Source organism: Mercenaria mercenaria, chromosome 15 (assembly GCF_021730395.1).
Source record: "Mercenaria mercenaria strain notata chromosome 15, MADL_Memer_1, whole genome shotgun sequence".
NCBI lineage: Eukaryota > Metazoa > Mollusca > Bivalvia > Venerida > Veneridae > Mercenaria > Mercenaria mercenaria.
Window position 1 is genome coordinate 30,390,988 of NC_069375.1, and position 72,089 is coordinate 30,463,076.

The 72,089-nt window shown below is 34.9% G+C and overlaps 2 protein-coding genes across 2 annotated transcripts; both read left to right on the forward strand.

Moving 5' to 3' along the window:
* Positions 1-14,182: 14,182 nt before the first annotated feature.
* On the forward strand, positions 14,183-17,742 carry LOC123550059 (uncharacterized). The gene is made up of 2 exons (XM_045338510.2): positions 14,183-14,559; positions 15,966-17,742. Exons 1-2 carry the CDS (start codon positions 14,509-14,511, stop codon positions 16,671-16,673), a joined length of 759 nt encoding a protein of 252 aa, XP_045194445.1. The 5' UTR covers positions 14,183-14,508; the 3' UTR covers positions 16,674-17,742.
* Positions 17,743-36,289: 18,547 nt separating this feature from the next.
* LOC123550076 (proteoglycan 4-like) lies at positions 36,290-57,199 on the forward strand. Its single transcript, XM_045338518.2, has 9 exons — positions 36,290-36,400; positions 38,316-38,363; positions 40,014-40,114; positions 46,726-46,797; positions 47,233-47,383; positions 53,573-53,688; positions 54,173-54,241; positions 55,470-55,641; positions 56,349-57,199. Exons 1-9 carry the CDS (start codon positions 36,394-36,396, stop codon positions 57,083-57,085), a joined length of 1,473 nt encoding a protein of 490 aa, XP_045194453.2. The 5' UTR covers positions 36,290-36,393; the 3' UTR covers positions 57,086-57,199.
* The last annotated feature ends 14,890 nt before the right edge of the window (positions 57,200-72,089 follow it).

Genomic DNA, 72,089 nt, shown 5'->3' on the forward strand with positions numbered 1-72,089 from the left:
ATGTGCCATTTTTGAGTGTTCCAGATTTCAAGACTTACTGACTACCTCAAGGTCAAATTTCATTTCCGTACACAACACTGTGCATGTGGTCCAAATTCGAAAGCTGTAGCTTGAGAAATGTGAAAGTAGGTCACTAGGTCAATGTCAAGGTCGAAGTTTGTTTCGGTACACAATCCTATGCATGTGGTCAAAATTTGAAGCCTGTAGCTACAGAAATGTGAAAGTAGGTCACTAAGTCAATCTTAAGGTCAAAGTTCATTTCAGGTACACAAAACTATGCAAGTGGTCCAAATTTGAAGGCTGTAGCTTGAGAAATGTAAAAGTAGGTCACTAGGTCAAAATCAAGGTCAAATTCTATTTCGGAATACAAAACTATGCATGTGGTCCAAATTTGAAGCCTGTACCTTCAAAAATGTGAAAGTAGGTCACTAGGTCAATGTAAAGGTCAAAGTTCATTTCGGTACACAAAACTATGCATGTGGTCCAAACTTGAAGGCTATAGCTTGAGAACTGTGAGAGTAGGTCACTAGGTCAAAATCAAGGTCAAATTTTATTTCGGAATACAAAACTATGCATGTGGTCCAAATTTGAAGCCTGTACCTTAAAAATGTGAAAGTAGGTCACTAGGTCAAAATCAAGGTCAAATTTTATTTCGGAATACAAAACTATGCATATGGTCCAAATTTGAAGCCTGTACCTTAAAAATGTGAAAGTAGGTCACTAGGTCAATGTAAAGGTCAAAGTTCATTTCGGGTACACAAAACTATGCAAGTGGTCCAAATTTGAAGGCTGTAGCTTGAGAAATGTAAAAGTAGGTCACTAGGTCAAAATCATGGTCAAATTTTATTTCGGAATACAAAACTATGCATGTGGTCCAAATTTGAAGCCTGTACCTTAAAAATGTGAAAGTAGGTCACTAGGTCAATGTGAAGGTCAAAGTTGTTTTCGGTACACAAAACTATACATGTGGTCCAAATTTGAAGGCTGTAACTTGAGAAATGTGAAAGTAGGTCACTAGGTCAAAATCAATGTCAAATTTCATTTTGAAACACAGAACTATGCATAAGGTCCTAATTTGACGCCTGTACCTTCAAAAATGTGAAAGGAGGTCACTTGGTCAAAATCAAGGTCAAAGTTTTTTCCAGTGCACAAAATTATGCATGTGGTCCAAATCTGAAGGCTGTAGCTACAGAAATGTGAAAGTAGGTCACTAGGTCAAAATCAAGGTCAACTCATGTCAAGGTTCATCTTGCCACTCAAAAATATACATGTGGTCCAAATTTGAATGTTGTAGTTATTGACAAGAACATTTTAAAAGCTTTTCCCTGTATAAGTCTATATGAACCATGTGACCCCCGGGGCAGGGCCATTTTTGACCCTAGGGCGATAATTTCAACAAACTTGGTAGAGAACCACTAGATGATGCTACATTACCAGTATCAAAGCCTTAGGCTTTGTGGTTTGGACAAGAAGATTTTCAAAGTTTTTCCATATGTAAGTCTATGTAAACCATATGACCCCCAGGGCGGGGTCATATTTGACCCTAGGGGTATAATATGAAGAATCTTAGTTGAAGACCACTAGATGATGTCACATACAAAATATCAAAGCCCTAGGCCCTGTGGTTTTGGACAAGGGGTTATTCAAAATTTTTCCCAATATAAGTCATTATAAACTATGTGACCCCCAGGTCGAGGCCATATTTGACCCCAGAGAAATAATTTGAATCATCTTGGTAGAGGACCACTAGATGATGCTTCAAACCAAATATCAAAGCCCTAGGCTCTGTGGTTTTGGATTAGAAGGTTTTCAAAGTTTTTCCCTATATAAATCTTTGTAAAATATAGAAATAAACAAAGGGCCATAACTCACTCATAAATTGTTGAACCAGTCTGATTTTCAGGGGGACACAACTAGGGTACCAATACATCATTCTGACAAAGTTTTGTCAAAATCCCCCCAGTAGTTTCTGAGGAGATGCGATAACGAGAAATTGTTAACGGAACGGACGGACGGACGGAATGACGGACGGACGGACCACGGACGCAGAGTGATTTTAATAGCCCACCACCTGATGATGGTGGGCTAAAAAAGTGAAAGTAGGTCACTAGGTCAATGTAAAGGTCAATGTTTGTTTCGGTATACAAAACTATGCATGTGGTCCAAATTTGAAGGCTGTAGGTTGAGAAATGTGAAAGTAGGTCACTAGGTCAAAATCAAGGTCAAATTTCATTTCAGAACATGAAACTATGCATGTGGTCCAAATTTGAAGCCTGTACCTTCAAAAATGTGAAAGTAGGTCACTAGGTCAATGTCAAGGTCAAAGTTATTTTCAGTCCAAATTTGAAGGCTGTAGCTTGAGAAATGTAAAAGTAGGTCACTAGGTCAAAATCATGGTCAAATTTTATTTCGGAATACAAAACTATGCATTTGGTCCAAATTTGAAGCCTGTACCTTAAAAATGTGAAAGTAAGTCACTAGGTCAATGTCAAGGTCAAAGTTATTTTCAGTGCACAAAATTGTGCACGTGGTCCAAATTTGAAGGCTGTAGCTACAGAAATGTGAAAGTAGGTCACTAGGTCAAAATCAAGGTCAACTCATGTCAAGGTTCATCTTGCCAATCAAAACCATACATGTGGTCCAAATCTGAATGTTGTAGGTTATTGACAAGATGATTTTAAAAGCTTTTCCCTATACAAGTCTATATGAACCATGTGACCCCCAGGGCGGGGCCATATTTGACCCTAAGGGGATAATTTGAACAAACTTGGTAGAGAACCACTACATTAAAAATGCCAAAGCCCTAGTCTTTGTGGTTTGGACCAGAAAATTTTCAAAGTTTTTCCCTATATAAGTCTATGTAAACCATGTGACCCCCGGGGCGGGGTCATATTTGACCCTAGGGGGATAATTTGAACAATCTTAGCAGAAGACCTATAAATGATGTCACAAACAAAATATCAAAGCCCTAGGCCCTGTGGTTTTGAACAAGAGGTTTTTCAAAGTTTTTCCCTATACAAGTCTATATAAACCATGTGACCCCCAGGGCGGGGCCATATTAACCCCAAGGGAAAAAATTTGAATCGTCTTGGTAGAGGACCACTAGAGGATGCTTCATACCAAATATCAAAGCCCTAGGCTCTGTGGTTTTGGACAAGAATATTTTCAAAGTTTTTCCCTATATAAATCTATGTAAATTATAGAAATAAACAAAGGGCCATAACTCATTCAAAAATTGTTGAACCAGTCTGATTTTCAGGGGGACACAACTAGGGTACCAATACATCATTCTGACAAAGTTTGGTCAAAATCCCCTTGGTAGTTTCTGAGGAGATGCGATAACAAGAAACTGTTAACGGAAGGACGGATGGAATGACGGACGGACGGACGGAATGACGACGGACCACGGACGCAGAGTGATTTGAATAGCCCACCATCTGATGATGGTGGGCTAATTAAATAGCTATCAAATAGCTATTTCAAAACATTCACAAGGATTGCCTTTTTCATTCGTTTAGCATTCGGACCCCGAATCGAAATTCGCACCCCTTCCACGGTCATTTCGTACTTGGGCCCTCATAACCGGTGCAATAATTGACGGAACCTGGGGATCGTGAGCTTGGGTGTTACATGCTCCACCAGAAAAGTTTACATACCTACTTTTTCTGGTTAATTTATGTTTTATTTCCTACAATATAAATTCAAATTTTTGCAAACCTAATCTGATTTCAAAGTATTGTTTAGATTCAATATAAGCCGATGAATTTGTTGGTATCAAAAGCAAAATCATTTGAAACTTCCGCTTAAGCCGGTGCTAGGGGGCATGAGAGGTGCTGCACATTTCATTACCTCTCGTGAACAGACTCAATCAAACCGAGTCTGCTATTATTCTTATTGGTTGCATTCTTTGATTCCAAGAGATCTTTTTACAGATTTTATCAATGATTTATCATTATAGTTTATATATATGTATTTCATTTTATCAAAATATCATAAACTGTGCGGTTTATTTTCACTTATTTTGAAGAATAATAAGCGCGAAGTTGCTGTTTGATGCGCCGTTTGCAGACGATATGTAATGCCGGAAGGACATGTGAAAAGAAAATTAATTGTCGTCGCTGAGTTTTGAACCCACATGCCAAAAGTTATGTTGAACATAAAGAGTATGTACCTCTGAGCTAATTTTCAATTGGTACGAAAAGTAGAAATATTTATATGTTTACAAGTTACTTAAATGTTGAGGTCTCATCTTTGCATATAAATACAAGAGATCACAGAGTGATCTTGGCGCCCACCAATGTGCCATTTTTGTGTGTTCCAAATTTCAAGACTTATTGACTAGCTCAAGGTCAAATTTCATTTCCGTACATAACACTGTGCATGTGGTCTAAATTCGAAAGCTGTAGCTTGAGAAATGTGAAAGTAGGTCATTAGATCAGTTTCAAGGACAAAGTTCTTTGTACACAAAACTATGCATGCGCATCAAGTTTGAAGACTGTAGTTTGAGAAATTTGAAAGTAGGTCACTAGGTCAATCTTAAGGTCAAAGTTTATTTCGGTACACAAAACTATGCAAGTGGTCCAAATTTGAAGGCTGTAGCTTGAGAAATGTGAAAGTAGGTAACTAGGTCAAAATCAAGGTCAAATTTCACTTCAGAACACAAATCTATGCATGTGGTCCAAATTTGAAGCCTGTACCTTCAAAAATGTGAAAGTAGGTCACTAGGTCAATGTAAAGGTCAAAGTGTGTTTCAGTACACAAAACCATGCATGTGGTCCAAATTTGAAGGCGGTAGCTTGAGAAATGTGAAAATAGGTCACTAGGTCAAAATCAAGGTCAAATTTTATTTCGGAATACAGAACTATGCATGTGGTCCAAATTTGAAGCCTGTACCTTTAAAAATGTGAAAGTAGGTCACTAGGTCAATGTAAAGGTCAAAGTTTGTTTCAGTACATAAAACCATGCATGTGGTCCAAATTTGAAGGCTGTAGCTTGAGAAATGTGAAAGTAGGTCACTGGGTCAAAATCAAGGTCAAATTTCATTTCGGAACACGAAATTATGCATGTTGTCCAAATTTGAAGCCTGTACCTTCAAAAATGTGAAAGTAGGTCACTAGGTCAATGTCAAGGTCAAAGTTTATTTCAGTGCACAAAACTATGCATGTGGTCCAAATTTGAAGGTTGTAGCTACAGAAATGTGAAAGTAGGTCATTAGGTCAAAACCAAGGTCAACTCATATCAAGGTTAATCTTGCCACTCAAAACCATACATGTGGTCCAAATTTGAATGTTGTAGGTTATTGACAAGAAGTTTTTAAAAGCTTTTCCCTATAAAAGTCTATATGAATCATGTGACCCCCAGGGTGGGGCCATATTTGACCCTAGAGGGATAATTTTAATAAACTTGGTAGAGAACCACTAGACGATGCTACATTACAAATATCAAAGCCCTAGGCTTTGTGGTTTGGACAAGAAGGTTTTCAAAGTTTTTCCCTATAAAAGTCTATGTAAACCATGTGACCCCCGGGGCGGGGCCATATTTGACCCTAGGGGGATAGTTTGAACAATCTTAGTAGAAGAACACTAGATGATGTCACAAACAAAATATCAAAGCCCTAGGCCCTGTGGTTTTGGACAAGAGGTTTTTCAAAGTTTTTCCCTATATAAGTCTATATTAACCATGTGACCCCCAGGGCGGGGCCATTTTAGACCCCAGGGAAATAATTTGAATCATCTTGGTAGAGGACCACTAGAGGATGCTTCATACCAAATATCAAAGCCCTAGGCTCTGTGGTTTTGGGCAAGAAGATTTTCAAAGATTTTCCCTATATAAATCTATGTAAATTATAGAAATAAACAAAGGGCCATAACTTACTAAAAAATTGTTGAACCAGTCTGATTTTCAGGGGGACACAACTAGGGTACCAATACATCAATCTGACAAAGTTTGGTCAAAATCCCCCTGGTAGTTTCTGAGGAGATGCGATAACGAGAAATTGTTAACGGAAGGACGGACGGAATGACGGACGGACGGACGGACGGAAGGACGACGGACCACGGACGCAGAGAGATTTGAATAGCCCACCATCTGATGATTGTGGGCTAAAAAACAAAACACAGGCTTTAGTTTATTTAGTTAGCTGTGCACTCTGGCTACGGGACCATTAATTCCGGTACGATATGAACGACATATTGCATAACAAATACGATCAACAAAAAAGTATGTAACTCTTGTCACTGCATCTTATAATTGTAATACTTGTGTATATATATTAAATTTGTTGCAGCCCAGGGGCCGTATTCATAAAGCATCTTAAGTTTAAGATTTTACTTAAGTTTGTGGTGATTTCAGCTTATGTCTAAGTAAAAACTTAATTCCTAGTCATAAACAGCTAAAACTTAAGATACGTAAGAAATGACTTAAGTCAGAAAATAAAATTACGTGGTGAGTACGATTAAAGTGTTGTTTTTCAGATAAAAGCATTTTAAACATAATTGTGCATGTTGTATCTGTCTGAAATTAATGTGTTTTTTTTTAATGTTTTCGTCCACAATAAAAAACAAGAATTACTTATTAAGTTGTTTTATGAATAACAAATATACCTAAGTAAAATAAATTTCTAACCTAAGTAATACTTAAGTAAATAATCAATTTCTTATACTTAAGATGCTTTATGAATACGGCCCCAGTTCTATTATTACAAACTCGTGTCTTTTATTATGTCATTCTTGTATAGTCAAACTGTTCGCCTTATAAAAAATGCAATACTGAATTTCCATTACTATAACATTGAAAAACACAACGTTCAGGAAAAAATACAGAACAGATGGCTCTGAAAAATCTTTGTCCAAATTGCAATTCAGTGCTTTTCTCAATGGTGTATGTGGACTCCACACGTTCAAAAATATTAAGTTTTAATTATGACACAAAATTATTTCATGTAAAAAAAAAACAACATTCTAATTCCTTTTAAAGAGCTTTCTTTCTAATATCAAGGAAATTTAACTCATTTTATGTTTTAAATGAAGTATATGCTATACCTAAAAATTGTCTACAACACCTATTAATCCAGCTGGCTTACGGAAAGTCGGTGGTTCTACCCAGGTGCCCGCTCGTAATGAAATAATGCACAGAGGGGCACCTGAGGTCTTCCTCCACCATTAAAGCTGTAAAGTCGCCATATGACCTATCATGTGTCGGTGCGACGTTAAATCCAAAAAAAAAAGACAAAAACACCTATTAGTTATCACTTACGCTTATTCTTTATGTAAAAGCAAACATATTAAAATCCTGAAAACAATAAATGAAGAGCACGCTAGAACAGACAAATATCTACAACAACTTTCACTTGTAACTTAAGCTTATTTCTAATTGGTCACTTTTTTAAATATTTGACCAGTTTGGTTCAATAAACCGTAACTCAAAGATAAAACTTTTACGCTATACTACAAAACGTGGGTAAAAATTCATTTTGATCTATTTATAGACATGTTTTTAGGGCACATAACCATGTCTTTTTTAACAGTACGTTGACTTTTCGTATCTGATGTTAAACGGTCCATTGGGCAAAACTTGAAGTAGTATAGATAGGAGTAGATAATGTGGCAACTCAAGACAAACTCGGACGAAAATGGATGTCTATAGTAAATATACTTTCAGCTAAAGTAAGGTATTATTTGTACAATATTTTATTCTGTTTTTATTGCTACAGTTTACAATTAGAACAACACCTAAATTAGTATATTGCTGTCTTTCAAGTGTCTTAAGGATGTTGGATACGTTTCAGGCCAATTTGTTCTACAATTAAGAATGTTTTCATACTTTGCATGTTTGAAGATCTTTAGTATCTATTTCATATAAAAGCAAAAAAAAACGGTAGGTCATCGAACTCCTTTTCATTATATCGGCCATTTTCTACACAAACTGTCAAGACAAAAGTGAAATTTGAAAAACCTGGAAAAATTGGGGGTACATTTCAAAACACAAACTATCTTTATCAGTTGTAAAATAATTGTATTTCTAACAATTCAGTTTGAATATGCTATGAAGTCAGTATGAAATTTTAATGATTTTCACATAATACCGTTACTCATTTTCACAAGGCAATATAATTACCCCACCCACTTTTTTCCAATGGGACCAGTACTTGTATCAGTCTAAAGATAGCATAACATTATTTCTACAATTAAGATTTTTGAAATACTTTTTGTATATATTGTGTCTCAAAATTGCTTCAAAATAAGGGTAAAAAAATTAGGGGTCACCGAACATATAAGAGAGATATTCTGTATTTTATCATGAAAGTACCAAAATTTTAGAATATTGGGGTTTGCTGGCAAATAAGCTATAACAACAAATATTTTCATGAAAAAAAAAACGCCTAAACAATATGAACATGTGTGAAAAACATAATTTTAAATAACAAAATAGTTCCAAACCATTTACATCGACATTTCATCATAAAAAAACAGATGTAATATTACCTCACCCACTTTTTTAAAGTTAAGTATGAATTATATAGCATTGTTAACACTCCAGCATGAATATTACTATAACAATCTTCACCAAAGTATAAAAACAATATGCATGGCTACATAATCTGGAATGTGTTGCATTATGGGGATGATCCGACCAGTATATCAAGAGTAATGTGCCCCTGATATAGTAAAAAATAGCAATATTTACCAATTTTTTACAACTGTATCATTTTTATTTAAAGAAATCTCGAATAAACTTAGAAACTTGTCTAAAATAGACAATGTGTACGGCCATAGGGTCTTGCAAGACCTAGATTTCAGGCATTTTCAGACTAGCAAGTCCAGAGAGTTATCTGTCCCTGTTATATAAAAAGTTGCAATATTTGACAATTTTAACGCTCTAGTTTGAACATTTTCATAATTTTGATCAGATTTAATGGCAATGTATACGAGCACAAGCTCTTGGAATAACTCATGATCAGACCAGCTTGTCCTGAATTATGTGCTCCTGATATATCACAAAAGCTGTCTGCTAACAGCACACTTGAAGGGGTTTAGGAGATACAGAGCAGACACAAAATTGAAGGCTTTGAGTTGTGACCTTGACCTTGAACCGACATGGGTGACTCATGGGTTCTGCACATTGTCTTGATGAGGTGATCATTTGAACCAAGTTTTATGAAAATCCTTTAACATGTTCAAGGGGTTTAGGATATACAGAGTGGACACAAAATGTTACGGAAGGACAGAAGTAGGGAAGGATGGACAGAGACCATTCCTATAACCCCCACCACTTGAGGCGGGGGAGTTATAAACACCACGACAATAACCATGGAGGAAATGACCTTCAATTCAGCACCTATAAAATTTCATGTTGTGATAATTGCCTACCAAAACAAGTCCCAGTACAGTATTATCATCTTCTAACAGATGGTTAATCACCTTAAATATTTCTAACAGGTAGTGAACCACCCCAAGTAATCTAAAATATTTCTAATTGTCACTCAAAAATGTTCTGGTATGTAGGACTCTAAATGAAAATTATCTTATATCATACATGTATATGATAATAAATCACCTTAATGTCCCGAAGTTGTGTTGAGCTACCTTAAATAATTCTTCCTATAGTAAGTTACTGAATTAAACCAACAGGCTACTTCTAATCAGGCCATAGAAATATATAAAGTGTGTAGTGTACCAAAAACCTATCAAAGTATCTTTCAAGTTCAGAACTGACTAGTACTGAAATAAATAAATTTCTTTTTAATTCACTGCACAAGATATTATATTTGAAAATTTCTATTAATTGACTATTTGAGAAAAGTACCTTGGACCTTTCATCAATGAAATTTACCAAAATTCTCTAATATAAAGCAAAGAAAACCTGTAATTTGTTCAGGATAATATTAAACAGTAATGTTCAAATCAAATAAAAGTACATGAATTTGTATACTGGGTATAAATACTCAAACAGATTTTCTGAAAATCTATTAATAGAACAGTTTTACTTTATGCTAAAATTAGTTAACCACTAGACCAATGAAAGATCAATACTACCTTGTAATGAGGATGTGGAAAATTGCTGGAATCCCAAAATGTGTACTGTAACTAATAAATGGGGATCCAGAAACTGAATAAAAAAAATAGGACAAGTCTAAAAATAAATTCCACTGACTAAGATTAGTAACAAAGTACTGGCTTGTTGAATATACCTTTTAATTGTTAAATATATTGTTTTTAAAAGAAATTTTTATTTTGATGGCAATTTCAAATTCAATAGATTTAAGAGATAAAATTTAGTTTGAAAACAGATAGATAGAAGATACATCCAAAGAACTACAAAATACATTATAGCTATTTGATACAACATGCAGAATCCTTCACCAATTATAGTTTAATTCTGTTAAAATCCCTTTTACCAAGTTAATGTGACTTGTGAATTTTCTTTCTATCTTTCATAGTCTCTGTGATATATTCTTTTATTTCATTGAACTTCTATTGAATCACCAAAATTATGGTAGCAAATACAACATGTAGCAACCATTTGCATTTGATTGATTTAATTATTCTTAACCTGAATATAATGAACATTCTCAGATCACTAGTTACTGGAATCACAAATAATAAAATGTAACATCAATCTGTATTTCGTCAATGTCAAACCCTACATAAAGTTCAAACTATATAACTAAAAGCATAAGTATAACTATTATGTTAGTGTGTCTTACCTATTTTTTTAACTCAGTTTGTAGATCTATAATAGTACAATTCTGGTCTAGTAAAAAAAAAAAGTTCTTCACTTAAATTTCACCACATATGTATAACGTCAACATAATTGATCGGAGTACATCGAACTGTCGTTATAAGTTTTCTGGGTTTCATTATTTTTAAAGAGTATCCTTTCATCAAGCTCAGCATAAAATTTCTTAACTGATTTATTTATAATTTTTCGAAATACAAAACCAATATTTCAAATTTTACATACATACAAATATGGTGCATTATATACGCCTTTCAGACTTCCGCGGAATTGGTTCGTCATATTTCCTTTATTAGACATTTCGCCGTGTACTTAATAATATGTTTGGAGATTTTATAATCAAAATTTAAATGAAATAATAAGCATGTTACAGAATTAATGATACATAATTAAGAAGTTTTAAAGTATGATACTAGTTAAATTATCGCTTTTCAGCGATTGAAAATATTTAAACATGGGCCGTCTTTGCAAATGATAAAACTAACGCTAACGATTGTGTTGAAACTGTTTGCTAAGGCAATTTGGACAGTATTACCAGCCATTTAATCGATACTAGACATACGGTATATTACCATTCTTAATTAAAACAAACATGATTACTATGGCAGAACAGATAGCCCGCATGCGAAACAATCACAGCGCTTTAGGACTGCCTTGGATCATAAACACTTGTCCCGGCCCGGGTCTATTGCTTTCGTCTATCGCCCTAAGAAACGTTTCGCCAGCATGACAAACTGCGCCAGATTTGATAAGATGGGTTTTCTTGGCGGGCCATTACAAACAGACACGCAAGTATCCATGTTTAGAAATCAATAGCACGTCATCACTGATAATATTTCTTTTTTATTTCATTTGTATTAAAAATAAACCTACGTGTAGCTAAATGAACTGAAATAATAAACAGTTGAAGTTCTGAAACAACAATTTTGAAAGCATTGGATTGATTTAAGTTTTCATTCACTCAAAAACCCTAAGGAAAATGACCTGAACACATATTTACCTCTTTGCAAACCACTAGTTGTTTTACTTGGAGGATCAATACGTTACAGATGTCAAATCAAATGAGTGAAGACATGTACAATATTTTTACTGATCAATTGGTAAAACGTAACACTAAACTGAACCAAACATTTCGTACAAATCAGCATATTTTCTGTGCTTTTATGTATAATTCTATGTATTTGTTTGTCCAAAATCTATTTTGGAAATTTTTATGAAATCAGTGTTGTCGAGCTCTTGTAATTGACTTTGTACTTCTGGCAGTGTACCACTATCAATAGTCCTTTTTCTGCCACTGGAAATGATAAGTTCATCACTTGTAATCAAATCAACAAACCTTTTTAGAACTGTATAGATCTGGAATACATTCACATTGTTACTTCGACACTAAATACTGCTAAAACTGTGGTCAACGTAAACATATGTAAGAGTATAGACACAAATCGTCCTTCAGCAAAAACTGCTCAAGAACTTCCGCATTGCAATAAAACGAATCGCTTACAAATAATGTCGTTGAAACTGCAACATCATTTAAGCCACAAATTTCTTACACCTCTTCCAATTCATGGGCTGATTATTGAAGCTTCTCTTGGAACAACCAGAATATAAAATAACAACTGTAAATTTTTGACTTCGTCGAATTATTTCGCCTGAGTATCGAACTACCAAGACATTTTCTCTAAACTGTACTATCATAATTGTCTGAATATAGACATAATCAGAATGTTTGAAAATGAAAATACATACAAAGTGTTTGTTACAGAATATAACACTAATTTTACAAAAATATTTTTTTTATACTAGTCTATTATTAAATATGCCATAAACATCATGATAAAACATTTAAAGTTACACTAGGTAATTTAACTTGTGAAAAGATAATAAAGAAACTTGGCATCAACAAGGACGTTAAGTTTCTAGATTGTTACAACCACTATTAATATCTAAAATGTAACCATATTTTAAATTGTTTTGGTCTCTGTCACATTTTGGACACTTATTCGCACTCCCAAACTTCAAATTAACATGCTTTACTCATTAAGTACAGACGCATATAGGTCACAGTAAAAGAAAATGTTAACCTTTTCAATAAGAATTAACCGAACCATGAATTGAATTATCTCATGCAAACATGAGCCAACCCCTATGACATACCATCAAAGGTAGGTTCACCATGGGGAAAGTCAAGGCGCTGCGGGCATCCAGCAGTCTGTCAAAATGATGTTTGCTTAAATCCCATTCTGAGAACTCCGTTTCAATACGAACAGATGTGAAAACTAACGCAATTGATGATCGGAAAAGTCAAATAATGTTGTTTCACATAGTAAATTCCTAATTTACAAATAGAAACATTTCCGTTAACTGTAAGGAAACATAGTTTAAAATAAGGATATATATCTACACCAAACATTGCGTATATTACATTTAATTAGTGTACAAAAAAAATCTAACGTACATGTATAAGGTTTAAAATGCAAACTAAAATAATTTAATAAACAATTGAGCTGACTTGAGAAACCAAATTGGGTTTGCAGCAGGATCCCTGTATATGCCAAAATATATTTCATTCCAAAAAGTATAGCTTTCACAACGAACAGCATTGAGCTTGAACCAACTGCGCGGATGCAGTTGTCTGGATTCCATGCAATTCGCAAACCACTATGTTGGTTTTCTCATGACGGCTCAATTACAGTACAGTATGATCTACTATCAAATGAGTCGAAATGACAATACAATATATTTTACATGACTCACCAGACTTTTGGAATCTGTAAACCATAAATGAACAGGAACAACTCGTGACAACTTCCGCATTCATTCTGGTGCTGTGCTATTTTGTGTTGATGTCGTATGTATTTCCATGTTTTTTGTCCAAGATTTATTTTGGAAATTTTATGGAAAATGTAGACAAGCTTACTGTCACTGAGTGGCTGCTTTTAAATTTCTGACTTTTGTAAGCTGCCTTGACAAGTGGTCCAATTCAATAAGTCCTTTTTTCCTGCCATTCTGGAAACTGGATAAAGTCCTCATGGATCACTTGTGTAGGAATTCCGAATGCCAGACAAACTGTCCTTTTTTACGAACTATATTTAGATCTATAGAAATACTTCACAGTCTGTTCCGGTACTCTCGACAGCTAACAGTTACTGCCTAAAACTGATGGCAAACGTAAAACAAATGACAGACGTAGTGAGACGAAGAATTCGTCAACTTTTCAGCCAAAAAACTGCATCAAGACGACACTTCCGCATTGCGCCAAAACAAACGACCGCTTTACGAAACCGGTGAATGTCGTTAAAAATCCCGCGGTAAACATAGATTTAAAGCCTCAACAAATAGTTTCCTTCTACCTTTTCCATTAAGACGCTGATTATTGAAGATTCTCTTGGAAAGCAAGCAAGAAATAAGTAAAATTCAACACACTTAAATTTTTCGACTTTACGTAAACCGAGATTATTCGCGCATGCGCACAAAATGTATCGAACTACCTTAAGCAAACTTTATTTTCTACTAATACAAATGTACTATAGTTTTAAGGTTAGAGTTAGTGATAGCGTTAGAGATATACCAACCAGTAACAGTTAAGTCATTTTAAAAAGAAAATAAGCAGACAAAGTGTTGTGGTGATAGCAACAAGGAATATATAACGGACTAATTGTCACAAAAATACTCCCTCCTTTTTTTACACTCGATATTATATAAAAGTGCCAAGTAAACATCTCGGGATTATACATTTTAAAGTATACATGCGTAAAGGTTAAAGATTTTAACATGGCTGAAAAAATAATTTTAAAGAATTTAACGTTGGATCAGAAACGAGAGGTATATCGTTCTAAGTCTTTTCAGATAATGTTCTCATTTTACATAATCCATTAGTTACATAAATACGTAAAATGTTACAAGGCTCTGTATATATTTATAAGGTTTTGTTGTTGTTGTTTTTTGTTTTTGTTTTTGTTTTTTTGTTCGTTCGTCACAACGTTAACTTTTTGTATGAAGGCACTTTACTTGCGAACCACTGCACCCAGGACCTTCAAACTTCACATGCTGATAGTACTCATTAAGTACACGACCCATACTGACTTTGGGGTCACCAGGTCAAAGGTCAAGATCACAGGGGCCAATGTTAACTTTTTGCATGAAGGCACATTACACGCGAACCACTGCACCCAGGGCCTTCAACTTTCTCATGCTAATAGTTCTTATCGAGTACATAACCCCTATTGACTTTAGGGTCACCACGTCAAAGGTCAAGGTCACCAGGGGAAAGGTCAAGGCGCTGCGGGGGCATTAGTCACCATTAGTGACAGCTCTTGTTCAAAAATATTTTGTCTGTAATTTATTCCTAACATTTCTGCAGGTACTCCGTGTGTTGCAAATACTTCGAAACATGTATGTTTAAAATAACTGCAAAAATTGATGAATAAAAGTGAAATTATAGAAATCACAAAATAATGCAATATGTTTCACATATGTAAGTTACCTAATTTTGAATACTAGGAATATCTAATTAATATGTTACACATGTAACAAAAATGTTGAAGGAAACATAGTTTTAAATAATAAGTTTGATATATTCTACAAATCCAAAACTGACAGTCATAATACATTTAATATGACACAAAATATATATTCTAAAACAAGCTTACATGTATAAAGTATTAACTACATGGAACCAAACAAAGTTTAAAAATATATACTTTTGAATAAAAAGTTTGATATATTGATATATTCTTCAAATTGAAGGTTGACAGTCAAGGTACGTGTAATATGACACAAAATATATATTCTCAAAGAAGCTTATACATATAACGTATTTACTACTATATCTGAACAATTCAGTGTATATATTATAAAAAGTGATGACATACGAGCTATAAATTCCAAAATCAAAATTCACGGAAGGCGTGGTCTGCAAACAATTTAGATGAACCTCAACTATATAAACATGTTTTTCATTACTATTACAGTAGAATTTTCATACAAATGGTACGCGCCAATTAATAATTTCAGTATCATCATGTGCATTTGACGTCCACGTATTCCAATGCGATTCTTCAACCTTAAAAAATGAATGCTTCTGGTGTAGAAAAATACCGACTTGACAGTATTTCTGTACGTACAGATCGTTAATATATAAACTTCTACATTTTCTTTCATCACCTGATAGAATAAATTAATTAACTTTCCTGAAAAAAATTCTTAAACAAATTTTGTTTCAATTCCAGGCTTTCGAAAGAACACTTGCTAAATTCGAAGAACCAGGTGTCAAACTTGTTCTGATAACAGAGGAGTATTATGACCTAGCTTTAACTTTTGCGAGGGATTACTTCATGAAAGAAGAACCAATAAATAAGGGCCTTGGTATGCAGTGGTCAGATGAGCTAAAGGAGTTCTGGATGAATTCATTCAAACTAAACCTTTCGTTGATGTTTTTGAATGAACAAAACGAAGAACCAATCGCGCTCAGGACTACCAGAATTGCACGTTATGATGACAAGTCAAATATTGAGGCCGTAAAAGATGAGCGAATCAAACAAATGATCCGGTATATTGTACACTGTGATCAAAAAGCGAATTACTTTGAACATTTTCCTACCAAAGAAGCATTTCATTTTCTAGGTCTAGCGGTAGCTCCGAAATACAAAAAGTGTGGCTATGCATCGAAGATTTTCAACGTGGCAGTTGACATGATACGTAATTTTGGGATCGATCCAGTGTATCTCAAAGTCGAGGGTTCATCGAATTACTCAAAGAAGATCTTCGAGAAAGCCGGCTGTGAAACGCTATTTGAACAACGATTCGATACATGGGAGGTTGGTGGAAAGATCCCAATTCAGGACACAGGGATTCACGAATCCATGAAAGTGTATGGAATGAGAATACGCACAAAACCGCAACAGTGTGAGAGAGGTGTTATTGATCACACAGTATAAGACAGATAATGAAAGATGTAAATTGACATACGCTAGTTTTATTTTTATGCCCCCCGACGTTGAAGAAGAGGGAATGCATATAGTGCTTTTACTGTATGTTTGCTGTCACAATTCTTGTGAACTCAACTCCTCCAATGTTCAGTTTCCACCTAATTCAAAAGTAACTGTGAGAGCATCATAAACCTTTCTTGAAAATGCACACATTTTCGGGACTTTTATGTCCATACTTTGTTTTTAGCTATGTCAATTTTTTGGATTGAGCCTACAATTGGTATTCACTTAAACGAACTTTGGCATTAATCATCAACATGAAGTGAGCATGCGCATGTTATAGGTACATTTATGTGTGTTTATTATATTTTTAGTTATGCCCCTTTATGGATTGTGTCATATTAGAACTACATCTGTACAATGCTAACTCAACTCCTACAGCTTCCATACAGTTTACATGAAACTTGATACAAGTCATTAACATTTGTGTTATGACCAATTTTCCCGCTTTACCGTATTACAGCTACATGTAAACCTTGTTTACACAACTCCTCCTACAGTTTATATCCGATAGCAATGCACATATTGCTGCGAATTTAAGATAGATTTATTACATATGGTTCCTTTATGTCTTTATACCTTTCTCTATCAAGGACGTTCACATTCATGCGACATACAGTGATGACACAATTCTTGTTCATATTTATGTTATATTTACATGAAGTGTTAATTTAAAACCAGAGTGCTGAAACCATTATCTGTATTTGTTTTGTTGCAATACACCCAGGAATAACTTGTTTAACTTACTGCTTGGATGTTTCAGAGTCTCATATTATGATATTATGGCGACTAACATTTATTTCACATAAATATTGTAGCACAAGAGCAATTCCGCAAATGGACTCAAGGGGATGACCGTCATTACTTGTCGGAAAAACGTGTGGCCAAACCCATTTGCTTTTTACTTAAATTAGCTTCGTCATATGTGTGTTCATTGTAAAGTGTTATATGTAGCAATGTATTGTTTATTCTAGATTTATATTAGCAATAAAATATGATTAAATCAAAACGGACACAATGCTGGTTACTCATGTACTTTAACACGTGTAGATGGGTCGTAAATATACCATTGTTTTATAATACTAGACAACGTGTTGCTTTAAATTGTATATGTATTATAAAACAGCATGTTGCGGGTTGGTAGTGTCCTAGCAACGGAGTACTGTTAGATATCGGATTTATGATTTGTGCCGTGAAAAAATGCATATTTGACCGACCTAACTGCAAAATAAACATCAAAGTTTGTACTTTATTTGCTGCTGTACAAACTGTTCCTGTAGGTTTAGCTTGGTTGCAAGTCTATTCCTGTTTACAGCTGTTACTCCGGTAGACTTGCGCGAAATACTAGTTTTGAAATGAGATCGATACACCTCTGTCTGTGTAGAAAATTGGACTTAGTCCGAATGAACTTTTTTAAAATGATTTTTTTTAGCTCGAGTACTAGTATTCGAGCTATTGCACTCACCCATAATTCGCCCGAATCCGCGTCTGCGTCTTCATATGATATGTTTTAAACACCTATTATTTTTGGACCATTCACTATTTCTTTCTCTGTTTTAAGCAATAGATTCAGCTATTATACACAACAGCCTAAGACAAACATTGTCTGGGGTTCACTAGTAAAATATACGATTTCGATAAAATGGTTAAAAGGCTTATCACTTGACTGTTTGACCCTTTTGCTTAAAGACTTAAGCTAATGATTTTTGTGCACCCCATCCCCCATTTTTTTTTGCGGAGGACGGGGCAGTAGGAGTTGACCATGTGCGTAGTCCAAATTTGTGTCGTGTATATTTCAAAAAGTATTTGACCCAGACCTTACAGGATTGTTATTCAGCACGGGTACTTTTAATTTGGAGCTCTCACTGTCAGACCAGAGTTGTGGCCCTTGACATAGTCAGAAATACGCATAAAAAGGCCTAAGTTTCTGTCGCATATATTTCAAAAAGTATTTGACCAAGGATTGTGAAACATTACTGAAATATTATTCAGCATCTGAAGTTGTGTACCTGTGGTTTGGTTAGAGATATCCAGCAGCCAGACTAGAGTTATGGCCCTTGGCTTAGTCAAAATATGTATAAAAGTGCATAAAAGTTTGTGTCAAATATTTGACCTACGTCATAGGAATATTATTCAGCATGTGAAGTTGTGCACCTTGAATTTTATTCCGGATATTCTGTCAGTGAGACCACAGGAATGACCCTTGATTGTCAATAATATGCTTAAAAGGCACGCAAGTTTTTGTCGCATGTATTTCAAAAAGTATTTGACTTAGAGAAATAAAACATTAGAGACTGCTATATAGCATGTGCAGTTGCGCATCATTCTGTTGTTCTTTCAGGATTTTACACAACCAGACCAGAGTTATGGTCCTTGACCTAGTAAAAAATACGCATAAACTTTGTGTTGCATATACTTTAAAATATTTCGCCTAGAGCCATGAAAGAAATATCAATCAGCATGTAAATTTGTTCACCTTCGTTTTTATTTCACTTTGCAAGACCTGAGTTATGGGCCTTGACATAGTCAAAAATAAATGTTTGTGCCTCATGTATATCAAAGTGCACATTACCTGGAGTCATAAAACATTAGATGATCAATATATAGCATGTGGAGTTATGCGTCTGGTTTTCTCTTTGGGATTTCACTCAGCTATGCCAAAGTTGTGGCCCGTCACTCAGTGAAAAATGCACATAAAGTTCTTAAACGTTTGTGTTAAAACTTTTTACCTATAGTCATGAAATCATTTACAGAGACAGGAGTGGGGCACCTGTGTCCTATGGACACACATCAAGTAAAACGAAATTAAAGCTCTCAACAGTTCAAACAATCTGTTTCACGTATGTTGAGAAGCGTGGCATTCTCAAAGTAAGTGTTTTTGACTTTCTGCATACATGTTTCATAAGTCGCATACACTTAAATAAGATAATTTCAACCTTAATAAAAACTTATTACTTAAAATACAAGAATGTATTTAGAAACTTCTTAGTTTTGAGTATGTGGTTTATTGAACACCTGGTAGTAGACTTTTTGCCGTTGTATTTCCTCTTAATCAGACATAATTTCCCATTTGGCTTCTCTTTTTTTACTTTGTTATCGTATTTCTTTCATTTGTATATCAGTCAAGTACATGTCATATAATTTCATTTAGATGAAGTTATAAATAGTGATTAATTTCTGTCAATGCTATGTTTAACTATCTCCCATCTTATCTTCATATTATGCGGGATGATAATAATTTATACCTGAAATAATCGGTATTTTCCAAAACATAGTTACATAAACTTAAAGATCCGGAAGGAAAAGAAACACATTGTTCTGTTGTGTAAAAAAGTGATGTATATTTCAATGTTTTTTTTTCCATACCATTCATGTTCAAAAAGAATGTTTTACAATTTGAGTTTTATTTCAGAGTTATTAACCTCTGCTTCTTTTTCGGTATAATTTATGGTTATTAACGTCTGCTTCTTTTTCGGTATAATTAATGGTTTCCATGATAACAACATATCTTATCTATGGAACAGAATTAGAGCAAAAACTGCATTGTGCTTTCGTATATCCAATCATGCGATTTACATGTATGCATTTGTGATTCTCATGTCCACATGCTTCGTTCTGACATCCCATTTTGCTGTGTTACATGACCATTTGTGAATCCTGTGTTTGCGTGTTTCTTTCTGATATTCATACTTCCTTAATTCTGAGAAATGATCTGTGCTTCTATTCATTTTTCTAAATTATTCGTGATGCTTTCGGACATGATATAATCTGACAAAATGCATCCATCATTCATCTTATTTACTAGTTGTTACTTGCATTGTGTCTTCTTTGCAGCGTCAATGGTGTATGCTAATTGATGAAAAGAATATAAGTGGTTCCTTAAATGTTTAAATGCTAGGAGTTTTGATGCTGTGGGTTATGATGCGTTTTGACACCATACATTTTTACATTCTCAAATTCTTCTTCAAGTGGAGATAACCTCCTTGTACTAAAATACGGAAACACACGAACTGTACCGAGAGTGTTGAGACTACACGTCCGGTAACCGGACAAACAACAAAATTATATTCTTATCTGAATCCAAGTTAAATAAACATTGTTTTCGAAACACTACTTTTACTATTGTGTAGTTAGCAGTTATTTATAGCGCGCTTTAAATAGCCTACACAACAAAATATTATGTCAACTGAATTAATTGCCCACGAGCGTTTATTTGATAGCCTTAAACTGAGATGAAATGTAGCGCTATATCTGTATCAGTAGTATTTTTTTTTACTTTATAACTCACGACTAACATTTTACTCGGTCAACGCGGTATCACCCGCAGCACCGAGACTTTTTAAGTTCAACACTCTTATATTACACAATTAACAATTAAAATGGAGATTTTCAATAGATAGTAAACATATCTGCATTTAACAAGAGCTGTCAATGCTGGACTATTCAAATCGTTATCCCAGAACCAGGAATATTACCCTGAATTTTAAAATACCTACAGGGTTTTAATCCAGTATCTGCATTTAAGGTTTGGAGGTAGTAACTTATAAGCAAAACACTAACCAGGATTTTCTAAGTCTAAAAAGGGGCATAATTTGACCAAAATACATGTCAGAGTTATAGGACGTGATGCTATCACCTAGTTTTATAACTCCAAAGACAAATGTAAAGTTTCAATTCAATATTTGCATTAGTTTTGGAAATAATAACTTGCACACACAACTTTAACCAGGATTATTAACCTAAAAAAGGGACATACTTTGGCCAAAATACATGTCAAAGTTATGGGACTTGATGCTATCACATAGTTTTATAACCCCGAAGACACATGTGAATTTACAATTCAATATCTGCATTAGTTTTGGAGATAGTAACTTACACGCAAAACTTTAACCAGGATTTTCTAAGTCTAAAAGGGGGCATAATTTAGCCAAAATAAATGTCAGAGTTATTGGACTTGAAATAGTGAGGTTGGTGATTGACCTACAAAAAAGTTTCAAAGCTATATGCCTTAAAGTAATAGCTATATGTAATTGCAGTCAAAGCTTTAGTTATGAGACGTGATGCTATCACCTCGTTTCATATCCAAGAAGACACGTGCGAAGTTTCAATTCAATATCTGCATTAGTTTTAGAGATAGTAACTTGCATATAAGACTTAAACCAGGATTTTCTAAGTCCAAAAGTGGGTTTAATTTGTCCAAGATACATGTCAGGGTTATAGGACTTGACCAAGTGAGGTTGGTATTTTACCTAGAAAAAGGTAAAATAAGTTTCAAAGATATATGCCTTTAAATGATAGCCTTATGTATTTGGATGAAAACCTTTAACCAATGTGTGACACCGACGCCGAAGCCAGGGAGTGTAGATTAGCTAGACTATTCTTTGAATAGTCGAGCTTAAAACGAATGGTATCTCTATTGACTTAAATTCGCTTAATGCAATAAATAAAATGCGTACATGTTTGATGATACACGGGCCTCTTTGAACTTGATTACCGGACGCCTAGACAAATCAAAAACAGGTATAAGGCCCGATCACCGGACACTTAGCCAAAATGCGCAGTATCGTACTTTTTCCGTGATTTTGCGGAATCTTCCGAGCACGAATATAAAAGCGCCCTCTGGTATCATAATCAGAAATGTACATTATGGTAATCTCATTATGCTTAGTGCTATTCTGCATTCTGCATTGTGACAAGTGAGATTGTGTTTCTTTAAAACAAATGGCCATGTAACAATGCAAAATGGGATGTCCGAAAGAAGCATGCACATGAACATGAGAATAACGAATGCATATATGTAAATCGCAAGATTGGATATACGAAGCACAATGCAATTTTTGCCCTCATTCTGTTCCATACTTATCGATGTCCTTTATGTTGATATTACTTTCAGTAATTAAATAGCATCCCATTTGACCCAGTATGTTTTCATAATATATCTCCATGCTCTTTTATTACTTTAATCATTTTTTTTTCGTTCAATCCAACATGTTTTCCAAGCATGCAAGAAAAATCTAAAATTAACGGTTTCTATTCCTCTCGTCATAATTTAGTGTCAGTCTCTCTTTTTTTCTTCAGGTTGATAATTCTATACAAATTTAAACATTTCCTTTATTGTGTTTCATCTGTTTTGTCATCATAAGGTTTTTTTTGCAATACAATTAACAGAATTATTATTTTTGGAAGTGTGAAGATCTTTATATAACTTACCTTGAGAGTTAATTTTCTGAGTTGCAATGTTCTAGTTTGTTTTACAGACGTTTGAGAAAACGTCTGACATAAACTATTACAGACTTTGAACAGAAGCTGGGTTTACAGCTGTAGTCTTTGTTACTTTGATACTTATCATTTATTTTGTTTCATCTTTTTTTTATATTTTGTTGGGTTTAACGTCGCACCAGCACAATTATTGGTCATATGGCACCTTTCCAGTTTTGAGGAAGACTTCAGGGACCCCACCGTGCAATATTTCATCACGAACAGGCAAAACGGACAGTTCAAAAGGAAATGACGTCAACGTGAAAAAAACAAAGTAGACATTCCAGCACATGGAAATTTAATGACGTTGAGGGACGAAATATGCCTTTACTTGGTTTTTACGAGTTTTATGCTAGAATAGCTCCAGTTCATGTTCTTTTTGTGTTATAAAATCTTTAGAATCACTCGGGAATCTTTGGTACCATCACCTTTTAGGGCTCGGGCACCAGCCAGTGCTGATGTTATAATACAAAAGAAAAAGCATGCGTTATTCCTACATTCTGACCATAGCGATCACTATAACAAATGTTATTTGAAATGCAGATTTTTGATATTTAGAGTTTCTTATATCCAATAATTTGCTACAATGGTGTCCGTTATAGCTACAATCGGCATATTTGATATTGTTCCTTGTAACCGGAAATTTATTTTAACCGTGGTTACGTTTTATTGTTATTAGTAAAAATAGGAGGATGTGACTTTGTCCGTCGCTTGATACCGAATCATATATAACACCTGTGTCAGCTGTTGGTTTGTTTGTTGTTTCTTTTTTATTATTTGTAAGCTTATTAATTTTCTCCACCGGAAGTCTATATTGGCGATTTCTCCAGAAGACTGTAAGTAATTTTAGTTGAGCAGATTGCAAGAAAAGATAATTAATAATAGTTTGCGTTCGGAAAAGAATCACATAAACATTGACGACCCAAAAACGACCATATAGTGATAATAAAAAATGGTATATGCGGTTAAAAGTAGAAAGCTTTCTTGTCAGACAGGAGAAAACTTGATACATGGGTATCTATTTAATTTAATGATTAAGAATACTTTGTTGACTTATATGTTGTTTTTGTTTTGTTTGGTTTTTTTATTGTTTTTTGTTGTTGTTTTTGTTGTTGTTGTTGTTGTTGTTGGGTTTAACGTCGAAGAAACACAGGTATAGGCCATATGGCGATTTTCCAGCTTTGATGGTTGAGGAAGACCCCAGTGGCCTCCCCATGCATTATTTGATCAAACACACATGGATGGAACCATCGGCCTTCCGTAAGCCAGCTGGATGGCTTCCTCACAGGAAGAATTCAACATCCAGAGTGAGGCTCGAACCCACATTAGTGAGGGGCAAATGTTTCTAAGTCAGCGACCTTAACCATTCGACCAAGGCGGCCCCTAGCTTATATGTCTTAGAATTTTTTATATTAGCCTCCTAAATCCTGTGTAAATACCATTCAATACTTTTTTTTTTGCTTCCTGAATGGAATATTTATTTGTAATGTGACCGAGTGCTTAGCTAGACCGTTAGCACATCATATCAGTGTTTGACCGAGTTATCTTTATTTTGTTTCCAATTTTACCTTGATATATTATAGGTTGTTTTACGTCTTATGTGACAGCGATATATCACGATAACGTTCGCAAATATATTGGCCAATCATAAAGCAACAAAGTATTTTGAATCAGGAGAGGATATATGACATGTAGTAAAAAGATCAGGAAAATCGGACCTGTTACGGATGTTTCCTAGTTATAGAATGAAGCTCTGTGACAGATAATTTTAGAGATCTACCATAATGCATCAAATTCAGTGGAGGACCTATTTTTGGAATGGAATTGAAAAAAATCCTGTTGTTTTAGAATATTAAGTTTATGAGGGTATAAGTATGGCCTTAATATTCCTTAATTATCCCTACTGGATGTTATATTTTGCTTCATGAGAATGGAAAGAGACATACAGAAGTAGAGAGTAGAGGTGGTATTGAAGACAGGTAGACAGACAATCAGAACGAGAGACAGAACTTACTTTGAAACTAAAAATCAACTTAAGCAAAAAGGTCTTTTACATCGAAATGCATAAAAGTTTCCCTGGTACGAAAATAAAAATTATCAAAATAACTGACTTTTACTACAGATTGTACCTAGTACGTGTTATGTCAAACTTGTTAAGTGTAGGTCACAGATGTCAAAATTCAGTTCTTTTCCCAGGCTATATCTAACACTTAATCGGTGCATTTACTTTGATATCAATTTTACAGGTTTTATTTTTAAAGACAGTATAATTGTCAAGTAAGTCTCGTTAAGTAATAGAAAGAGCATTGAAACTCGAGGGTAAACGATTTGTACGAGGGGGCGTAGCCCACGAGTATAAATCGTTTACCCGAGAGTTTTAATGTTCTTTCTGTTTTCTGTCATAGCCATCCAAATATGGTAGTTGTAGGCGTTCCACAATGCCATATACAGCAGTTCAGTGAGTACTTAAAATCCTTGCCTTACAACTGTTTAAAGCCCAGGTAAAATAAACCAATGTTTTAGCAGAAAATCAATAAAATACTCTTTGCTGTCTACTGTTCCAGACATGCTGGCATACTTTCCTATCTAACAGTGCGGTAACTAGCGTGCGGGTATTAAATACCTGCACACTTTTAGTTACCTCACCCTGTACTCAGTGTATATGGATTATCTGCACCAAATTTGTTAAGAAAAAACACCGAGCTATGATACAACTGAAGGTTATCACGTTCGGTACATGTCAAAGGATAACACTGCTTGGAATATTTGTGCTTTTTGGCTGAAATATACCAATTGTATATAATTATAACAAGCACAAAAAAGAATTTAGAAAAAAAAACTTTTTTCAATTTAGTAGACAGAGGCACACCAGACTTACGATACTATTCATTTTAAATACAATTGCACAAGCTCTGGTCGAGGCAGTCGTACAAATTCTCACACACACACAAAAAAAACAGAAGCAAAGTTTGCTAACTCTGCACGAAAACATAGAAAAAAGGTCACAAACTCTTCACGAACAGAAACAAAGTTGCAGACACTACACGAAAAGAGAGACAAAAGTTAAATAACTCTGTACGAAAACAATGACAAAGGTTATATCCACGAAAACAGTAAACAGGTTACCAACACTGAACGTAAGAAGAGATAAAGGTTGATTTCAAAAAGAGATACAAAGGTTATTAGTTATATATGAAAACAAAGAGAAATGTTTCAATTTCTACACGAAAACCGAGACAAAGGCTACAAACGTTACATGAAAACGGAGGCAAATATTAAAAATTCTACCTTAAAACAGAGTTTTATGTCTAGGGTGAAAAAATCACATAGACTCAGATCCCTGCATATATTGGCGGGTCTTACAAGATACGTGAATAAAGACGTTTAATTTAAGCTGGATGTGTTTGTGGTTTAAAATTGCAGTTTTTATTTTGTCAAACAGAAGAAAACTTGATATATCAATTGCCCGGCCCGACTCCTGTTTAAATCACATTATACCATTTTTCTTCCTAAATGGAATATAAGTGATTTAATTGAGTGCTTGAGGCTTAGCGTATTTATTTAGCGCTCGTGTAAAATAGTTTAAAGTACCAATAATTATATAATAATAATTATAAACAAGTAGTCAAATGTTATTAAATATTTAGAACATACCCTTATATATGACATTTATTCCAGACTTTTCTTAAAACCAGGGATGGGGGCCTCCGTGGCCGAGGGTTAAGGTTTCTGACATGGAATCACTTACCACTCATCAATGTGCGTTCAAGCCTCACTTAGGGAATTAAATTCTACATATGAGGAAGCTACCAGCTGGCTTACGACAGGTCAGTGGTTCTACCAAGATTCTACCCAGGTTCCCCCTACCCCATGATGAAATAATGCACGGAGGGGCACCTTGGATCTTCCTCCATCCATTATAGCTGAAACGTCGCCGTTATATAGTATATAAAACCATAAAAGAGCCCTTTTTTCAGAAATCATATGTATAAAGATATGTAGCCACGTTGACAATATTGAAACAGTACGGGTTTTTATATCAGTATCCGTTAATTAAATTAATGATGTTTTATACAGGTCAGTATTAAGATATCAGTTCAGAATGATAAGATATAAACCCAAAGCATATTCGCATAGGGTTGAAAAATGTTCCAACTCACGTAACTCAGAATCAAAACAGTTTTTCACGTGTTGTTCAACGATGCCTCTTTCGAATGTTGTTAAGATATAAGACTTTCCGTTGAAAATAGTGATATATTTGTTCTTAATTTAACCGTGACGGCCACTAGTATGATGTTATCAAGAAATGATATATCCAAAACAGTGATTTGTCATTGTATAAAACATTGTTTTGAGTTTAGATGCGAAGGGTTATATCATGATACGTATCTAAACGGCAAACAATGTTTTTTTTTTTCAAAAGCAAAACCCTATTTGAGACTTATTATTTCGATTCTAATACGTCATCAAAGAACATTATGTACATCCTTGACGACACCCATCAGATATTTGCGTGTTCCCTGTTGTTGTTATTTTAGTGCGCCGCTATGCCGTTTGAAGCCATGACTTTATAATTATGACGTCAGAAAAATGAATTGCTGCATAATAACACGTACGCGACTTTCAGCCCTTTTGTTTAAAACAGTAAAATAAGGCGGGTCGTGTTAGAATTTGACATCTTGAATCTACCAAGACATGAAAGTCGTCTTGTATGTCATAATGACCTAAATGGCTTTACAAAAAAAGATAAGCAATCATCATATAAATGTCATGAACTGAAAGAAAATAAAGGACTTCGGACACTTTCTATATGAATTTGCCTACTCCAAGAGTAAAAAAATAAAACACTAAGAAATAAGTTCTTAATTACATATACCATCAAAGTACATATTTGAGATTATTTCTTAAAGTCAAATGTTTCAATATTTGTTTCATAAAATGGTAATTTTTGTTCTAAAGAGAATCACGTACCCTGTTATATACATATAAAAGCTATTTTGCTTTAAAGAACACTACCCCCCCCCGTGCCTCAAAACCATATTTGGCCAGCATATGTAGATATTAATAATACACATTTTCTGTGACTATTGTGTTGATGCAAGGGGTGGAGCAGTACTTTTAAACAAAAAATATAACTAAAGGGTGTTCCAGAATGTAAAGTAACCAATACTTTTTATATTCATTTTGAATAATTAGATAGTCACATATTTTTACATATATATGTAACTCAAATACTATACAAATGTTTGAATAGGTACATATAGGCATGTTATACATGTATAGTAGTGAGAGAAGCAAATACTGTGAATTCATTATTATTCATTCGGTTAAATTTTCATTGGTTTATCCTGGTTGTTTGTTGCAGTACTATGCCCCAACGATAACTTGATATTTACAAACATGACTATAAATAGATTAAAATGGAACATAGGGAATTCAACATTTTCCTAACATGTTACAATCTAAATACTTGCAGGTTTTGTAGCAGTTACGAATTAGCTCAGTGGTAAAGCATAGAGTCCATGTTCAACATATCTTTTGCCTTGTGGGTTCGAAACTCAGTACCGACATTTATTTTAGATTTTTAATTTTTATTTCACTTTTGCATAAAAATTAAGATTCCTTCATGAGCTCTGTGACAATACCACAGAGAGGTATCTAAAGGCAGATCAGAATAGTTTATTACATAACAAAGATGATATTGATTAAATGCATGCACTTAGCCATGCAAATAATGAACATACTAGTTAGTGTCTTATATAAAGACATATAAATTATACAAATACAAGTATGCCTACGGGCAGAATGTCGAGCCCACCAGCACCTTTGACCTCTAAGTGCGACCTTGACCTTGGACCAAGGGACCTGCTTCTTACGCATGACACTCCGTCTTATAATGGTGAACATTTATGCCAAGTTACATCAAAATCCTACCATGCATGAAGGAGAAATGCTCCGGACAAACTTCAATTTGACCTTTGAGATAGAAAAATGGGGTTTGCGCATAACATACCTTCTCATTGTGTTAAACATTAATGCGAAATATAAACAAGATTGGTCCATGCATGTCAAAGTTATGGTCCGGACAAAATTGGACGGACGCACGCACACACATACACTGAGAGTGGCGACTATATCGAGCTCACCGCAAGCGTGCTCGACAACAAACCATCAAAGAAAGAAACAAAAATACGGAAGAAAACGAATAGGAAAAAAAATCTGAAAAGAAACAACCCTCGTGAGGATTCGAACCCACAAAACGATCTGCTTACACCCAGTTATTGTCTGCATTTTACCCAACTGAGCTATGTTGCCATATACTTAGTGGATATTTGAAATGAAAGAAATACTAATAATTGCGTGTCAAGTAATGTGCAAGCATTATGAATGGTTATTTCATCAGTTATCATGAATTAGACTCGTCCTCGCGTTTCGGCGGGAATCACGTTATCATTGGGGATTAGTACATTGGCAAATGTGTGCTGTAAAATACTAGCAAAACACTAGGTAATCTTCTGCATGCCCTCCTCGCGACGCGCACGCAACTAGCGATGACGATGTAATTTGTTTTCCATTTTGTTTTAATCATTTTTTGTATTTTTTATATACATGTATTTTCATTTCTTTATTTCTTCATCTTCCTCTGTGCATTTATATTTATTTCTTTTAGACACATACTATATGTGACTCGCATTCATTACTTGATGTTCTTCCTTCTTTGAAAACTGAGTTGAAGATTGTTCTTTGCGGCGGACTAGGCCTAAACACAACAAAAAAGAGGCAATATTTGCACAGCAGTTAATCTGATCCTGACTATAGTCTACCCAACATAAATAACGAATGGCATTGATATGCCTGTGATGCAGTAGTAGCATCTTGGCAGGTCATATCTGTGACGATTTCACATTCAGTGTGATGCCACGAAAGTGATGTGTCAAGTCGCTTTCCATGCAGATGGCATATACAAATACCTGCTTCTACTTTAGCGACCTGCTTCTACTTTAGCCCTACAAATGACACATTTCGAATATGTTTTGCCCACAACTTCAGCCCTGAATAGACAACATTATCTATAGATGGGTTGTTGTCAGACTTATCACGTTTTAACTTTTTCCGATCAAGCTTCCTTAGGCAAGCCTCAGAAAGAACTGTCATTTCGGATACATTTTTATTACCTGTATAAGCGAAATGAGCCGTGCCATGAGAAAACCAACATAGTGGCTTTGCGACCAGCATGGATCAAGACCAGCCTGAGCATCTGCGCAATCTGGTCAGGATCCATGCTGTTCGCTTTCAAAGCCTATTGGAATAAGACAAAACGTTAGCGAACAGCATGAATCCTGACTAGACTGCGCAGATGCGCAGGCTGGTCAGGATCCATGCTGGTCGCAATTGCACTATGTTGGTTTTCTCATGGCGCGGCTCAAATATTATCTGTGCCACTCAATTTGACTAAAGTACAGATCCTATTACGCTACGCATAGGATCTGACAACGAGCTATTGATAGCCTCGTTCTGACGACCCTTCCGCTAGCCAATCAAACGCTAACTTACAAAATTCTGCAAGCTTTAAAAAGCCTTGGCTTTTGATATCTACAATTTTTATGTCGAAAGATGTCAGATAGCCGGTTAGCTCAGTCGGTAGGGCACTTGCTCTGTAAGCGAGAGGTCCCAGGTTCGAGCCCTGGATTGACTGCAAATTTTTCTTACTCTTTGACATTCGAACAAGTTGTCTGACTGGTTCAAATAAAAATAGATTTGCGAAAATAAAAAAAGCAATACTGGAAATCCAAAATATACAGAAGACGAATGTGAATGGGTCGTTCTCAGATCTTCGTTTAGAAGATCAAGTACTTTAGTCAGATTGCTGTGCCACTGGTACTTATCCCAAGCAAGAACCCACCCTACGGCCTTGATAAGATTACTGCCTTTTCTTAGTATAATGTTATACAGCACACAAATACTATGCCCCAACGATAACTTGATATTTACAAACATGACTATAAATAGATTAAAATGGAACATAGGGAATTCAGCATTTTTCTAGCATGCTACAATCTAAATATTTCCGGATTTTGTTCAAATTACAAATTAGCTCAGTGGTAAAGCATAATGTCCATGGTCAACAGATCTTATGCCGTGTGGGTTCGAAACTCAGTATTGAGAATTAATTTTTATTTCACTTTTGCATAAAAATTAGGTTTCCTTCATGAGCTCTGTGACAATACGACAGAGAGGTGTCTAAAGCCGATATGGTAGATCAGAATAGTTTATTATATAAAGACATATTAGTTCTATAAATAAACGCCGGACTTCAATATTTTACGATTTTGACATTTCACATAGTCCGACGTTTTATCGAAAGTATGAATTTCCCGGTAGAGCTTTCCGCAAAAGTTCTTGCGGAAGGTTTTACAAGTTCACGGTAGAAGTGACTTGAAAGCGATAGCTAAATACCAACAACGGACAAAGAAACTTAATTTACACATCAATTGAACATACTGTCTTACTGAAGATATTGAAGATCAGTCCGCACTTTGACAATGAAATTTACATCCATTCACTTTCATAACACAACACGAACTGTCAAATCTTCTTTTTATTATAAAGATTAATTTTTGACGAAAAAATATTCTCACGGTCGGATTTGAAAAAAAAATGCGGCCCGTTACTAACGTATTGTCTATGTAGTATGCATATGTTTATAATCTATGGGTGTAATCAGCATGTATTGGTTATAATTTTAATAAAAGTTACTTAAATTAGTTGTAAAGTCCTATCAAAGCAGTTTAAAAGGCTAGTCCACATGCGTTCGGCGGTACCCATGCGTTAATAATGGCCGCAGATTTTTTACAAGTGTCGTAGGCTAAACGTATTTGTTTTCGTCTAAGCATGTATAATTGATTCTATATATTTATCCGGTGTTGTATTGTTCATGATATTTCAATAAATTACGCTAGAAGTTTCTGTGAAATGCGTTGGGGAAGTGATTGGTGATGCAGTTTTAGTTACGGTAAACCAATGTTTCACGTATTTGAGAGTTTTCCTACATTACACTTCAATAAAATAAAGTCGTAATCTGTGCTATGCGAATGGCTGACATTCGATTAAACTTGACACAGGCACAGGCACTTGGTTGCACTGATAGTATTTTTCTTATATTGGCCTGTACCTACTGTTTGTTGGTTTTAATACGTGCACCAGTGCTCCCTGTATTCAAAAACATTATTTACTGTAAGTGAATCCCTTTTATTAAAAAAGTTAAAATTTTAGGTTTTGGTATATTATTACATATAAGGTATATATCTGACGACGCAACGGAAGTGTATGACCGGTGTATGACGGGTAATGAAAAGGTTTTGAACCACTAAATTATTTCCGGCTTTTGAGAGTTGATCAAGACTGTTGTCTTTTTTTTAAACTATGTAATAAAAATGTTACACAAGGTCAAAAACAAGCTCACAACATTAAATTATAGAAAAAGAACTTATTCACAATGCACATGTCAGATATTTAATTTATAAAAATTGAAAATGTATTTCTGTATGAAAGGTAGGTATATACTTCATAAGTGGCTCTCTCTCTCTCTCTCTCTCTCTCTCTCTCTCTCTCTCTCTCTCTCTCTCATAATGTCAAGTCATCTCTCGACTGATAGAGACATGGGATACACGTCGACTTGCTAGTTATGTTGAAAAAGAGTTCTAAAAGACTGTTGGGTCCGACATCAGCTAAAATGAAAAGGCTAAAGGAATGTTAGCATGGTGTGATTAAAAAAGAATAAGCATTAAAAGATAAAAAACCCATAGCACTCTGGTCTAGTACATATACTTTATGGTTGCTACAACCACTTTGAAAGCTGCAAGGTCAGGGTGGTCAAGATTATTCCACAGTACATCTGAAACTTTGTGGTCAGGTTATTCTACAAGGTCAAGGTTATTCCATAGTATTACTTAGGGACAAGATGGTATATGCATATTTTAGCTGTGGACGGACAAGTATTTGTATGCTTATGTTTTGACGTTTTCGTTTGTTGTTGCGATGATTATGAAATTAAGCGTTTATTAGCATTTAAAGATATTTAAGTGATATTTTACATCTGTCACACTATTTTGCACTGACAATTAACTATAAAATATAGCCATGGAGTAAATATTTGGTTTTGATGACAGCTTTGATTTTTGTGACATGTAGTGCCTAATTTAGAAGGATTAAACTCCATGTCCCACTTATTTTCCCATTGTTCTAGCTTGTTAAGATTTTCCTGGAGGATTTTGTTTCCATCCACAGAATTGATATCATAATAAGGTATATGTATACTACATTATCGTCGGCAAAATGTCGGATTTGAGACTTGATTGAAAATGGGAGATCGCTAATATAAAATAGAAAATACTGAGGTGTAAGGATGGAACCTTGTGGAAACCCAGATGCCATTGGTACTTCTTTGGAATTTCGCCCTCAAAAACTACAAATTGACTTTCTATCAAGTAGAAATGCATAATACCGCTTGATGACTTGTGGACAGACACCATGATCTTAACAAAAGTCTTACTGAAGTCGAGTACAATTAAGTCAGTTTGTTTACGACTGGAAGTGCTGTTAATCAGCTCACCTATTAACTCAGTTGGTTGAGTTTTACAATATCTCCTTCAGAAACGCCATGTTGGAGGTCATAAAGAATGTTACGTTTAGAAAGATGGACAGAGACATCGGATGCATAGATGTGTTCTAGTGTTTTACACAGTGAATGATATAACAGATAATTTGCCAAGTCATGTGAGTCCCCCTTCTTGAATAGAGGACAAACAAAATCTTATCTCTATTTTGTGGGAACAGTGCCTGAGAAGAAAAAATGTGGAAGATTACCAGTAGAACATCAACAATTTCATCATTAAGTTCCTGGAGGGAACTGGACAAAAATGGTCTGGTCCTGCAGCTTTGTCTGGTTTTAGGTTAGCTAGCAATTTGAGAATATCCATTTTATCGATGGAAATTTCAGATATTATGGAGGCAATGTTCAGAAGGCTATAGAATTTTAAGTTTTTGAAGTCAGTTTTGTCTAAGATAAAGTGCTGATTTGTTTAAATACGGATTTATAATTTTAAATTTGAAAATGAAATAGATTATTATAGTGTTTGTGGTCTTAAACCAGTGAAATGTCAAAAAGGTTATTCCATAACCCTACATATTGCTGGTAAGTAAATATTTACACAGACTATCATCATAACTAAGGAGTTACATTTACATGCTCTTCACCAGTGTGAATTATAAGTCCTGCTTTGGTGTAGAAATCTTTCGCTTGAAAAATTTATCCTGGTACATGGAAGGTTGGTGGTTCTACCCAGGTGTCTAATGAAGTTATACCTGCAGGCACACCTTATGTATTCCTCCAACAACATCAGATGTTTGAAAAATACCATGTCAAGAGACAGGAAAAAATAACTGTACAGCAATAGACCAAATCAGTTATTACCATTCATAATTTTATCATGTCCAAAACATTGCGCAATGATAATTATTTCCACTTTGGTGATTATTACATTTCACTCGGACTTTATCGTAGACCCCTTTGTAAAATCTCAAACTTTAAACTAAAATAAAGGTATTAAATCCATATAATATTTGAACAAAATTTCAAAGTTTTGTTGTTTGTAGCATCGTCTGAAGCATGTGCATTGAAAAATCTTAATTTGATATCTAAAATAGTGTGATATTTATTTCTAGTCACTTTATTTTCATTGTAAATATACTTCGTTATACCCAAGTAGAAACTGGCATGTACTCGAAAATGCAGCTCTCTGATTGGTCAGTTAGAATCCCTAACGTACGGTGATGTCATGTTAAAATTATAAATTTCTGGAGGTCCATCATGAATTCTGTGAAAAATTGTAATGATAATTCTTGTACAATCTTTGTCGACGTGTCTGTGTTATGGTTCTGGCTCTGTAAGCAAAAATCGACATGTACTCCAGTTCGTTTTACAGTCTTTTCCATTGATCTGTTTTAGTAATACAGAGTTAATATGTAATATTAACGCATGAAATAAGTTAGGTAGTTCTAGTTACCACGCCACGATAAATTAGTGGCTTACTACCGTTTGCAAAACCAGTCGACCGTAGTTCCGTTGCCGATAATGGCCGATAATGGCGGAGTGCAATACCTTATCTTTATATCTATCCTGAGACCAAATTTTTAAGATTCTTTAAAAAGCGAATTTTCAACATACCATCAGTGCAACCAAGTGCCTGTGGACACAGGGACATGTTGAACGTCCAGATATTAAAAGGCGACCTGTGCAAGTTTAATGTTATTGAACTAAAAGACATATATACAAATTCAAACCATCAAAGAAAGAAACAAAAGTAATGAAATAAAAATGAAAACGAATAGAAAAAACAAATCTGAAAAAAAAGACTCTTATGAAGATTCGAACCCACAAAACGACTTGCTTATATCCAATTGTTGTCTGCAGTTTACCCAACTGAGCTATGTTGCCATATACATAATAACTATTTAAAATGAAAGAAATACCAATATTTGATTGTCAAGTAAATGGGTAACCATTATGAATTATTATTTCGTCAGTTATCTTGAAATAGACTCATCCTCGCGTTTCGTCGGGAATCGCGTTATCATTGGGGATTAGTATCTGCCATCACTTATAACTTATAACAGAGCTGTACAGACATGTACATGTACCTTAAATAACTACCTGAACCACTGTAATAAAACTGACCGGTCACTTATACATGTACACCTATTCACACATGTAATGCATCAATAACTTTACATTACGAACAGTGTATAGATAAATCAAGTACAGGTTGTTTGCAAAAATATCGTTCTCTTTTTTATTTATTTATAGGATTTTAATCTTAAAATGTTGTTTTTTTTCAGATTTTAAACAGATTTTGTCACTTTTTTCGACTGGAATTCAAATATTTAAAACTTCCGTAAAGTGATGACATTATATTTTTACGGAAATTAAACATTTTATTTTTTCAAGAAAATATACCCTTGCCCAGATAAAATAAGAAAAACATCTTGATAGGAACAGATACAAATCAGTTTCTGCTGTAATAAGTTAACTAATACATTGGTTTATCATTGACTCGAAACGATTTGGGTATTGTTAAAATACTTAAGGAGAAATTTGCATTTAAAATGTAGGCTAGAGGCATATGATAGTGTCCGAAGTCCTTTCTCTGCAGCTAAAAATAGCAGTATTTTGCCCCTATTTACACTTGTGTAACCGCTGACATTTCGCTTGTCTGTGACCGAGTTATGACCTAGTTCCACTGTAGTGTCAAAGATAGGTTTAATAGTTATATATATGAATTTACCTCAACACATGTAGATATCACACGCTTACTATAAGAAATAATCATTTTAACAACTTACTGTGTCGGAAATGAAAGGTTTGTCAGGCTTTGGAAATGGTTTTTTTTTCTATCTATTATGATTACGTTTGGTTTGAATGTTATTAAATAATACAACTGTTCTTATAAAGTACTTGACATTTTAAAATGGACTTTTCTAATGACTGGATAAGGTATATTTGTTTTTTTATATGTATATATAAATATTTATATATTCTAAACGCATTTCATAACGGCATAATATTGTACTGGAATAAGGAACACCTATATATTCAAAAAAGTATATTATACTGGCATAATATTGTACTGGTATAAGGAACACCTACATAATGAAAATGCAAAATAAAAAACTAAAATAAGGAACACCTTTATATTCAAAACGTATGGTATACTAGCATAATATTGTACTGGAATACGGAACACCTATATATTTAAAAGGTATATTATACTAGCATAATATTGTATTGGAATAAAGAATACATAAATAATGAAAACATAAAATACAATACTAGAATAAGGAACACCTATATATTCAAAACACGTTTTTTAATGGCATAATGTTGTACTGGAATAAGAAACATCTACACAATGAAACTGCAAACTAAAATACTATACTGGAATAAGGAACTCTTTTAAACGGAAAAAAAAACTCATAGTATTATATACTAGCATAATGTTATACCGAATTAAGGTACACCTTAATGTATGATCGAAGTGCGTAATATTAGATTAGATAAAGAGTCACCTATGTGATAAAAACGTATAATGTTATAATGGAATAAGGTGGAATATCTATATACAGACAATAAAATGCTGTTCATACAAAGTTTGGTATTTTCCCACAAATTCGTTAATATTACATATATTTGAAAGGTGTTATTCTAGAAGGTAATACGCGGTTACTAATGCCTTATAAAAATTTCAACAAAATAAAAAATAAAAAAATAAATCAGTTATCTGGACTATTTTAATATTTTGGCTACACGGGGACATCGGTGTTGTTATCTTTCATATCGTGTTTACTTTTCTCCATATTAAAATTCCTCTTTTAATTAATGCAATAAATTGTCATTATGGCAAGATATCAAGTGCAGATGTCATCAACTGACCATCAACTTCCAATTAGACAAGCTATTTGCTTCTTGCATTTTTGTATGGATAAAATAATAAATGCTATTATATGCTAAGTTCCTAGTGAATACAACTCCGTTTCGATATCGGTAACTGGATTTATTATTGGCATTGATCGACATTGCGTAATAGAATGATATGGTTAGATCTAGAACCTCTTGTGCTTTTCCTGGCGTTCTCTCGTACGTCGGAATACATCATATACAAGTGTCATTTTGAAAAAAGCAAAGATATATGTTCCTTATTCTAGTTGTGTATTTTCAACTTCATTATGCAGGTGCTCTTTTTCCATGATAATATTATGCAAGTATAACAGTATGCGTTTTGATTATTTATAGTTTATTCTTATTTCAGTACAATTTATTGCGTTTTGAATATATAAGTGTTTCTTGTTCCAGTACAGTTCATTGCGTTTTGATTATATAGTTTTTCCTTATTTCAGTCCACTTTATTGCGTTTTGATTATATTGGTATTTCATGTTTAAGTATTATATGATGCATTTTAATTTTATAGGTGTTCCCTATTCCAGTATATCATTATGTGTTTTGATTAAATCAGACGGCTAAATGAAACTTGCAGCTGTAATAACGAAAGTAACGTTCAGGACAGCTTATTTTTACTAATGTTTAGCAGAGCCCACCCAGGCCAATAATTGGCTGTAGCCAAATAAAGAAAAGCTATTAAAATCATACAAAAATATGGTTAAAATTGAAAATGGACCATCGAATTTGTAGCCAAAATGGCATTTTATTAACAATTGGCTACAATGGCTAATGGCAGAGCGGGTCCCTTTTACACTTAAAGATGTTTCTTGTTTTTCAGGACATATATGTTCACTCCTTGCTCTTCTTGTAATCATTTTACAGTCAGGTTAGTATATCAGACTATTTCCTTGCCGAACCTAAAACTTCAATTTCAGACATTACCTTAACTTGTGACCTTGCTATATCGGCTACATGGCTTCAGGTTAAGTTATTATTTCTACTCATTTGGAATCACTGAGTCGATCCAATATGACAAGGTAGTAACCGTTGCTAGGGATTGGAGGGGATGGAAAATGTTTTTCTATTTTCTATTTCTAAGGGATCATTATTACATTCTTTTTGATTTGAATAGAATTCTGCTTAGGCTGTGCTAAGGTCGTGAGGGTTTTATGAACATCTACTGAAAGTATATATTGTCTTATTTATGCTTCGTTTGTGTCTTTCATAACGATATATATTGAATCGATACATTTAACTACATGACCCAAGAAGTCATAAAATATCATGTTTGTTTTCGTCGTGAGAGATAAGGAAACATGTGACTAAAATTCAAGTGCTATTTTTGTATTTTGCCTAATTCTAACAGTATGTTCTGTATGGTAATGTAAATACCTACATGCCAGTATCATGAGAGAGTTCTGTATTTAGGAATAAGTATCGGTTATGATACAAGATATTTTGAAGTGTAGTTGACGTGCTATATTTTACAAATATCGCATTACCTTCATTTGGGCAATATATCCAGTCAACACTAGGAAAATACAACACCAAAACCTCTATTGCCATATTCAAATAAGGTTTTGTGCATCTGAGCAACTTTAAATCCATTCCTTCAAAAAGTTTGAGTTGAACACACCAAATTTCTTCAATATGGCCTATGTTGTGTAATGAAGAAAATGCCATAATTATAGAGAACAATAGCCACAGAAAAAGGTCCATTATCCATGGTCATCTTCAAGTCAAGGTTCTTCATTTGTGAAACTTTCAAGCTTATCCTTTCAGTTGAGCATTCAAGATTTTTCTCCCTATTCCATATAGTAAAACTATCAAAGTGTCATAACTACAGCAGAAATAGTCACAACCAAATAGTCACATAAAATATATGGTCATCTGCACACCAAGTTTGTTCATCTGTGAAAGTTTTCAGCATATCAGGCTAATAGTGTAGGAAGAGTTGGACACACAAGATTTCGGGACCTACGTACGGACAAAGTAAACGCTATATGCCTTTGGGTATAAAATAATAACACTTGTAAACAATGAATCACTTCAGGCATGTCTGATAGTTAAACGCCTTGGCGATTTTGTTGTTATCTATGGTACTACCGTTATGCTTGTGGAACGTATCGGCATAATACATTTAGATTAATAGCTACAACAGTTTTTGCCGCCGAACATTCATATTGTGTATGCCATCAATGCCTTGTGAAAAACATACTAAGTATTTAACATACCGTCTAAAATGTGCCGGCGAGTTGTACATAACATTGGCAAAGATGTTATTTCTTAGCCATGGTTAGAAGTTAAATCTAAGTTACTGCATTTCATTGATGAAATGCTGTTTTAAATGTAAATTAAATCCATATCTGAATATGAAAAGAAACCTACAAAGAATATTTTGCTGGAACGTTTTTTATTGTTTCCCGTAATGTTGTATAGCTTGAAACTACTTTAAAAAATGTTACAGAACTTATTTAAGCTCGTCACCGACTTAAATCCAGCAAAAAACTTAACGTCTATTTATTATCTTTTGCAGCAATAGCAAATGCACAAACAACATTTTTAACATGTAAGAAATGTGACAGAGTTTCAAGTCTTGACTCATGTTCAGGGTCTGTGAAATGCGCAGATGATGAGGTAAATATCCAGCGTATAGTAACACTTGTAAAACATTGTGTTTATCATAGTTACATGTGAATAATAGCGAAAGTTCTTTTATAAAATGCCAAACATATATATGAGATCAAATGAAATACTACATACTAAGACTAAACAACGTAATGATGTGTGTATGTTACGCAAGAACTGTGGTCAAAATAAATGCTTACTGTTCATTTGTATGTTGATTTATCCATTTGTTCAAACTTTTAAAATAAATGCAATGTAATCATTAAATACAAAGCTTAAAGATGTACAATCCGGGCACATGCGCAGTTTTTGGTAAAAAATCTAATAAATGATATTTGTTCAAGTTTTGTATATGAAACAGGTAATTGTTTAAACAATTACGAAAATATAAAGGTCCCTATGCTTGTTCAGGAGTTTTCTGCCCTTGAATATGCAAATTTGAAGAAAAGTCCAGTTTTAAGGGCAGATAACTCCTAAACAAGCATGGTGACTATGATTTTCCTGTTCCTGACATAAGACTGTGTTTGTATACACAAATTGAAAAAATGCTATTATTTGGAATGTTTTGCTCCTTCTCTCATACAAGAAACGGCAGCATGTGTCTTTAAACCAAATACTTGTGCGAAGGAGATAAATAAGAAATTGTACTTTACTAAACAAAACAAAGGACCCGCCGTTTGTTGTTGTTGGTCATTTGCGGCGTTATTTTAATGTGTTTCAGTGTGTAAAAACGTCTATTAACTCGGTTGAAAAATAAATTTGCAATATTTCTATAATGATAATATGGGTGGGTGGATGCGTGTGTAATGAAAATAATATGCATCGAGTAATGTCAACTCGCAGTTTCGCGGAATTATATTGTGCAATGTCTACACTGCGAAACTCCTCGGTACAAATCTAATAAACTAACTATTTGAAAGTTCACATCGAAGCACTTGAAACGGTATAAGTTAGTACATCAGTCGTACCTTTCTTTCTGGAGAGCTGAACTCTGCAAACTCCGCGGCGTGGTAGGGTTTACTGGTTCCTTGCTTTTCATCACAGCGCTCAATGTGCAGGGGAAAAAGTTTTACATATTTCCAGGGCCCATTTTTTGATTGGTCGGTAACTTAACTGGTGCGAGTAAGTATAATTACGTTAAATACACAGTACTGGCCAAGAAACTTTAGTGGAAATCACCTTAGTTATGACAGAGGCTTTATTGTTCACAGGAAGTATGCAAAACCTATGATCTTTAGAAAGAAAAATAAATCAAAGCACTGAGAGAACTGATGTGGGCAGCGGTTGACAGCTTCTGGTAATGGGCATGAACAGTAAGCTTAAGTTTAGTGATTCTAGTTAAACAACTTTTGATTAATAAGCATTTTCAACCTTTCTTTTACCAAATCAAGGGGTAAAACTGTGTCAAATTGGATAATATAATATATGAGCAAAGCTCATGTGCTTATTGAAAATTTTGTGAGGTTTGGTTAATTTTGCTCAAAATCATTTTTTGAATTATAACCATTTTTTAACAAATCAATGGGAAACACACTGCTTTTACTGGAACAAGGGGAATAACAGTAAATATGAGCAAAGGTCATGGACTAATTGATAATCACGTGGTGTTTGGAGGTTCTAATTATAACAAGAGCTTGTAGAACACTTGCATGAAGTAACTGACAAGGAACAGAAATTATCTGGTCACTGCCCACTGGACATTTAACGTATTGACCTTATATTAATAATTATGGGTCATTCACCAGTCTTAAATGACCTCCGTATCAAATGTAATCTTAGACCAAAGCATAATCAAGTTTTCTGGCAAAACAGTTCTATTGTCAATGTGATATTGACCTTTGACCTACTAAACTCAAAATCAACATGGCCATCTGCTGGTCATGACAAATCTCCCGATCTCATGATCCTAGGGTCAAGCGTTCTCCAGTTATTATCCGGAAACTGATTTGTTTACAGACCGACCAACATCCATCATCAAACATTAATATTTACAATATACCCCTCCTGTATCCCTAGTCCCCAATGCATAGTCGTAATAGGCAAGAAGTCAATAGAGAATAGGAGCGAAAGAGAAAGAGGCACTGATGATTGGCTGCAATAATGATCATCTACTTTGAATGTCTAATCACCCTATGAAGTTACAAAAGTCTGGGTAAAGTGGTTCTCAAGTAAACCGTTTTCCATGTTCAGGCCCCTGTGACCTTGAATACGAATATAGTATACATAAATTACATAGATAAAAGACACTTCAGAATAGTTCTTAAACTAAAAGCAACCATACAAGAATATTTACAATGAAATTAAATGTTTCATTCAATTCTAAAGCAACTCAAACAACTACTACTGTCTCCAAAATCAGCACACATCATTATCTTCGGGTTGCATTCAGTCATTTTTCAGCTGTAGATTAATATAATATGCCTCATAATCATGACAACATGCATGCTTTAGTGTTGTTATATTTTCTGATCCTTTGGGACCATGGAGTCCATTCAAAATATGTAGAGTTCTGCTTAAACCGGTGTTAGGGGGCGTGAAAGGTGTTGCACATTTCATTACCTTTCATGAACAGACTCAATCAAACCGAGTCTACTATTATTCTTCTTGGTGGCATCCTATGTTCCGAAGGGTATTTTTACAAATAATATTGTTAAAAATGCAGATATTAAAAAAATGGACATTTTTCTAACTTAGTTTGAATTGTCTCAAATGATTTGATTGCAGTCTTCCGAATTCCGCTATTGTATAATTTTTTTAGAGAAAATCGTACGCCAGTATGTGAATATTTGGGGACGAAAACACCGCAAATCTACCCGCGATTAAAAGGCGAAATGGTTAAAAATAATGTTTCTTTCAAATTAATTATACCCTTTAATGATATATCAATCACAAACACCAGCTGGAATGTAATATTAAATCAAATTGAAGTGCATACGTTCGTATTTTCGGGAAACAGGTACGAATTTTTCACCCCTCCGTTACGGCTGCAGTTATTTTCCTAAGTCGTGCAAATAAAAATTACTTACGTAAATATTATGAAAGGATCGTATCTCTCTCTGTGAGAAATAAATAAGATAACAACTCTTCTATTGATTTCATGCTGTATTTCTTTCTATAAACCCATTTCTATGCTACAAAATTCGACGGATACACGGGTGCAATTTTATCCGAAATAGAACGCCTTGCTAGTTAGATGTTTTCTGATCATGTGATCAAAACAAGCTCTTTGGTGTTGTTATAATGATAAAATTTCGATTAACTTTTCTAGCAGGAACTGAGTTTTTATTTAAAACGTTTACAAAAGAGGCAACTTGGTTTAAATACTGATTATAGACCTACGCAGATGGTGCTGAAGTACACATACGATTTTTACAGGATATTTATAGTTTATTTTTGTCACGTGATGAAGAATTGTTTTGATCATGTGATCAAAGCAAGCATGCTCATTTTCATACGCGTTGTTTTTGTTATAAAGTATATATTACGACAAATATGTACTTGCAAATGCATTTTTGATAAAGTTGAATCTCAGAAGCTTTCTGAAAGTTAAACAGACTTGAATTACGTAAAATGTATGGAGGACATGGAACTACTTGTTCTTCGGTTTCGGATAAGCGTTTTGACCGTAAATTTGTGGTATGGTAAATCTGTAGTCACGCTTCGCTGCCCACAAAAATGTATACAGATGAACAGATTTATTGCCAAAAAAAACTTTGTTTTGGTTTGATATATATGCTGACGTAAATGTGAGACGGGTATACCCGTCAAACATGTAAACAGCGCAGGGACTAGATGGGGAAGAATCACCGTAAACAGTTATAATTTTTAGAAGAATCTGATTGACTTGTAAATCTATATTAAAAAAGCAATAAAATATGGAGGACCTAATTTCCTTATGGAAACTTCTACCTTAAGAGGGAATATTGCAGTTATTTTGTCTACTTTACCCTGCAGTTAAATGCCGTCGACCATTTTGAAATGTGAAAATTTACCAGGTCACTTAGGTCATTATGGACTTTTCTGTGTAAAGTATTCTAAAAATAGAGCAACAAACACTTCTGGAAAACATTCTTTTAATATGATTGGTTGCTCTGGAATAAATTCGTAAAACGTATTTTTATCGTTATTTAACAAAACTTTATAACCTCGTGAAGTAATCTTCATTTTTTGCCCTTTATTTCAATATATTTTTTATCGATGTGATACAAAAACTTATTGCTTCCATTTTTGTTTGAAGTTGATGACAATGGTTTCTATGTACTTCTATATAGAAATTTTGAAAAGATCGGTTATGTCAGGTTTTAAAAGGCTATAAAAACATTTTCTATCAAAATGACATTATTTTATTACCTCGTGAAGTATTCTCCGTTGTCTGAATATTGTCTGGGTATTTTTTATTTTAGAATTGAATAATGACAAATTGCTTCCATTTTAATTTGAAAATGAAGTAATCGCAATCTTGAGCACGCTTTTCACAAATATTTACCTGACGGTACGACAGCACAAGGCAATGCTTATCAATGTGTTCCATATCTGTTCGAACCTTTTATTTATTTATTTATTTATTTATTTATTTATTATGATTAAAAGTAAACTTTTTTGAATTGGCAAACTTTAAGTCACATCTTTAATTGAAAAATAAATTGGTCTTAAAAAGTCCGCATTAAAATTACAAAAGGCAATTAGAATTAATTCTATGTAATTGCTTTACAAACTGTGTTCCGGTATAATTTTTGACGATATTACAATAAACTGTTCAATAATTGAAACATTTCGCGAAAATTTTGTTATATATGGGCCTAAAATATTACATACAACCACAGAAGTATAAAATACATTTATTTTTATAGCTCTTTGATACAGCTATGGCTTCTTTACGTTCACTTATCACTGCGTGAACGTAAAAGTATAAATTACAAATTAATGAATGATGGTCATATTAACTGTAGTGATAAATTTACCCGTGCGTGCATTTCAGCAGAAGATGAAAAAAAGGTACACTTTACGAAACTTATTATTCAAGTTGAAAAAAAAAACAAGTATATATTTATCAAATACAATAATCACTTTCACCGGTATATGACCTTTTTCATTATCATGATATTGGCAGAAATTTTTTATGAAAACAAAGACATTTTTATAACTACATTATTATTCTACATTCCATAAAGGAAAATTAATTCCTACTCCACAAATCTTCATGGTCCATGGGGACCCCTGTTGTGCAAAATTGCCCATCAATTAGCGGCTTTTACATGATCGCTGAAAAGCAGCAGATAAGACGGGGGGTTTAGATTGGTTTATCGTGTAGGACACCTCTTCACAAATGTTTTATGGTCTTACTGCGAATATTGTGAACAGTGAACTTTAATAGCAAATAGATACTTTTGTTTAATTGTAAAATGTAAGATAGTATGTGTTTTAGACAATTATAAAATGTGTTGTTTTTTTTAACAAATGTATGTATAATAGAAATGTGCACAAAGATGACTAAAAATGAAATGTTGAACTTATATAGTAGTGGATCTAGGCATTTAAAAACACACACATGACACTAGAAATTGCCAAAATTTATATGTGTTTAATTCAGTTTAGGTTGTATTGTCCAGCTGTTCGAAACTACGTTTTCTGAAACAAACTGCTTAATTGTCACCTAAATTTCTTTTATAATTTTCTACACCCATCTAAAATTTTATGCAAAAAAGTATAATAAGTAAAAAAAGTACAACTATGATCAATTTGCCGATAAATAATTTAATAAATAAATATCTGTTTTATCGTTTAAGCTATAAGAAGATATATATGGCAGAACATCTCTACCTTATGTCTCAGTTGATGATTTTTATTACAGACGTATTTTGGGGTAATTAGCATAGCCTGGCGTGTTTATCTTGTCTCCATCCGGTGTATTCGCAAAGATCCATAAAACATCACGCGTAAAACACTTACAGTCAATATGCGGTAATTGTCAAAATCGAAATTTTCAGGGCGATAAATTAAAAAAAAAATAACTCGAGAACATAATTTTACCACATTACGCTTCACAGCAAAAAGGGGAAAAGCTTTCAAAAGGGAATTGAAAGGAAAGGAATTGGTTTGTGTGATGTTTTATGTATATCCTTACACGAAGTGGCTTTTTTTTATATTGGTCATGTTCACGAAACTTATAATTCATCACTATACATCGAATACACATACATACGCATATAACAAGTTTTTACTGTAAAATCGTGCATTTTACTTATTGTTAATATAATATTATTTATAATAGGGAACAATGTCGGTATCTAGCTAAGTCCATAAATACAATTAATTTCAGTAGCTTAAAGATTGTTATAGTCTGCTTAATTTGCATACTCAATATTCTATCTACAAGATGCTTGCTCAAAATGTAGAGCGAGTTACCTATAATGCAACAGGTTTATCGATATTTTAGTGTAAAGGGAAACAACTACAACGGCGCACAAGGCAAAAAATCAATACCGACAAGAGTTGCGGTTCTCGTATATTTCACGCTCAAAGTTGGGGATGTTGACGTTTCCGATACACTGTAACTTAAAGAGAATAAAAACGAGTACCTAATAAGAAGTAATATTACCCCCTAGTCTGTTGTGTTGCAGATATGCTACATGGATGAACTTATTACTGACCAGTCGACTGTAGTATACACCGGGGGATGCCGATCTAAAGTTGTAAGTAGAAATTCCTTTTTTATATACTGGCAATCCATTGAAGTTTAATATAGCGGAACAAATATATTTACCGTTTAATTTACTGTCTCTATCAAACATTAAACAGTTGTATACGTGTTTTCGAAATATCGATAGTCCAAACGGAACACCATACTAGTGCCTTCGGAGTCCGCTGTCAGATCCTAGTCTAGTAAGATAGTATGTGAACAACAACTGACAGTGGCATATTTTGTTGTTCTTATAGTATTAACATACCCGATATCTGCTGGTGTTCAGTATGGAGGGCTGCACGATGTCGCGTGCTTTATGTACACAGAAATTCTGCAACATATATAAATTTTCTGTCTGTTTCTAGATAGTCTCAATGAAGTAAATGAACCTAATATACCTAACTATATTTCAACCGCTTTTAAAACTAACAGGTTTGCGTTATAGGTATGTAAGGCCGGCGTAAGTGGATCACCTTCAGTTGGAAAGCGTGGCCTACAGAAGAGAAGCGATCTAGTAGCATGTTCTAGGTGTTGTGATATAAAGAAGAAATCTGGTGCACTGGATTGTAATGCCAGACTTTGTGGAATCAAATACAGTAAGTAATAGCTGCTCAGTGAGCTGGAGACTTTGTGGAAATACAGTAAGTAATAGCTGTGCAGTGAGCTCGACTGTAATGCCAGACTTTTAGGAATCAAATATAGTAAATAATAGCTGCGCAGTGAGCTGGACTGTAATGGCAGACTTTGTGGAATCAGATACAGTAATTAATAGCTGCGCAGTGAGCTGGACTGTAATGACAGACTTTGTGGAATCAGATACAGTAAGTAATAGCTGCGCAGTGAGCTGTACTGTAATGACAGACTTTGTGGAATCAAATACAGTAAGTAATAGCTGCTCAGTGAGCTCGACTGTAATGTCAGACTTTGTGGAATCAGATACAGGAAGTAATAGCGGCGCAGTGAGCTGGACTGTTATGCCAGACTTTGTGGAATCAAATACAGAAAATAATAGCTGCGCAGTGAGCTTGACTGTAATGCCAGACTTTGTGGAATCAGATACACTAATAAATAGCTGTTCAGGGAATTGGACTGTAATGCCAATCTTTTTGAATCAGAAACAGTGGATTATAAATTCTAAGTGAGCTTGGATATGATGTCCATACAGTAAATTTGCTCATTGAGGTTGACTGTAATGCAAGACTTAGTACAGTTAAAACAATAAGTAAAAGTTGCTAAGCGTGCTAGGCTGTGATGCTAGACAACAGTGAGGTACTGTAATAATTACTCAGTGTACTAGTTTTTTTATGCCAGACAAAGTATAGTTAAATACAAGTATCTTACTGTTGTCTTATATCACAGATCAGCTTACTGTGCAACTATTATTGTACCTTACTGTTGTCTTTTATCAGAGTTCAACTTACTTAGCAACTATAACAGTACCTTACTGTTGTCTGATATCACAGTCCAGCTTACTGAGCAACTATAACAGTACCTTATTGTCACCTGATATCACAGTCTATCTTACTTAGCAACTATTAACGTAACGGTACTTTACTGCCATCTGATATGATCACAGTCCAGCTTACTGAGCAACTATTACAGTACCTTACTCTCATCTGGCCTATCAATCCAGCTTATTAAGCAACTAGTACAGTACCTTACTGTTGTCTGGCATCTGAGTCTATCGTATTTAGAAACTATTACAGTACCCTTCTTAAGTCTAATATCACAGTCCAGCTTACATAGCAACTATTACAGTACCTTATTGATGTCTGGCATACTTATTTTAATTAATAGTTGCTCAGTAAGCTGAATTGAGATGCCAGACAACAGTAAGGTACTGAAATAGTTGTTCTATAAGCTGGACTGTGATATCAGACAACAGTAAGGTTCCGTAATAGTTACTCAGTAAGCTGGACAGAGATGTCAGATATCAGTAAGGTACTGAAATTGTTGTTCAATAAGCTGAACTGTGATATCAGACACCAGTAAGGTACTGTAATAGTTGCTCAGCTAGCTTGACTTTAATATAAGACTTGTTAATAATAGTAAAGAAACCAATTTTTTTATGTTTCGGGCAGGAAATGCTAAAATGTAATGAAAAATATTACATTTGTGACTTTCTACATGGAATTTATTAATACCGTTGAATAAAATTGATAAAATGCTCGACAGAGACCCTCATTTTATTATTTTATTCAACTCGTTCAATAACTTTAATATGAAAAGGCAGTCATGAAATATCCTTTATGCAATAGTTTCTCTGGACTGAGATATCAGATATCAGTAAACTACAGTAACAGTTGCTCAGTAAGCTGGACTGAGATGCCAGATATCAGTACAGTACTGTAATAGTTGCTCAGTAAGCTGGACTGAGATACCAGACAACAGTAAGGTACTTTAATAGTTGCTCAGTAAGCTGGACTGTGGTATCAGATGACAGTAAGGTACTGTAATAGTTACTCAGTAAGCTGGACTTTGATATCAGACAACAGTAAGGTACTTTAATAGTTGCTCAGTAAGCTGGACTGTGATATCAGACAACAGTAAGGTACTTTAATAGTTGCTCAGTAAGCTGGACTGTGATATCAGACAACAGTAAGGTACTTTAATAGTTGCTCAGTAAGCTGGACTGTGGTATCAGACAACAGTAAGGTTCTTTAATACGTGCTCATTAAGCTGAAATGTGATATCAGACATCAGTAAGGTACTTTAATAGTTGCCCAGTAAGCTGAACTGTGATATCAGACAACAGTAAGGTTCTTTAATATGTGCTCATTAAGCTGAAATGTGATATCAGACAACAGTAAGGTTCTTTAATATGTGCTCATTAAGCTGAAATGTGATATCAGACATCAGTAAGGTACTTTAATAGTTGCCCAGTAAGCTGAACTGTGATATCAGACAACAGTAAGGTTCTTTAATATGTGCTCATTAAGCTGAAATGTGATATCAGACATCAGTAAGGTACTTTAATAGTTGCCCAGTAAGCTGAACTGTGATATCAGACAACAGTAAGGTACCGTAATAGTTGCTCAGTAAGCTGGACTGTGATATCAGACAACAGTAAGGTACTTTAATAGTTGCCCAGTAAGCTGAACTGTGATATCAGACAACAGTAAGGTACTTTAATAGTTGCTCAGTAAGCTGGACTGTGATATCAGACAACAGTAAGGTTCTTTAATATGTGCTCATTAAGCTGAAATGTGATATCAGACATCAGTAAGGTACTTTAATAGTTGCCCAGTAAGCTGAACTGTGATATCAGACAACAGTAAGGTACCGTAATAGTTGCTCAGTAAGCTGGACTGTGATATCAGACAACAGTAAGGTACTTTAATAGTTGCCCAGTAAGCTGAACTGTGATATCAGACAACAGTAAGGTACTTTAATAGTTGCTCAGTAAGCTGGACTGATATGCCTGACAACAGTTAGGTACTTTAATAGTTGCTCAGTAAGCTGGACTGTGATATCAGACAACAGTAAGGTACTTTAATAGTTGCTCAGTAAACTGGACTGATATGCCTGACAACAGTATGGTACTTTAATAGTTGCCCAGTAAGCTGAACTGTGATATCAGACAACAGTAAGGTACTTTAATAGTTGCTCAGTAAGCTGGACTGATATGCCTGACAACAGTAAGGTACTTTAATAGTTGCTCAGTAAGCTGGACTGTGATATCAGACAACAGTTATGTACTTTAATAGTTGCTCAGTAAGCTGGACTGATATGCCTGACAACAGTAAGGTACTTTAATAGTTGCTCAGTTAGCTGGACTGTGATATCAGACAACAGTAAGGTACTTTAATAGTTGCTCAGTAAGCTGGACTGATATGCCTGACAACAGTAAGGTACTTTAATAATTGCTCAGTAAGCTGGACTGTGATATCAGACAATAGTAAGGTACTTTAATAGTTGCTCAGTAAGCTGAACTGTGATATCAGACAACAATAAGGTACTGTAATAGTTGCTCAGTAAGCTGGACTGATATGCCTGACAACAGTAAGGTACTTTAATAGTTGCTCAGTAAGCTGGACTGTGATATCAGACAACAGTTATGTACTTTAATACTTGCTCAGTAAGCTGGACTGATATGCCTGACAACAGTAAGGTACTTTAATAGTTGCTCAGTTAGCTGGACTGTGATATCAGACAACAGTAAGGTACTTTAATAGTTGCTCAGTAAGCTGGACTGATATGCCTGACAACAGTAAGGTACTTTAATAATTGCTCAGTAAGCTGGACTGTGATATCAGACAATAGTAAGGTACTTTAATAGTTGCTCAGTAAGCTGGACTGTGATATCAGACAACAGTAAGGTACTTTAATAGTTGCTCAGTAAGCTGAACTGTGATACCAGACAACAGTAAGGTACTGTAATAGTTGCTCAGTAAGCTGGACTGATATGCCTGACAACAGTAAGGTACTTTAATAGTTGCTCAGTAAGCTGGACTGTGATATCAGACAACAGTAAGGTACTGTGATAGTTGCTCAGTAAGCTGGACTTTGATATCAGACAACAGTAAGGTACTTTAATAGTTGCTCAGTAAGCTGGACTGTGATATCAGACAACAGTAAGGTACTTTGATAGTTGCTCAGTAAGCTGAACTGTGATATCAGACAACAGTAAGGTACTGTAATAGTTGTTCAGTAAGCTGGACTGTGATATCAGACAACAGTAAGGTACTTTAATAGTTGCTCAGTAAGCTGAACTGTGATATCAGACAACAGTAAGGTACTTTAATAGTTGCTCAGTAAGCTGAACTGTGATATCAGACAACATTAAGGTACTTTAATAGTTGCTCAGTAAGCTGGACTGATATGCCTGACAACAGTTAGGTACTGAAGTTGCTCAGTAAGCTGGACTGTGATATTAGACAATAGTAAGGTACTGTAATAGTTACTCAATATGCTGAACTGTGATATCCGATAACAGTAAGGTTCTGTAATAGTTGCTCAGTAAGCTGGGTTGTGATATCAGACAGCAGTAAGATGCCGTAATAGTTGCTCAGTAAGCTTAACTGTGATATCAGATAACAGTAAGGTAAAATGAAATATAAAATGTTTAGATGAAAATAATTATGCAGACCTAAATTCATATCTAAGATCATTTTGCTCTGTAACTTAGACTGTTATATTAGACATAAGTAAGGTACTGAAATAGTTGCTCAGTAAGTTGGACTGTGATAGGAGACTTCAGTAAGGTACCGTAATAGTTGCTTAGTAAGCTGGGCTGTGATTCCAGACATCAGTAAGGTACTTTATCACATGTTTATTGTCGCAGGAGTAAAAACAAGCCATTACATAAAAGTGATAATACACTAGCGTAATCAAGCTTTGACGTCGACGCCGTTTATAGTTTAGAGACGTGGTCAAATTGACTTGTTTATAACAGTAAAGAAAGTAGAACTTTTGACGTTTCGAACAGGAAAAGCTAACATGTGATAAAAAGAATATTAAATTTGTGACTTTCCACATTTATTAAACTCGTTGAATAGAATTGATAAAATGCTCGGCAAAGCTTCTTATTTTATTATTTTATTCAACTCGTTTGATAAATTCAACATGAATATCGTCTATGTAATAGTTGCTCAGTAAGCTTGACTGTGATGCCAAACTTTCTGCAATCGATTGCAGTTAATAACGGTAGCTTATTGAGCTGGATTGTGATGCCAAATGTTATGTAACGTAATGCATTTAGAAGCAGTTGTGCCATGAGCTAGACTTGAATGCCAGACTTCTGCATTTGAAAATATAATAATTGCTCAGTGAACAAGGCTGTTATACTAGACTTTGGGAAAATCAAAAAAGTACGTTTTAATCCTCAGTCATGTCGATTGTTCATAGCGTTAGGTATTACATGTATATTACTGCGGCCGTCTTGGATGCTTCTGATATCGCAATATAAAATGTTTAGATGAAAATAATTATGTAGACCTAAATTCGTATTTAAAGATCATTTTGTTCACAAGTTTAGTAGTAACGTAACAATATATCAAATAGACATTTGATTAAGTGAAAGGTTATAAACACTTTCTGAGCATGTATGTTGGTGCAATGAAAGCAGTCATTGTAGATGTTCTTGCTTAGTATATCAAACGACAGTACATATAAAGCTATATCTTTTACAATTCCTGTCTTATTGTTATGTACCATTTCATTTTCTTTTTTTCTAAATATGCATAAGTCTAGTCCGCCATGGATTCCCAAAACTATGTGTAAGTAATACATGTATAAACTGGTAGCATCTTCAAAACATTCAATGCTTTTTAAAGTGAAATATAATAATTCACATCCACAGCCAACGCGATAAAGATACTTTCGATGTAAAACTAATGATTTACGTTCACGGCTAATAAAAAAATCAAAACTGTTACTGCCTTTTCAAAGTGAAATGTAATGATTTACGTTCAAGATAATACAAAAAAAACGTACTTTCAATGCTTTTTAAAGGGAAATGTAATGGCTAATGTTCACAGCTAGTACAAAAAAAGTCTTCAGAGATTTTTAAGTGAAATGTAGGCCTAGTGATTTACACTCACAGCTTAAAAACAACAAAAATTTCGATGAGTTTTAAAGTGAAATATAATGATTTACGTTCAAAGCTAATACAAAAAAAAAACACGTTCAGTGTTTTTTAAGTCAAATGTAATGATATAGGGTCATAGCTAATAAAAATATCACTGGTTTTTAAAGTGAAATGTAATGGTTAATGTTCACAGCAGAAGTACAAAATCAAGCTTTCAATGCTTTTTTTTGTAAAATGCTATGATTTAAATTCACAGCTGATACAAATTCTACGAGATGTTATTTATGTGACAATAATCGAGCAGATGCCGAGCAGGGAGATGTCGATATTCCTCAGGACTGCTTATCTGAAACCACGTGTCAGCCTAACGAGGTACGTAACTTCCTGTAAACGTCACTTCCTGTAAATCAAACATCTACATAATTGTTGTTAAATCGTCGAAACAATCACGTGATATTTATTCCTGACAGAAAACTTACTCGGTATTAGTAATGAAAATTAAAATATCTAAGAAACTGTATTATGTTATAGCTTATGACTATATGGATCGAGGAAACTGTATTTATATCTACCATTTGACCATTTGTATTGATTTCGACGTAATCAAAAACATTTGTTACACAAACTATGTGTTCTATGTGTTTCACTTATGATTCTTAAGAAGGTCTATTTCCTGTTTAATACTTACCATTTACACAATATTTCACTTAGTATTCAGTACGTGTAGAGTTTCAGATCATTGTCTTATTAATACCATTCCTTTGCTAGATGTAAACCTTAAAAATATTTACAATAAAGTCAAATCATTTTTTGAAATATAAAACAATATGTTTAACACCATCATTGTTATCAACAGGCCTGCGGGTCGGAAAGACTGGATTTAAGCGGAAAGGATAGCCACAAATACACATGTCTACCGAAACGCGTACGTATCACCACGTTATTATATATAAACAGTATATTTCTTAAATTCCAATTTTTAATTTTGATTTGCACATGTTTTGGGCTTATCAACTACTTCAGAAATTTTGGAGGTGATCTTGTAGAAATACCTCATTATTTATCAGTTATTAGAAAAAAAAGTTAAAACTATTAACGACAAACTATATGTGCTGATAAAATAATTTTGTAATATAAGAAATAAAAATGTTTAAATACATAATATACTTGAAAAGGGTTTCATGCAAAAAAGCATATATATGAATTCCTAAATATGTTTGGACAAAACCAGCTTTGATGTCGGGTGGTTAAATGTCTTCAAGATGATGAATTTGAGCTTTGGAACAAGTTACAAAAATCCGACTTCTGTTAAACTGCTTTTGAGCTCAATTTGGAAATAAGCCTGTGGAAATGTAGCATTTTTAAACTTAAACTTGGTTTTAGTTTTTAGCTCGACTATTCAAAGAATAGGTAGAGCTATTGGACTCACCTGTGCGTCTGCGTCGGCGTCTGCATGGTGTCACGCCCCTTTCGCCCAGATTTCGTTGTTTTTGTATGTAACTGTTTTGGGAATGGATTGAAACTTCACACATTACTTACTGTATTAACTCTCTTAATGCAAGGTCCATAACTCTTTTGCTTTTTCCAAATTATGCCCCTTTTTCAACTTAGAAATTTTTTGGTTAAGGCTTTGTATGTAAGCTGGTATCTCAGTATCCACTAATGGGAATGGATTCAAACTTCACACACCTGTACACTGTCATAAGGTGATAAGCACTGTGCAGGTTCCATAACCTTGTTCTGCATTTTTACAAAGTTGTGCCCCTTTTTTAACTTCTGTATTCATTCAATTAACAAGGCTGATGAATAGTCGAGCATTGCTGTCCTCCGACAGCTCTTGTTTAAATATGCTATAAGATTTTGCACATTCGAATGATGTATCTTTATTATCACAATATGAGCCGCGCCATGTGAAAACCAGCATATTGCGTTTGCGACCAGCATAGATCCAGACCAGTCTGCGCATTTGCGCGGTCTGGTCAGGATTCATGTTGTTCGCTAACGGTTTCTCTTATTGCAATAGGCTTTGAAAGCGAGCAGCATGGATCCTGACCAGACAGCGTGGATGTGCAGGCTGGTCTGGATCCATGCTGATCGCAAACGCACTATGTTGGTTTTCTCATGGCGTTGCTCATATAATGGACGTGTTGTAGATATGCACTTTATTGACGAAAGAATCACTTAAAAGAAAAGATGAGTGTGTAACTAACCCAGATCCTGCAGTATGTGGTAATGTTGGTACCGGTAAACGAGCAGCCACGAATCAGTGCACTGCTTGTTGTGGTGATGGACTTTGTAACAGCGGCACCTGCGAACAGGTCATAGGTAATCTCCTTTACCAAACTTTAAATGATACCAAACTTTAAATGTTCCGCTTTTTATGCCCCCGCCATTTTATGGCGGATGTAAGTGTGGGGGGGGGCGCATATAGTGTTGTCCGTGTGTGTATTTGTTTGTTTGTGTGTGCGTGCGTGCGTGCGTGCGTGCGTGTTTGTGTGTGTGTGTGTGGTGTCCGGACCATAGCTTTGACATGCATGATTTCAGAAAATATTCACAAAATGATAAGCATGGATAGACAATGTGTCATGTGCAACAACCATTTTACTAGCTTAAAGGTCAAGGTCACAGTCCTTGATCGAACTTAGCCAATTTTCACTACATAATCAGAATACTAAATTTTCTGGTTCACCTACAATATTTTTTTTTTTGTAAATAAATAGGACCAATGTTTCTTCTTTCAGTTTGTGAGCAGTACCATGCCTGTGACATTTCTAATGTTGCGGGGCATCCGTGTCGGTGACACATTTCTAGTTCTTTTTATCAAATTATTCTTTGTTGATTGTTTTAAGTGATGTTTATTAAAGAAATGGTACCATTTCGAGGAGACATCCGAGCACGCGCGCACACACACCAAAGCATGACTAGCTTTCCTGGTGAATTGCTTAAAATTTAGTTATAAAGTATAGAGAAGCTGTAATATTTTATTGCAGTAAATTTTCACTTGATACAAACAAAATCTTTATTTGTTTTAGACCGACTTTACAACCTGTGGAAGGGTGGGGCTTTGGATTTCGATACTTTGAAACAAAAAAGCCAACCGACGACCACTGCTCCAATAGCCACAAACCCACCGACACCTGCAACAACAAAGTCAACACAACCACCACCGCCTACTAAACCCCCGACAACGCAGCCTCCGGCAACAACCCAGACAACACAACCACCGCCCACTAAACCACCTACAACACAGCCTCCTGTTACCACACAGACAACACAACCACCACCTACTAAACCACCTACAACACAACCTCCTGTTACCACCCAGACAACACAACCACCGCCTACTAAACCACCGACAACGCAGCCCCCGGTTACAACCAAGACAACACAGCCACCTACAACACAGCCACCTGTTACAACCCAGACAACACAGCCACCAACTACCACCCAGACAACACAACCACCTATTACAACTCAAACAACCCAGCCACCGGTTACAACTCAGACAACACAGCCACCAGTTACAACCCAAACGACACAGCCACCAGTTACAACCCAGAAAACACAAGCACCAGTAACAACTCAGCCACCAGCAACAACACAGCCAATTGTAAGCTCTCCAGCTATTTCAGTATCTGCTGCTCCACAAACGCCAGCGACGGCAGCAGTAGTGGTTTCACAGGCAAGTTCGACAGTAGCACCAAATTCACCTCCAACTATCACACCAAATACTGTCGTCCCACCTAATACTACTGCAATTGTTGGGTGAATGACTGAATATCATACTTTATAAAACTTTTAATGTAATATACGCTATAAAAAGCTTGTGTTTGTACAAACTTGGTTATGATATTTGTCTTTGAATAAAAATTCTTTTTTTTCCCATTATTTGTACATTCGTGCAAGGCAGGTAAGCCAGTGTCGTTATGCTTGGTCCGAGTATAATGTATACCTGCACGTGGTAGTTGTCGTGAATTGAAACAGCTGCTATAACGGTCGTAAATAGCAAAACGCTGTCTACATAAAGACTCGATAGAGCAAAGATGGAAGAAGACCAGAAGGAAGGGGTCTGTGTGGGCTATTTTGAGTATCTATAATTTAAAATGTAAAACTACATGTATTAGGTCACTGGCGCCAGACCAGAAAGAAAATGCCTCTTTACATGTTATACCCTACCCCTAGGCACTGGCACCAGAACAGAAAGGAAATGCCTCTTTACATGTTATATCCTACCCTTAGGCACTGGCACCAGACCAGAAAGAAAATGCCTCTGTACATGTTATATCCTACCCCTAGGCGCTGGCCCCAGACCAGAAAGAAATGCCTCTTTACATGTTATATTCTACCCTAGGCACTGGCACCAGACCAGAAAGAAATGCCTTACTGTTATACCTACTAGGCACTGACCAACAAAGAATGCTCGTACTGTATACCTACCCAGGCCTGGCACCAGACCAGAAAGGAAATGCCTCTTTACATGTTATATCCTACCCTTAGGCACTGGCACCAGACCAGAAAGGAAATGCCTTTTTACATGTTATATCCTACCCCTAGGCACTGGCACCAGACCAGAAAGAAAATGCCTCTTTACATGTTATATCCTACCCCTAGGCACTGGCACCAGACCAGAAAGAAAATGCCTCTTTACATGTTATATCCTACCCCTAGGCACTGGCACCAGACCAGAAAGAAAATGCCTTTTTACATGTTATATTCTACCCCTAGGCACTGGCACCAGACCAGAAAGAAAATGCCTCTTTACATGTTATACCCTACCCCTAGGCACTGGCACCAGACCAGAAAGAAAATGCTGACTTTATTATACCTACCTGGCCTGCACTAGACAAAAAAAATGCTCTTAATTATACCCTACCCCTAGGCACTGGCACCAGATCAGAAAGGAAATGCCTCTGTACATGTTATACCCTACCCCTAGGCACTGGCACCAGACCAAAAGAAAATGCCTCTGTACATGTTATACCCTACCCCTAGGCACTGGCACCAGACCAGAAAGAAAATGCCTCTTTACATGTTATACCCTACCCCTAGGCACTGGCAACCAGACCAGAAAGAAAATGCCTCTTTACATGTTATACCTACCCCTAGGCACTGGCACCAGACCAGAAAGAAATTCCTCTTTACATGTTATACCCTACCCCTAGTACTGGCACCAGACCAAAAGAAAATGCTCTGTAATTTATACCCTACCCTAGGCACTGGCACCAGACCAGAAAGGAAATGCCTCTTTACATGTTATATCCTACCCCTAGGCACTGGCACCAGACCAGAAAGAAAATGCCTCTTTACATGTTATACCCTACCCCTAGGCACTGGCACCAGACCAGAAAGGAAATGCCTCTTTACATGTTATACCCTACCCCTAGGCACTGGCACCAGACCAGAAAGAAAATGCCTCTCTTTATTATACCCTACCCCTAGGCACTGGCACTAGACCAGAAAGAAAATGCCTCTTTACATGTAATACCCTACCCCTAGGCACTGGCACCAGACCAGAAAGAAAATGCCTCTTTACATGTTATACCCTACCCCTAGGCACTGGCACCAGACCAGAAAGAAAATGCCTCTTTACATGTTATACCCTACCCCTAGGCACTGGCACCAGACCAGAAAGAAAATGCCTCTTTACATGTTATACCCTACCCCTAGGCAGTGGCACCAGACAAGAAAGAAAATGCCTCTTTACATGTTATACCCTACCCCTAGGCACTGGCACCAGAACAGAAAGAAAATGCCTCTGTACATGTTATACCCTACCCGTAGGCACTGGCACCAGACCAGAAAGAAAATGCCTCTGTACATGTTATATCCTACCCCTAGGCACTGGCACCAGACCAGAAAGGAAATGCCTCTGTACATGTTATATCCTACCCTTAGGCGCTGTCACCAGACCAGAAAGAAAATGCCTCTTTACATGTTATACCCTACCCCTAGGCACTGGCACCAGACCAGAAAGGAAATGCCTCTGTACTTATTATATCCTACCCCTAGGTATCATATAAGAACCATGGTCATGAACGGGAAAATGCACTAACTAATTTCAATCGCACATTTCTCAATTAAAACGTCTAGTGCGATAAATGTATACTATGGATATTGAACAAGTGATAATTTATCTTCCATTGTGTACCGGTCACAATTCTTTCAACTTATCAAAACATAATTCATTGTCAATACTCAGACCAATATTGCTTGTAGATTGACCCTTTTTTGATGGTAAACCTAGTTGTTTGAGAGAATTCCACAAGGACTTGGAGTCATTTTCATTAGTTTCAATTGTGTTCTTAAAGTAATTCTTTTTTATGCATGTGAAATAATAGTCTGAGCTTTATTTCTTAATCCTTTAAAAGCAGAAAAATTTTCATCAGTTTTATTTTTCTTGTATTTATAAAAAGCATTATCCCTTTCTTTAATACTCTGAAGAACTTCAGAGTCAACCCAAGCTTCTGTCCGTTGCTTAAAACGAACTAATTTCACAGGAACAATGTTATCTAGAACTGATAAGAAAATTGATTTAAGATTATTCCAGGCAATGTTAAAATCATTACAGTTTAAAACTACACTCCAGTCTAAGCCAATTAAATTTTGTTGAAAAGCTTCCTTACTGTAGTTTTTACCTGATCTAGTTTCAACAGTGTTGTGTTTACCGAATAAATAACGTGTCACTTTCCTGGTACAAAATGTCATTAGATGGTCACTTAGGCAACATTCCATAACACCATTCTGCGAAATGCCTTGAGCATCAGATACAAGGATAAGATCAATAGTTAAAGATGTTCCTGAAGAAATTCTGGAACAGTCTTTTATCAGCTGAGTAAAACTAAACAATCACAAACATGTTTCAGAGCCTTGATCAACTGGCACTTACTTGAGGAAATTACGCTTGTATTGAAATCAACTAAAAAAGAGACTCATTTGTGTTAAAAGAAGCATAAGATAAAATCACAGATTCTAAAATTTCATAAAAATCACACTGTTTTGGCGGTCTGTACAGAACACCACACAATATAGGTTTCGTCTTTGGTAGAAGAATATCAACAAAAGTCGCCTCCAGCTGCCCGTGATCAAGGTCATCTCGGTTGTTGAATGCAATATCACTACGGATATAAATAGCTATACCCCCAGCATGGCGGCGAATTATGTAATTTTCATTTGAAACTTCTGAATCAAAAAGACTCTTGTCCAGACAGGTTTCAGTCAAACATATACAAGAAACATTACTATTCTTTGCAATCAAACGCAGTTCATCAATCTTAGGAAGAAGGCTTCTGATATTTAAATGAATAAAATAAAGGCCTCTTTTCTTGAAATGAGAGTATTGAGTAGAACTGTCACTGGTTGGAGAAAGACCTGGACACGGATGAATGTCTCCACACAGTAGTAAGGTGATTGTGATCAACTTGTAATGGGAACAAGTGAGGGACACATTGCTTTTAGTATTTCTTCTCGATGGACTATAATAAAATGTTAAAAAGTGTTCGTAGAATACCAGTTGACCATAGGTGATAGAACATGGTAGGCATTCGAATGTGTGAGTGTCCGAACAAAACGAAACTGCATTGTGTCCGACAATAATACTGTCCGGATGTGTGTCAAGTTTGTCACTTACTGTACCGTGATTCAGGGAAAAGATTATCACTTGTGTAGATATAAGCAAAATAATCTTCAACAGTCTCATTTTAGAATGTTCATATGAAATTTGGCACTTTCCTTCACAAGACTTGTTGAATAAAAATATTTGGTTACAAAAATAAAAATTTGTCTTCCTAGGTTAAACACCACCAAACACCACCAAAACCCTGGGTTACATCACTAACGTTTAATATGCAGACAGCATAAAGACATTACTTTCCGTCATTATAATATTATCTCATTTCGAATGTTATTTTTACATGTATATTCTAACATGGATTTGATTGCCCGTTAAACACAGAAGACGGTCAAGCTCATTATATTCTTCGATATACAACGGGTGTTGCACGGACCGGTATAAAAGCATTATGACGCAAGTTATGACGTCAAATTGCCGCATGACATCCGGTTCATTACTTCTCGGATAAACGAAGTCCAGCATAATATTTATCAAAATATCATAATATTTATCAAAATATTTCAATGAGCATGTAAAATGAAAACAATCAAGGCCTTCTCATGATTTACCGTTTTAACCACGGTTCATTGTTTAGATGCTTCAGTACTTAACCACTGGGGCTACCGTCCTCATTGTTCATTGCCAGCGCATCTGAACTCTTGCACCGTGATAAATCTGACGACAAACCACTCAAAGGACTTAATCATTTGACCACTGATAAATGATAGTCTTTGTTGTTTTTTTTTCTGTTTACGAAACAAACATCATTTTCGTATGACGTCGTTGGTGTACTTTGAATATTTGTGTGTTTAAAAATGAACCAACCATAGAAAATGATATTTAATTGTGTAATCAGGATTGAATATGCGTGTTTTTTTATTAACTTTATAGTAATCAATCAATTAATGATTGCGCCACAAACGCAAAGACATTTCTGTTATTACCAAAATGAAATGTAACTCACACATGTAACTTGAATTACATATGTCATAAATAAACTTACTTTCAACTTCAATTTTACATTCTAATTACTGACAGTTTTCTTAACAACACGTGGCTGCATAAGACTTTGTAAAAATGGTAATCAAATTAGAAAAAAAAAGTCGAATTTAGATAGAAAACGAAGTTTACATCTTTCAAAAATTGGTAGTTACCTGGATTGGCATTTCCACATGCCGATCTGTATTTCCTGTAGATGACCAAAGCGATGTGGTGGTTGAGGCAATGGGAGAAGTTCTGCCAGTTGCATCTGATGGGGCCGATTTAAGATCAACAATTTCTTTACTTTCTGAAATTGATGATATATAGATTGCACATCAGTCAAATATTTGGGAAAAGCAATAATTGTATCATCTAGGAACTGGATATTTTACAGTTCTGGCAATGGACCAACTACTTCAATACAGCTTTTAAAGTAATTAAGACCTAGCAATGACACTTTTATTCTTTTATACTCATAAATGTACATTTGCAAAAAAGATCTATACTTCTAAAATGACATTATAGTAAAACATCGCTTAAAATCTATGAGCTGTTTTTTTCTTACGTGTAATAGACCCTTCCTAAGACAAATGTTCTTTTAAACAGAAAAATACAATGAAAAACTAAACGATTATTACCTGAATTTAACATACTTCTCTGCGCCAATGCAAATAAGAGGATACCGGGGAATATTAATCGATAAACCCACTTTTTTACTTTATAGCGTCTAATAAAAGCCATTCAGATTTAGATTAAATATTCTTGTTATTTATAAAGCTACACCACAAACGTTAACAAAGATCTTTTATTTCTAATCTTTTAAGAAAAAATATGGCTGTTTTAATTAATGCTGTTTCGGCTCACCTTAATTTGCATCAGTTCCGCTCGGATAGGACTATATGCATGGTTTTATGTACACCTACCTACTCGAAGTACCAAGCTGTTGCCATTCCTTGAGTAATGTTGAAAGGATATTATTCTGAATACATATGGATTTTACCAATTCTTTTATATATCATAGACGAAAAGAACGACTAATGTCTCTCTCTGGGCTTAACAAATGAAACATTCATTCGTTAAACTCTTAAAAAATGATTTTCATCACGGTTTTGTTCATCGGCACTTTCTTCGTCCGTTATTGCCTGTCTTTATTTTTGTTTTATTAAAATGAAATTTACGTTTCAACAGAAACAGGAAGATAGTATTTGTAACCTTTATACTATCTTTTATCGAGTGTTTCAAACTCCCCCTTTTAGTTATTTGTATCAAAACTAAACACTATTGATTGAAACATGGTATCACAATACTTTACGAACCATCTAGAACAGGAAGGTATCACAGTACTTTACGAACCATCTAGAACACGATGGTATCACAGTACTTTACGAACTATCTAGAACACGATGCCCGTGTGCTTCTAATGCATGCCTTCTCAAGACAAGAATGTTTAAAATGGTCTAGCGTATTTGAAATGATACCTCGTATATGAAATCGGTTGTAAAATGTATGAATCAAATTGTAGTAAGATTCAAAATGACCTTTCCGCTAACAGTTAATGTATATGTGCTTTTAGAATAATAATATCTACAATTAGCAGAGACAGGGAAGCTCAACAATACACTATTGATTGAAACATGGTATCACAATACTTTACGAACCATCTAGAACAGGATGGTATCACAGTACTTTACGAACCATCTAGAACACGATGGTATCACAGTACTTTACGAACCATCTAGAACACGATGGTATCACAGTACTTTTCGAACCATCTAGAACACGATGCCCGTGTGCTTCTAAAGCATGCCTTCTCAAGACAAGAATGTTTAAAATGTTCTAGCGTATTTGAAATGATACCTCGTATATGAAATCGGTTGTAAAATGTATGAATCAAATTGTAGTAAGATTCAAAATGACCTTTCCGCTAACAGTTAATGTATATGTGCTTTTAGAATAACAATATCTACAATTAGCAGAGACAGGGAAGCTCAACAATATACCGGGTAAATATTAAAATATTGTAATGACTGGATCACATATGTCTTTCATTTTCTTTTAAATCATATCGTTCAACAATACAGTGACTGTTGTCTTTATCGCAAAATTTAATGCTAACACGTATATCTGTCCAACATCACAAAGCCTTTATTTAAGTGTCAAGGTCACTAAAATACCACAGTCGGACTACAACTGAGACTGGTAAAGCAAATAAATAAGCATGAGAGAAATCTAAAAATAACATATGCTGGTTACATATTTCAGCATTGGAAAATACATACACATGCTTCTGAGCTAGTTGTTACTAATTTATTTTAAATCAATTGTGAAATAAGTTAGAAAATATACCAGACACCTCATTCCTAGAAGTATACATCCACAAAAGTGTTTTATGGGGAGTTACACAAACGCATTACATTCACAATGACTGTATCAACAATACCTACATTTGGAACAACCTTCATTTAGGAGACACTTTAATACCTTTCTTTCAACTGTTTGTTGTCGTATTTATGTGTAGGCTTATCATACTTCTTAATTACTTTATATATTCTATTATACTGTGATCACTAGCGTAATATCAACTGATGTATGATATACGAACAAAAGATGTTCCCATAGTCTCTCTGTCTGTTTGTCTTTCTGCTTGTCAATTACACAGTGTTGTCCAGGTTTATGTTTACATTTGATCATTTATGCATTAAGGTGTAAAAACACTCGCACATTATTTTGACTTCGCTCAAGTATTACTGAGAGTAAGTCATTTTCTTCAAAAATGTGAGGGCACACTTTTAATATTAATGGAACTACATTCTGGAAAGTAGATCCCTCGGAAGCATTGAGAACAATGCAAACAATGAAAATTGCAGACTCGGTTTGATTGAGTCTGTTCATGAGCAGTAATGGAAAATGCAACACTGCCCACGATCCCTAGCACCGGCTTAAGCAGTATTCAATTTTCAAATCTAAATGAGTTGAAATCAATGATCCCGAAGGACCAGAAAATATAACAACACTGAGATGAAGTCACAAGAACAAACCATTTCAATTCTGTAATCACCTTTTTTTATACCTTTATCGCACAATATTCTGAAAAGGTAGGTGTTAATTTCTTTTTCTTTCTATGACTTGTGTACTAAATTTCTTTTAACACTTTAGTGTCACCTAAATCTATAAGTATTCCATGCAAAATTGATGTCACAAAGAAATGTTTTTGACTGTCTCAAATACCGGTATGTCAGGTTTGTTCTCTTTTTTAGCAAAAAATCAAGTTTTTCACCTGCCAACTGGTTTATACTTATTTGTTTTAGCTCGATTGAAATGAAAGCTTCTAGCTTATTGTAACCACTCTCGAATCCACATCCTGGAAAAAAACAGTACTGGTGCCATATGAGAAGTCATGTTCGTGACAACGAGGGGCTCGCACCCACGAGCCCTGGGCGTTCATTATCAATTTCTGATAACTTGTGGCTATGCATCGAAGATTTTCAACGTGACAGTTGACATGATACGTAATTTTGGGATCGATCCAGTGTATCTCAAAGTCGAGGGTTCATCGAATTACTCAAAGAAGATCTTCGAGAAAGCCGGTTGTGAAACGATATTTGAGCTACGATTCGATACATGAGAGGTTGATGGAAAGATCCCAATTCAGAACACAGGTATTCACGAATCCATGAAAGTGTATGGAATGAGAATACCCACAAAACTGCAATAGTGTGAGAAAGGTGTTATTGATCAGACTGTCTAAAACAAATAATGAAAGAGGCGAATTGACATTCAGTAGTTTTATTTTTATGCCCCCGGCGTTAAAGAACAGGGAAGGCATATAGTGTTTTTACTGTACGTTTGCTGTCATAATTCTTATGAACTCAACTTCTCCAACAGTTTTCACCCGATTCAAAAGAAACTGTGAGAGCATCATCAACTTTGCTTGGAAATGAAGACATTGTCAGGACGTTTATGTCCATCCATTGTTTTTGAGTTATGTCACATTTAGATTGATCCTACAATTTGTATCCAATTAAAACGAACTTTGGCATAATGAAGTGAGCATGCGCATGTTATGGGTACATTTATGTGTGTTTATTACATTTTGAGTTATGCACCTTTATGGATTTAGTCATATTAGAACTACATCTGTACCATGCTAACTCAACTCCTACAGCTTCCATCCAGTTCAAATGAAACTTGATATAAGTCATTAGCATGAAGTGGAAATGCGCATATTAACTTTAATATTATATCGACTTATTATCTTTTGTGTTGTGTCCAATTTTCCCGCTTTACCATATTACAATTTCATGTAAACTTTGTGTACACAACTCCTTCTACAGCTCATATCCGATAGCAATGCACATATTGCTGCGAATTCAAGTTAGATTTACTCCATTTGGTTCCTTTATGTCTTTATACCTTTTTCTATCAAGAACGTTTAGATTCATGTGACATACAGTGTGGACATCATTCCTGTTCACATTATATATTTTATATTTACAATTGTCAGAAGTTTTTATCTAAAACCAGAGTACTGAAACAATTATCTGTATTGGTTTTGTTGTAATACACTCAGGAAAAACGAAAACAGTAACAAAAGGTTTTAGAAATAATAAACGTGTTTAACCTGATGCTGCACGTCACTAAATGTTTGGGATGTTTCAGAGTCTCATACTGTAGAATCTGGTAAATAAGCGCATATTCGAATATAAGCGCATATCAAAAGTAAGCGTATACAGACTTACCGTTATTTCGTATGGGATAATATGCGCATGTCATGCTCTTACAATAATTTTGTCTCGCGCATATCCAATTACTGGTAAACAAACAGTAGATGCAGCATAAAGACTGTATTATATCGTTATAATTGTTTATGATAAATACAGGTGACAAGTGTTTTTATCTGTTGAATAGCCGATGGGTGTTAAACGATTTCAATGTCTATTGTCTGTCAGTGATAAAACGATAATTGTTTAAGATAATCATGTTTTTTCTGCATAGAAAATGTTTGAATACCAAAAAAGTTGTTTGCGTTGTCATAACAGTTTGTCAATCTTTTGTAAATCTATGAAAAGAATATGGATAAAATGTTACAACTTTAGTGTTGGACAATTATTGAATGGTCCGAGAGATTGAACATTATTTGCAAATTATGTAATTCATTATGTACAAATACTGTAGGCCTATGCAATGAAAGGAAGTAGTTCACTGCACACGTCCATGGCCATGTTTTACTTTCGTTTTCCATACAAAGGTAGGAAATGTTAATATTCATTATGTATCAAAAATAGGCGCACGCGGCTTGTCTATAAGCGCATATTAAATATAAGCGCATAGTTCTGGCTTAAATATAAGCGCATATCAAACAAGAAATATCTTTAAAAATGATGGTCGGCGAATTGTAATAAGGAAAGAAGTTTATGAATTTTTCATCTAACATTCATCTTTCATCTAACATTTTTCAAATTGCAAAACTAAACACCGCACTTTAACAATTTAAATGGTTCTCTTTTAATTTTTCGCAAAGGTTTCGTAGGGTTGCAATTTTGTTACGTTTATCCTTAGACGAATAATTACAGCAGTAGTTTGATGAAGATTCATGAAGCGGTTCATGAGAAGAGGTCATTAAACGTGTTTATATTTTTAGCTAAATTGGTCCCTATCCCCATTTGTAACAAAATAGCAGGAGACCTTACGATATTGTTACACATCGGGTTTGATAAAAATCCAAATAATTACATTTTAGTGGTTAATGCGAAGAAGGGCATATCTACTTTTAGCTATAGTGGTCCCTAACAGGGCCCTAGTTCCTATATAAATAAATTTGGAAGAGGACCTTATAATGATGCTCCAGACCAAGTATGAAAAAGATCCACCAAGCTGTTCATGAGACGCTGTATAAAGGCATTTCTAGTTTTAGCTCTAGCAGCCCCAAAAAGGGGTCAAATGTCCCAGCTGAACAAAGTTGGCTGCGGGCCTAATAAAGATGCTACAAATCAAGTTTGATTAGAATACATGAGAAAAAATCAATTAAAGGATTTTTTTATTTATTATTTTTATTTATTTCTAAAATAGGCCAACTGATCCCGCTTTAACAAATGCATATTCGCTGTTCATGAATATTTGGACAATGACGTCACGCCTATAAAAAAAAGTGAAGGTCAAGCAAAACATACAATTGTAATTATTTCAATATTTCTGTTTCATAAGCAAAGTTTGACCGTAGTCATATCACATAGATAAACTGTATGCAGCGTACCTTCATTTCAGTGTAATGAGATTCAGTCATTATATAGCATATATATAATAAAACAGATTTCAACTGAGTTCAATATTTGCATACCATACTAAAGAAAAATAGCGTAGCACAATCAACAGAGTGAAAGAAATTGACACTCTCGTCCAATCAGGCAGAGTGTTGCATAAATCTTCCATTTTGATAAATTATCTATAATGCGTTATCAAGTAGTTTGATTTGCAAACTGAAGTCACGTGGCATAGGTAACGAAAACGAATTTAGACAGCGTCGCCGAAAAATAGGCGCATAAAAGTGTCACTAAAATTATTTTAAGCGTATACGCTTATCTACCAGATTTTACAATATTATGATATTATGGCGACTAACATTTATTTCAAATAATAATTGTAGCAGCTGAGCAATTCTGCGAATGGACACAAGAGGAGGGCCGTCATTACTTGTTGGAAAAACTTGTGGTCAAACCCATTTGATTTTTACTTAAATTAGCTTAAATTATGTGTGTTTATTGTACTGTGTTATATGTACCAATGTATTGCATATTCTAGATTTATATTGGCAATAAAATATGATTAAATCAAAACGGACACAATGCTGGTAACTCGTGTACTTTAAAACATATAGATGGGTCGTAAATCTGCTATTATTTTATAACAGTAGACAACGTGTTCGGAAACTTGCTTTAAATTGTATTTGTGTTAAAAAACAGTATGTTACGGGTTGATAGTCTCCTAGCAAAGGAGTATGTTTGATATCTGATTTATATTTTGAGCCATGAAAACATGCATATTTGACCAGCCTAACTACAAAATAAATATCAAACTTGGTACGGTTTCGCTGGTATACAAATCGTTCCTGTAGGTTTTGCTTGGTTAAGTCTGTTCCTATAGACAGCTGTTATTCCAGTAGAGTACGTGTTTCAACGAAAATATGTGACAACATCTCGAGGAAATACTAGTTTTGAAGTGAGATAGATATACCTTTGTCTTTGTGGAAAATTGGACTTAGTCGGAAAGAACTTTTTTTAAATGATCTTTCTAGCTCGACTATTCGAGCTATTGCACTCGCCCATTCGCCCGAATACGCGTCTGCGTCTCCATAGGTTATGTTTTTAAACTCATAATATTTCTGTTATATTGTAAAACCGGACCATTTAAGATATGCTATTCGCTATTTCTTTTTCCATTTTAATCAATAGATTCAGCTACTATATAAAACTGCCAAAGACGAACATTGTCTGGGGTTCACTAGAAAAATATACGATTTCGATAAAATGGTTAAAAGTTTATCACATGGCTATTAAACCCTCTTGCTTAAAGTCTTAAGCTAATGATTTGTGTGCACACCCTCTCCCATTTTTTGTTTGAGGGGGGGGGGGGGCGCAGTAAGAGTTGCTCCTGTCCGTCCGTCAAAATTTGTGTCGTGCATATTTCAAAAAGTATTTGACCCAGTCATCAGACCTCACAGTATTATTATTCAGCACGTGAACTTTTATTCGGATCTCTCATAGTCAGACCAGAGTTATGGCCCTTTGGCATAGTCAGAAATACGCATAAAAAGGCCTAAGTTTATGTCGCATGTATTTCAAAAAGTATTTGACCCAGGATTATGAAACATTACCGAAATATTATTCAGCATCTGAAGTTGTGTACCTGTGGTTTGCTTAGAGATATCGCTCAGCCAGACCAGAGTTATGGCTCTTAGCTTAGTCAAAAATATTTAAGTGTATAAAAGTTCTATCAAATATTTGACCTAGGGTCATGAAACGTCATAGGAGTATTATTCAGCATGTGAAGTTGTGTACCTGGGGTTTTGTTCCGGATTTCTGTCAGTGAGACCAGAGGTATGGCCCTTGATTGTCAATAATATGCTTAAAGGGCATACAAGTTTGTGTCGCATGTATCTCAAAAAGTATTTTACTTAGAGTCATAAAACATTAGGGATTGTTATGCATCATGTGCAGTTGCACACCCGGTGTTCTGTTCGGGATTTTACACAACCAGACCACAGTTACGGTCATTGACCTAGTGTAAAATACGCATAAACTCTGTGTTTCATATACCTTAAAATATTTCGCCTAGAGGCATGAAACCATGTAGAAATATTAATCAGCATGTGAATTTGTGCACCTGAGATTTTCTTTATTTCACTTTGCAAGACCTGAGTTATAGGCCTTGACATAGTCAAAAATGTAGGGATAATACACGTTTTTTGTGTATTAACGTCTGCAGAGGCTCGCGGGATTGTTTGTGACCGAGACCGAAGGTCGAGGTCACAAACATATCCCAAGGGCTTCTGAGACCAGAGTTATAGGCCTTGACATAGTCAAAAATGTAGGGATAATACACGTTTTTTTGTGTAATAACGTCTGCAGAGGCCCGCGGGATTGTTTGTGACCGAGACCGAAGGTCGAGGTCACAAACATATCCCAAGGGCTTCTGCAGGCGTTAAGGTAGTTCTGCACGTTTGGATCGAAATTATTTCTACAATGTAGAATTTGATTAAACACTGACTTTTCAAAACTTCAGAATATACATAGAAAATTAAGCAAATAAAAAAGATAGGGTCGTGTGCTTGATTTTTTGCTAGACTGATTTGAAAAATAGCGACCTCACGCAATATTTCATAATGGGAGTCTATGGGAAAATCTTTAATAACATTTTCGCGAATAGAAATTGTTCTACAATGTAGATTTTGATGAAACTTCTCACAGTTGTAAATAAAGACATGGCCTATAATTTGATGAAATAAAATATATAGGTCCGTGTGCTTATTTTTGAGATATTTGACCATGATTAAAGTAAACCGGGCATTTCACGCTAATTTTAAGACGTTATTTTGATTTTTTTAACGAGTGATATGTTTTAATATCATATTTTGACTTTACAATATGGCAACAGTGCCATTGTAATAAATTAAATCACAGGTTGCAATTAATTCATAAAATGATTTTCTGTTCCGTACGCCGAATCCAATCTTTATTCTACGTTTTCCGGAAAAATGACGTTACGCCATCACTTCCGGTTTATCAAACGTGCGAAACTACCTTAATACACAAAACAAACGTGTATTGTCGCTATTCTTGCATAAAAAACATTACACAACGACTGAATGCATTGTTTTCATTAGGGGTGTAACGATACATCGAACTATCGATGCATTGCGATACTAAGTGTCCCGATAGCATGCATCGATAGAAAAGTCACGATCCAATAACAATCGCCGATAGTTCCTTCAACAATCGATAGTTTCGATAGTTTTGAAATTTTTGTAAATACAGAAATAATTTATAATTTATAAACCAAGAAACTGAGCCAGCTTTCCTTTGCGCCTCGGAAAATGTTAACGTCTCCATTACAATAATTACCCTCACGGAATTAAACTACCATAAAGGACTGAGAAGTCTGTGAGATAATTAATAAATTTAGTTTCTTAGAAACTTTGATTAAATATATTTAAATAACCTGTTAATTTTAGATGAGAAAATGTACTATGGACATGGAGAAAGAAGGCTATATACTTGTTTTATACAGCAAACTGTTCGGTAGGGCCCTTCATTTAGTGCTGGTACACCTTAATCCGATCCGTTAATTTTCGTCTTTTTTGAAGCTTTGGGTTATTAAACATGTTGACATTCGCAACAAAATGGCCGATTCATTTGAGTATACCTTGCATAGGTTTATTGTTTTACTTATTTTTCCGAAGCCAAGGAAGGCAAGAAATATTTAATGTTAGAATTATTTCTGTCCGTTTCAGTTATACAAACATCTCAATGTGTGTTAACAGCAATTATAAACAGTGCCGTCTCTTACACTGTGTTACAATGCCAGTTGGTAGCTTTACTGTATACAATATGATGGCCGATAACTATTGCAATAGTATCGCAATAGTAACCTGCAATAGAATAGTACGCAAATTCTTAATGCCAAACAA

Coding starts and splice junctions, on each gene's coding strand:
- LOC123550059 (XM_045338510.2), top strand. CDS start 14,509: ATGGCTGAAAAAATAATTTTAAAGAATTTAACGTTGGATCAGAAACGA. Junction 14,560..15,965: donor CGTTGGATCAGAAACGAGAG/GTATATCGTTCT, acceptor TTTCAATTCCAG/GCTTTCGAAAGAACACTTGC.
- LOC123550076 (XM_045338518.2), top strand. Junction 54,242..55,469: donor ACACATGTCTACCGAAACGC/GTACGTATCACC, acceptor GACGTGTTGTAG/ATATGCACTTTATTGACGAA. Junction 55,642..56,348: donor CACCTGCGAACAGGTCATAG/GTAATCTCCTTT, acceptor TATTTGTTTTAG/ACCGACTTTACAACCTGTGG.